At 42.2% G+C, this 71,927-nt stretch overlaps 2 protein-coding genes and 2 long non-coding RNA genes across 11 annotated transcripts; 1 reads left to right on the top strand and 3 right to left on the bottom strand.

The window, feature by feature from the left end:
• Positions 1-5,876: 5,876 nt before the first annotated feature.
• On the bottom strand, positions 5,877-18,732 carry trappc11 (trafficking protein particle complex subunit 11). Its single transcript, XM_029164724.3, has 30 exons — positions 16,857-18,732; positions 15,895-16,099; positions 15,548-15,717; positions 15,358-15,428; positions 15,126-15,240; positions 14,926-15,025; positions 14,659-14,732; positions 14,180-14,276; positions 13,880-14,013; positions 13,465-13,606; positions 13,263-13,356; positions 12,791-12,870; positions 12,620-12,698; positions 12,421-12,475; positions 11,983-12,128; positions 11,812-11,873; positions 11,595-11,727; positions 11,373-11,503; positions 10,786-10,911; positions 10,520-10,713; positions 10,289-10,437; positions 9,912-10,033; positions 9,714-9,833; positions 9,544-9,609; positions 9,307-9,463; positions 9,115-9,226; positions 8,672-8,763; positions 7,410-7,543; positions 6,689-6,856; positions 5,877-6,609 (listed from the first exon to the last, which is right to left on the bottom strand). The coding sequence occupies exons 1-30, from the start codon at positions 16,865-16,867 to the stop codon at positions 6,565-6,567; spliced, it is 3,384 nt and encodes a 1,127-aa protein (XP_029020557.1). The 5' UTR covers positions 16,868-18,732; the 3' UTR covers positions 5,877-6,564.
• Positions 18,733-18,810: 78 nt separating this feature from the next.
• Positions 18,811-45,771, top strand: rell2 (RELT like 2). Of its 8 annotated transcripts, none has more exons than XM_029164731.3 (7): positions 18,811-18,973; positions 40,914-40,977; positions 41,256-41,465; positions 41,844-41,906; positions 42,017-42,080; positions 42,233-42,409; positions 42,519-45,771. In XM_029164731.3, the coding sequence occupies exons 3-7, from the start codon at positions 41,270-41,272 to the stop codon at positions 44,011-44,013; spliced, it is 1,995 nt and encodes a 664-aa protein (XP_029020564.1). In that variant the 5' UTR covers positions 18,811-18,973; positions 40,914-40,977; positions 41,256-41,269; the 3' UTR covers positions 44,014-45,771. The 8 variants fall into 8 exon arrangements, with proteins under 8 accessions (XP_029020564.1, XP_029020558.1, XP_029020562.1 ...); XM_029164725.3 differs by having other exon boundaries at positions 18,812-18,973; positions 40,914-41,074; XM_029164729.3 differs by lacking the exon at positions 18,811-18,973 and adding an exon at positions 27,120-27,811 and having other exon boundaries at positions 40,914-41,074.
• LOC114864085 (uncharacterized) lies at positions 26,989-39,129 on the bottom strand. The gene is made up of 3 exons (XR_003787246.3): positions 39,034-39,129; positions 38,782-38,860; positions 26,989-27,124 (listed from the first exon to the last, which is right to left on the bottom strand). It is a non-coding gene; the product is annotated as an uncharacterized LOC114864085 (long non-coding RNA).
• Positions 45,772-60,031: 14,260 nt separating the features above from the next.
• LOC129604783 (uncharacterized) lies at positions 60,032-63,260 on the bottom strand. Its single transcript, XR_008695990.1, has 3 exons — positions 60,925-63,260; positions 60,293-60,334; positions 60,032-60,153 (listed from the first exon to the last, which is right to left on the bottom strand). It is a non-coding gene; the product is annotated as an uncharacterized LOC129604783 (long non-coding RNA).
• Between the last annotated feature and the right edge of the window lie 8,667 nt (positions 63,261-71,927).

Genomic DNA, 71,927 nt, shown 5'->3' on the forward strand with positions numbered 1-71,927 from the left:
TACCATTGCAGTTTATAATGGTCTTGTTCTGATGCCAAGCTGCTGTAAGACAGCCTAAAAGCACAGTTGCAGTTGCCGTGGTTTAAACTAGTTTTCTTGTGGCCTGAAAAGCTCTAAAACGAGGTTTTAGTGTTTCTGCATTCGTTTCTAACATTAGAGCTTATAACGGTCGTGTCGTAGTTCAAACTAGTGTTTTTAGGGCCATCGAAGCTCCAAAACAATGTTTTAGTGTTTCTGCATTGGTTTCTAACATTACAGGTTATAATGGTCATGTTCTGATGCCAGGCTTCTTTAAAACCGCTTATTGTATAATGGTCATGTTCTGATGCCAAGCTGCTGTAAGACAGCCTCAAAGCACAGTTGCAGTTGCCGTGGTTTAAACTAATGTTTTTATGGCCTGAAACGCTCCGAAACGATGCTTTAATGTTTCTGCATTGGTTTCTACCATTGCAGTTTATAATGGTCTTGTTCTGATGCCAAGCTGCTGTAAGACAGCCTAAAAGCACAGTTGCAGTTGCCGTGGTTTAAACTAGTTTTCTTGTGGCCTGAAAAGCTCCAAAACGAGGTTTTAGTGTTTCTGCATTCGTTTCTAACATTAGAGCTTATAACGGTCGTGTCGTAGTTCAAACTAGTGTTTTTAGGGCCATCGAAGCTCCAAAACAATGTTGTAGTGTTTCTGCATTGGTTTCTAACATTAAAGCTTATAATACTCATGTTCTGATGCCATGCCAAGCTACTGTAAGACAGCTCAATACACCCTAAAAGCAAAGTTGCACGTGCCGTGGTTTAAACTAGTTTTTTTATGGCCTGAAAAGCTACGAAACAATGTTTTAGTGTTTCTGCATTGGTTTCTAACATTACAGCTTATAATGGTCGTGCCATGGCTTAAACTAGTGTTTTTATGGCCTTAGAAGCTCCAAAACGATGTTTTAGTGTTTCTGCATTGGTTTCTAACATTACAGCTTATAATGGTCGTGCCATGGCTTAAACTAGTGTTTTTATGGCCTTAGAAGCTCCAAAACGATGTTTTAGTGTTTCTGCATTTGTTTCTAACATTACAGCTGTTAATATTCGTGCCGTGGTTTAAACTAGTGTTCTTGTGGCCTGAAAAGCTCCAAAACGAGGTTTTAGTGTTCCTGCATTGGTTTCTAACATTACAGCTTATAATATTCGTGCCGTGGTTTAAACTAGTGTTCTTGTGGCCTGAAAAGCTCCAAAACGAGGTTTTATTGTTTCTGCATTGGTTTCTAACATTACAGCTTATAATAGTAATGGTCTGATGCCAAGCTATTGTAAGACAGCTCAATACATCCTAAAAGCACAGTTGCAGTTGCCGTGGTTTAAACTAGTGTTTTTATGGCCTGATAAGCTCCGAAACGATGTTTTAGTGTTTCTTCATTGGTTTCCAACATTACGGCTTATAATGGTCGTGCCGGGGTTTAAACTAGTGTTTTTTTATGGCCTAAAACGCTTCAAAACGATGTTTTAGTGTTTATGCATATGTTTCGAACATTACAGCTTATAATGGTCATGTTCTGATGCCAAGCTACTGTGAGAGAGCTCAGTACACCCTAAAAGCACAGTTGCAAGTGCCATGGTTTAAACTAGTGTTCTTGTGGCCTGAAAAGCTCCAAAATTAGGTTTTAGTGTTTCTGCATTGGTTTCCAACATTACAGCTTATATTAGCCGTGCCGTGGTTTAAACTAGTGTTCTTATGGTATTAAAAGCTCCAAAACAATGTTTTAGTGTTTTTGCATTGATTTCTAACATTACAACCTATAATGGGCATGTTCTGATGCCAATTTGATGTAAGACAACCTAAAAGCACAGTTGTAGTTGCCGTGGTTTAAACTAGTGTTTTTATGGCCTGAAACGCTCCAAAACGATGTTTTAGTGTTTCTTCATTGGTTTCTACCATTACAGCCTATAATGGTCATGTTCTGATGCCAAGCTGCTGTAAGACAGCTCGATACACCCTAAAAGCACAGTTGCACGTGACGTCTTTTAAACTAGTTTTCTTATGGCCTGAAAAGCTCCAAAACGATATTTTAGTGTTTCTGCATTGGTTTCTAACTTTACAGCTTATAAGAGTAATGTTCTGATGCCAAGCTACTGTGAGAGAGCTCAATACACCCTAAAAGCACAGTTGCAAGTGCCATGGTTTAAACTAGTGTTTTTATTGCCTGAAAAGCTCCAAAACGAGGTTTTAGGTTTTCTGCTTTGGTTTCCAACATTACAGCTTATATTAGCCGTGCCGTGGTTTAAACTAGTGTTCTTATGGTATTAAAAGCTCCAAAACAATGTTTTAGTGTTTTTGCATTGGTTTCTAACATTACAACCTATAAAATTAACATTGAGTCGGTGTGTTTGTTTGCCAAAACAATGTCAGACTCCATCATAGTCTCTGGAACCCCCCCCCAATTATATATATATATATTATAATATTATATAATATATATATTATATATATATTATTATAATATTATATATATTAAAAAAAACTCCCTTCTCACCCCACGCGGGTGGTCTCATCCACTTTCCAAGCTCGGGTCCAGGAAGCTTGAGGGTTCTGCGCAGTATCCTTGCTGTTCCTAGGACTGCACTTTTCTGGACTGAGATGTCGGATGTTATTCCAGGGATCTGTTGTAGCCATTCCTCCAATTTGGGGGTCACTGCCCCCAGTGCTCCAATCACCACAGGCACCACTGTGGCCTTCACCTTCCAAGCCTTCTCCAGTTCTTCTCTGAGCCCTTGGTATTTCTCTAGTTTCTCATGTTCCTTTTTCCTGATGTTGCCATCGCTTGGTATTGCCACATCCACCACTACGGCTTTCCTCTGTTCTTTGTCCACCACCACAATGGCGCAGATGGTCCTGTATACTATGCCAGCCACTTGGTTATGGCGTTCCATGTATGCTTTGCCTGCCAGCATCTTACACCCTGCAGTTATGTGCTGGACCGTCTCTGGGGCCTCTTTGCACAGTCTACACCTTGGGTCTTGTCTGGTGTGGTAGATCTGGGCCTCTATGGCTCTGGTGCTCAGGGCCTGCTCCTGTGCAGCCAGGATGAGTGCCTCTGTGCTGTCCTTCAGCCCCAGCCCTTTAAGCCATTGGTAGGATTTGTTGAGATTAGCCACTTCAGTTATGTTCAGGTGGTACATCCCATGTAAGGGCTTGTCATCCCATTGATGGTCCTCTTCCAGCATCTCATCCTCTGTTCTCCACTGCCTGAGACATTCACTCAGCACGTCATCTGTCGGGGCCTTATCCTTGATGTACTATGGATCTTGGATGTTTCATCCTGGATAGTGGCTCCCACGCTCACTAGTCCTCGGCCCTCCTTCCTTGCGGGCTAGCGTACAGTCTCAGGGTGCTGGATTTGGGGTGGAACCCTCCATGCATGGTGAGGAGCTTTCGTGTCTTAACATCTGTGGTCTGTATCTCTTCCTTTGGCCACCTTATTATTCCCGCAGGGTATCTGATCACTGGCAGGGCGTAGCTGTTTATTGCCTGGGATTTGTTCTTGCCATTGAGCTGGGTTCTTAGGACTTGCCTTACTCGTTGGAGGTATTTGGCTGTTGCCGCATTCCTTGTTGCCTGTTCAAGGTTGCCGTTTGCCTGTGGTATTCCAAGGTACTTGTAACTGTCCTCAATGTCTGCTATTGTTCCTTCTGGGAGTGAGACCCCTTCTGTGTGGATTACCTTGCCTCTCTTTGTCACCATCCTCCCACATTTCTCGAGTCCGAATGACATCCCGATGTCCGAGCTGTAGATCCTGGTGGTGTGGATCAGCGAGTCGATGTCTCGCTCACTCTTGGCGTACAACTTGATGTCATCCATGTAGAGGAGGTGACTTATGGTGGCCCCGTTCCGGAGTCGGTATCCATAGCAAGTCTTGTTTATTATTTGGCTGAGGGGGTTCAGACCTATGCAGAACAGCAGTGGGGACAGTGCATCTCCTTGGTATATGCCACATTTGATGGATACTTGGGCAAGTGGCTTCCCATTGGCTTCAAGTGTGGTTTTCCACAACCTCATCGAGTTTGCAATGAAGGCCCTTAGAGTTCTGTTGATGTTGTACAGCTCCAAGCATTCAGTGATCCATGTGTGTGGCATTGAGTCATAGGCTTTCTTGTAGTCGATCCAGGCTGTGCACAGGTTGGTGTGTCGCATTCTGCAGTCTTGGGCGACTGTTCTGTCTACCAGCAGTTGGTGTTTGGCTCCTCTGGTATCCTTACCAATGCCCTTCTGTGCTTCGCTCATGTATTGACTCATGTGCCCACTTATCTTAGCTGCGATGATGCCTGACATGAGCTTCCATGTTGTGGAGAGACAGGTTATTGGCCGGTAGTTGGATGGGACTGTGCCCTTTAAGGGGTTTCCTTCATTATCAGGATTGTTCGCCCTTCGGTTAGCCATTCAGGGTGAGTCCCATCCCTTAGCAGCTGGTTCATTTGTGCTGCCAGGCGCTCATGGATTGCAGTGAGCTTCTTTAGCCAGTAGGCGTGGATCATGTCAGGGCCAGGTGCTGTCCAGTTTTTCATACCTGAGACTCTATGTTGGATGTCTGCCACTGTGATAGTCACTGGATTCTGTTCAGGGAGGTTCCTGTGGTCTTCCCTCAGATCCACCAGCCACTGTGCATCACTGTTGTGTGATGCCTCCCTTTCCCATATACCCTTCCAGTACTGTTCAGTTTCCAGCCTTGGTGGGTCTGCTCTGTTGTTATTACCCTGCCATTGAGAGTACACTTTCGCAGGTTGTGTTGCGAACAGCCGGTTTATTCGTCTGGCTTCGTTATCTCTGGTGTATCTCTTTAGGCGGCTGGCCAAGGCTTGTAGCCTTTGCTTGGCAGTTTCGAGTGCTTCAGGTATGGGCATATGGCTGTACCTCTTGGGCATCGGTCTTTTCATTGCACCTCTCTGGGCCTCTGTCATTTGGCTCACTTCCCTCCGAGCTGCCCTGATTTTTGCCTCCAACCTTCGTTTCCATGGTGGGTATTGTTTCTCATGGCTCCCATGGTTGCTCTTATAGCCAAGCACCTCTAGGATCACTGATGCTGAAGCGTATATCAGCTCATTGGTTTCTGTGATTGTTGTGGTAGGGATCGCTCTCAATGCTGCATTCACATCTTCCATGAGACTTTCTGATGGTACTTCACTTAGCCGTTGTAGTGGGGTTCGGGGTTGCCTGTTCAATCTCGCCATGATCTTATCTTTCAGGTCAGTCGCTGCCTCGCTCAGCGTATCTGTGCTTATTGGGGCTTCGTACCCAATTTCCGGTTGGGGAGATGGTGAAACCTCCCCTCTGGCCTGGCGTCCTGGCTCCCCCTTGCCGTAGCATTTGTGTTGTATCTCGTCAATCTCAAGTTGTGATAGCAGTTGCCGTTTGTGGATGTTGGAACACTGAGCTACTAGTTGCTTCGCCGTCAGCCTTGAATGTGGGTTTCTCCGTTCCCATTCACCAAACATTCTTTGCATGTAGCCCCTCTGACTAGGGTTATTTGAGTAGTAGCATTCCAACAGAGCCTTGTTCTCGCATCTCAGCCATTTCTTTCTTGTTCCAGTAGCCCACTTCTCGCCAAGGTGCTCTGGTTCCCCAACACCTGACGCAGACCTTATTAGACCGGGCGACGTCTGAGCCGGTATCTCATGTGGTACATTGTCTCTCATGATATGAGGTAGGCGGTAGCTTGAAGGGTCTTGCCCAAGGACCCACACTGGATACCTATTCGCCCTAACGGGGATTCGAACCGGGAACCCCCCACATGCAAGTCCTGTGACTTTACCGTTTGAGCTATCCAGCGATAGATAATATATAATATATAAATATATAATATATAATATATATATATATGGCACACATATATCATCATGACTAAGTTAACAAAGTTTTATTCAAGTTTTATTTAAGTTTTATTCAATGGAGAAAAAGTCAGATGAACCTGGCTTATATACTCTAAAAAAATATGGTAGCTTTAACTGCTTCTGCTGCAAACTTCAATCTAAGGAAGAGTACAAACTGGGAAGGACTTACAGTAAAAAAAAGAAAAAGACAAGTCACTTTATGTTGTATTTTAAGTCAATGTCACTTGTTTACACTTTATTTTGGGAGTATTAGTAGGTACTTTATATAAAGCAATTTATATTTTTACACTAGCAGTAGCAGAATTAACTGCAATGCAACAGGGAGCCACGTGAAATCTCGCCTAGGGTTCCAAATTGGTTAGGGCTGGGCCTGAGTACAATCCCCAATACTCATAATTGACATTGTTCTATTACCAGATCAAGAAATGATTTTCCACTGTCAAATAAATTTCAGTGAATCAATTCATTCAGTCAGCTCATGTAATGCTTACTCCATGTAATCACATTCACATAACTGCACAGAAACACTGGAAGCACATTTTTCTACATATTGGGTCAACGAGTGCTTTCCTAGTGTGGTTACAAAACAAATAATCTTAATTGTTACGTGTTTGTCTGTGAGGAACCACGCATCTACAACAACAGAAACACACCCTGCTGCTCTGTTCTGCCATTTACAGGAATTTGTGTGTGGTCTGCTCAAGCTGCAGCAATGGAGGCGTCATCCAGCCGCCGACCCTGAGGCTAGGGACAAAGTGAACACAGCACTTTAGAACACTGATCAGCAGCATCACCAGCAGACCCACAAGTCAGTATGTGTTACCTTGACAAAGATGCACTGGGGCAGGAATCGTCTCAGTGTGTGTGCACTGGTGGTGGGGCAGCGGGGCAAACTGATGTTGAGCTGTGGAAGTGTTTGGTAACCAGCCATCAGAGGATAGTAATTATACAGCATCTGCTGCTCTGAGCCAGGGAGGATGCGCAGACGCACCTGGAAGCACAGAGGAAATTGTTTAACATTCAAGTTGAAAGGTCCCTGAACTTCCTAAACTTTTATACTTTTAATACGGCATACAGACAGGTTTATTCTACGGCATGACTTTGTACGAACTGACGTATTTATCCATGTGTCTGTGACATACTGTTGCTACTTTTTGGTGATCACGAAAAAAACAGCACAAAAAAACTTGAGGCAAGACAGGACAGTTTTGTGCCTCATCCTGCGGGGAACAAAATCACCACAAATTCCTTTCAATTTTCTAAAAGTCAGTAAAAATAGGAATTGTGACAAGCAACAAAGCGATATTTATATACAGTACATAGTACATACATAGTTACAAGTTGATTTACATGAAGTTACTGACTGATTTAAACGTGCACAGCTGAAGCTGTTTATTTCTGTGATATCTTACTGTGAAAATCATCACATTTTCCCTGTGGATTACCGGTAGTTCTGCTTTTCTTTTCGGGCTTTGTGCCAACAATCTTGTTTTTCCCACACCGTAAGGGTCTTTGTCTTTATTCTAGAATGAGCACAGCTGTACCTGTTTGAGTCCAGAGAACATGAAGGCATCAGAAGGTTCTACAGTCATCTCCACATCCTGCACCAGAGTTGTTCTGTTCTCTATGTGGTATCGAACTGGGAGAGATTCTCTGACTCGACCAAAGGATGGCAAATCTGCAACAAAACACAGGTGCTAAAGTGAACTGTTTACTGAAAAGCATCATATATACCATCTGACTACACACGTGGGAGGAAGGAATTCCAACATCACTTGTTTAAAATATCCATGTAACGCGTGTCTGAGTCCGTGTTAAAACTGTCCTGTTAACGTTATTATGAATTTGCTTCCAATCTCACATTTACTACAAAACAACAAGTGTCCTTTTCTGTGGTCGCCCTTTGATTTAAAATTTGACATTTTTCATTTCACATTAGATTCCACAAGACCCCATGATTACAAGTGTCACAAACTTAAACAAAAACATTCTGAGCTTCCTGATGCAGCTCAATCAGGAGTCCTCTAATTCCTGACTTAACCATTCTTGTGCACTCACTTATACTTATGTGTCTCATGACATTGTACACCTATGCCAAAAATTGTGGCATATTGTAGTAGGCTGGCACATGTAGCAGACGTTTCTTATTTCAAAAGCCTTTGTTTTCTGTGTAAACACATTTAACAACTGTAAAACTTTAACTTGTCCAAATTTTTACACTACCGTTGAAAAGTTTGGGGACACTCAGTAATGTCCTTATTTTTGACAGAAAGGCACTTTTTTTGCAATGAAGGATTAAGAAATACACTGTTTACATCACTAATGTGGTAAATGACTATTCTAGCTGCAAATGTCTGATTTTTGCTGCAATATTTACTTTGGTGTATAGAGGCCCATTTCCAGCAACTGTCACTGCAGTGTAGTAAATGTACAATGTGTCTGCTTATTGTGTCAGAAGGCCCAGATTACCTCAACAAATTAACATCCAGAATGGAAAACACCAAATTTTCTGGGTGACCCCAAACTTTAACAGTAGTGTATATTTTATATGTTGAACCTGATCAGTAACTCAGGGATGTGTGAGCTCAGATATGTAGTTGACCACTTTAATGTTGCTTAGAAAAAAGGTACTGCTAGTGTAAATTAGGCAGTTTATGTTTCAATCTTTAAAAAATAATAATTGGCAATAAAGTTTAATCTATTCTAAAGAAAATTGATGTAACAAACTAACTGACGGAGTTTAGCTAAAGATGTCACCTGTATGTACTGTAGGTGTGATATTTTAGAAAACCCAACGTGTACTGACCAGCGTGAATGTAGAGAGGGACAGACTCCAGGATGACGTGAGGCAGAGTGACTGTGGTCTGGATGAGAGGACTGTCTGTACTGGATGACTTCCTATTCCAACAGGTCAAAGACAGTTAGAGGTTTATCTGCATATAGCAACATCCTCTCACGTGTGTGTGTGTGTGTGTGTGTGTACTTATACTTGCATCCAAGTGAGAATCAAACAAAATCACTTCTTTGAAGACCTGTTTGAGGGTTATGATGTGATTTTAGGGCTTAGGTTAGAATTAAGTTTTGTGTTAGATTAGAGCAAGGGTTAGATGTCTGCCTTTAGTTGCGCTGATGGTTAGGGGTTGGGTAAGGGGCTAGGGAAGGCATTATATCAATAGAGGTCCTCACTTTGACGCAAGTACAAGGGTGTGTGTCTGTGTGTGCCGATTGCTTCTTAAACTGGGCACAAACCTCTTCCATGATATGAGGTACTGTCCTGTAGCCACAGTGGTATTTGTGTTGGTCAGTGGTGGACAGCGGAGACAGAAACACTCACTGGCACACTCATCTGACTGAAGAACCACTGAAGACACAAAGACAACATTACAGCCCCTCCATCATTTAAAGCTATAGCATGTGGAAAACCAGCTCTACCACTGGTACCTTCTTGTAGCTGGGACTGAAGCTTTGGTGTGTTGCTGACCATAGTCGCTAGCTGCAGAGAGGAGGAGACCAGCAGAAGCGGCCAAGGAGACGAAGAGAGGATGTCTGTCATCAACAAAAAAGGGATGTCCACTGCAACCTGGTCCAGCGGTTCGAACTGTAATCACAATAATGCAAATTCTTCTTGTCTCTTTGGCAATCAACACCCACACAATCAATTAGGCATCACAGACATACCTTAGTAGATAAAAATTTGACAGACACTTCAAATGGAACCAAGGTCTCTACGGTAACAGTCTCATCCTGTTAAACAAAAGAGAAGCATATTAAGCAGTGTACGCAGGAGGCCAGATACAATTAAAGATTATTCATTAGCAGTAGACATATTTGTAAGGGAGGTTCTCCACCTTGTGACATTTGCAGATGATCTGTCGACCTTCCACTGTGGTTTCAATGCTGTAGGCCACATGGAAGAGAAAGACCCTCGGTCCTGTAGACACGCATCTTACATACACACATTTTTCTAACTGGAGAAACAAACATTGAATGGTTGGCTTTAGTGTATGAAGGGATGTTACACAAAGTGTGGGTCTGAATGGACGTACCTTTTCACCAGACTTCAGGTCTCCCAGGAGTATGTCAGGGAGCAGAGCAGGTGCTGTGTCGTCACAAACCTTTGCGTCATCAAGTATCACGTGTGTGGTCTGGCCCAAATTTGCATCCTGTCCTGGATAAACAATATAAGAACATATACAATAAACTAATAAAATACATTACATTCATATTATTGTCACTGAAAGTTAATTAAACATTACATACAGCATTTCTATAAATATTAGAATACAACACTAATGAAATGCAATAAGTACTTAACATTTAGCACATAATAAAAAAGGAGTTAATAAAGAAATGAATGGAGACGGCACCAGTCTCATGGTCTCATGGTTTAATACAGTTTTGTGCTTGACTTGACCTACTGTACCTGGTTTGAGGCCAGTTGTCAGTTTAACATCTTTGGCCACACCCTCTTCCTGTGACTGGACAGTGAGTTGGATGCAGTAGATTTCATTATTAAGCGCTGGAGGTTGGTGGTTCAGGTGAACAGAAATCTTTGGGACTCTGGAGATAATCCTAAATACACAACAGTTAACATGGATTACATATGTAACAGGTGATTGTAATGCTGGGACTCTGTGTCACAGTCAAGCCCTACATGGTGCTTTGCTGTAGGGTCAGGCTGTCCCATTCCAGCTCCTGCTGCATCTCAACATTTCGTCCGCATCGCCGTGATGACCTGCTGGCTTGCAGGGCTTCATGTGTAGATGCTGCATCTCCACCTGCCCCTCTCCAGCCAAGGTACACACAGCGACTGTGGTCACTGCCCAGCATCACCTCAACACCGGTCATCTTCATAATAAAAAAAAAAAACATTATTGAATCACTCAGCACTCTGTGCCCCACCCCCTCCACAAAACCCACCTCAATCTTTTTGCCAACGTCTTCTGTCTTTGCTACGAAGGTAAAGTTGTAGCATTTGGTTTTCCCTGGCAATAAGTTCATGGTCTCTTGACCAGATGACTCCATAACACACCACTGGTTATACTCCTAAACATAAACACACCGATGCATCTGTGTCAGGTTACAGTACTGTGTGTATGTATATATTATATCACATTATAGGTAATTGTGATTGATTCATGTATTTTATATTAGCTTCAGAAAAGGTTCAGTCAGCAAAACTAAATGTTATAATCTTGTATCTAGTTATGGGTCAGTCATATTGTAGGTTATCATTCAAATACAATGAACTTTAGGTAAACGTGGTGTTTCCATGAAGAGTGCTAAATGTGAAGCAATATTAGTAATTGTTCCTTCTGAGTGAGTGAATGAGTATGCATGCATACATGCATACATGCGTACGTACGTACATGTATGTATGTACGTGTGTGTGCGAAAGGTCAGAAAAAAAACAACTGTTTTGTTTCGTTTCATGACTTCATGATGTCTTTGAACCTGCTGAGAGAGAGAGATGCGTTCTCCGCCTGTCTTTGAAGGTGTGTACCTGCCTGGTTACTGAGGCTCACAGTCAGCTTGTTAAATGATACAGAGTGGGGGCAATTGGTTCTGAGGAACACCTGGAGCTGGATCGGTTGGTCCAGGTGGAAACTGGGAGAGCAGAACCTGGCCTTGCATTGTACTGCAGTCAGAGAACAAAAGGCAGGTTACTAACATCTAATAATGAAGTGTTTACAGAAAGCCTGCAGTGAGAGGGACAAGTGATTACTAACTGAATGGTATGTAGTCCTGCACTTCTATAGTCAACTCATTCAATCCAGCTAAAGCCATGCAATCACTCCACAGTGATCTGGCTGCATTGAGAGAAGACTGATCACACTGTGGCTCAGGATCGGGAACCTCATTCTGAGGGAGAAGGGATCAAAACACAGATGTTGGGGAAAGCACAGGAAGTGAATACATTCAGTTTGTTTGTACCCCTCCACTCACCATAATGACTTTATTGAGATTCTTCTCAATCCTTGACTTTTGCTCCTCCTTCAGTGTTGAAGCTACAACATTGATCAATTATAAAGCAAGTTTGCTTTTGCATAGTCCCCTTTTTTGACTGAGTTCATCTATTATGTCTGTTCAGTTTTTGGTTACAGACTGGGTTCTTACCTCTGCCCAGAAGTTCCATGCAGTATATGATGTAGTCCTTTACACTGGCCATCAGGTAAGCACAGCGCAGGGCTGTGGTCAGTATGGCTGTCAGAAGGCCCCACCAGCGCTCAGTGCGATAGTCACACATCACGTAGTCCAAAAGCCTAAGAACATCACACACAAACAAACAGAAGAGACTCCTGCTCATGACACAGACAGCATGTTGATAATATTTATCATGTACTCAGGTAAACAAACATAAAGAGACTCCTGCTCATGACACAGACAGCATGTTAAATATATTTACAGTATCATGTACTCAGGTAAACAAATGAAATTTGATTGATCTGATAGACATAGTTGTGAGCGAATGTTTGAAAGAGGCTGTTGATACTTAAATTTGTTGTTGTGATCAGTATCATAAAGGTTTGATAGGTGGAAGTCTCATTTACTTACTTCAGTGCTTTGGTGTAGTCTTTAGCGTGGTAGTACTCCTCGCCCATCTGCACCACTAAGACAAACAGAGAGTTAGTGGTCAGTCAAAGACAACACATTACAACAGTATAAAATCATATTTATTAACATTCCTAACTAATTGCAATAATGCCGTAATAAAACAATTCACCACAGCTTAATAGAACAGAGGGACACTCACTGAGGTGACTTTTCATTCGAGGGCACTTGTACTTCTTAAATTGGGCAACAGCATTACTGAGTAAAGCTATTATCAGCTCCTGTAAAGAGTCAACGAGAAAGGCGACATAGAAAAATAATATGCAAACTGCACTCATTTTGAACCACTGTGTATTATGTAAATGATACATACAGAGTGTGGAACTTCTCTCTCTTTAATCTGCAGGGCCAGAATGCCTGTCTTTTCCTTCTCTGTATTAGGAGGATCAATACCTGAAACAGCGCAGATACAGGGGTCATGTTACATTCACAGTACTAATACTGTATTAGAGCCATGTTCACATAATTCTCAACATAACACAGAAGTGCACTGTGACAGAATGGGGAGAAACACCAATAACATTTTGATCTGGTTACAAGTTCTCTATGTTATATTTCTGTTGTTATATATTTTATCTGATCACTACTCTACACATCATGTATTTAAGGTGTACTGTAGATACATGAAACAACTCTGACTGACACATTCTGTGTAATCACAGAGCAGATGTCCGTGTGAACATGGGAATGTCAAATATCTGCGGGCTAAATGGTATCATGTAACATGTATCACTGTAACGCTTGGTCACACAACTCTACTACTTTTTAAACACTGGGGGCCCTACTCTGGTGTCCTTGTCTCCATGGCCTCTGTCCGTAGAAGTCCAGTCCTCCAGTCTGGGGATCCAGGGGGTCAGGGGAGGGGTAAATCATGCCAGGCTATAATAATAAAGCATTAACTGGTCAGATCACATGGATAAGATCACCCGGTTTACAAGTGTACAGTAAGTAACATCTGCTGAGGTTTTCCAGTGGCAGTATGATCACCTGACAAAGCTGCTGCGCCAGATGCTTCCTGTCCTGGCTGTAACAGGCAGCTTGTTGGTAGTAGAAGCCAGGATTCTGGGTCTGGATGGCTGTCAGACCCAACTTAATTGCCTCATCAAAAAGCTCACCAAAGGATTGGAACCTGACAGGAAATGGAGCAGTATGAGAGACGAGGTCACACTAATACATGGACTTTGTCTAGGTTTCACAGACAGTGTACAGCAAAGTTAAATTAAGGCAACATGACACTAAGATGAGTCCAACCACAGGTTGTCCAATAATTGAAGTAACTTTGAGTAGAAGTTGCAACTGTAGTCACAAATGATTATCGGTTTCATTAAATACAGTTTTTACTGTTTCATATTTAAATTAAACTATTACAATCTATTACAAGCATTTGGTGTGTGTTTCTTACTGTTTAGACATCCATGCAGTGTGCTCAAAGGCCAGTTCAGCATTGCCAATCTTCTTCTTGCACAGATCAGTATGCTTCCTAAACTGGGCTATAGCATCTAGGGGGGTGTTATGCTGGAAACACAAACGGCAGATCTATGGACAAAGACAGACAGACCTTAGGTTAGAGATCCAGAATGCTGTACTATTCAACTTTCAATAACTTTACTGAGGCATAATAATATTACTGTTAAATGGACCTGCAGACATGCAACCAATTGCTGGTGAACCATTTTATCTCATTACAACTGATGAAACAAACCTTGTAGTTGATGAATCCAGCAATGGTTTTGATCTCCAGTATGTTGGTTTCATGAGCTCTAAGCTCGTGAATGAGACTGTATGCAGTTTTGTAGTACCTATGAAAAAAGAAAAAACTTATTTAACATACAACGCACCAAGCGGGTGGTTTACTACAGACTAAAGCCACTTTCACACCTACAGGCTTTAGTTAGTTGCAGCTCAGTTACACTCTGTGTGTTGGATGGATAGAGCACCTTCACAGCCAAATGATTACTAACATGCTATGTAACTGCAGCAACTCTTCTCTGCTTTGGCTGGGAACCTTCACTGTTTGTTTTCCAGTGTGTGCATGGTGCAATAATGGTAGTTTTATATGAAGAAAAAAACACTTAGTACAAACACATTTTACACTATGAACACCAAGTTGAGATGCTACTGCTTCTCTCTCCAGCACAGCAAAGCATCTGTTGTTTTCTGAATCTGTAGTGTCACACTTACTTCAGAGCGTTCTGAGAGTCTTGTTTCAGCTCACTGAAGAAACCAGTTTTAAACTGGTGTCTGACAAACAGCAGCTGTGAATTTCAGAAAATAAAAATGGGAACAGAATTTAGATTTCTTTTTATTTAAAATAGTTACATTATATTTAATAATTATATTTAATATAGGTAAATAGTTTAATTTACCTATTGTCTTGAGTGCTGAATTTTGTTGAATTTAGGTGGGTGACCTGTATCTAACTTAATCAACACAGAGATCATAACATACCTGGTGTGTGGTTTTGTTAAGAAATTCCTTGTGTGATTTCACCCGTCGAATCTCTGTGTAGTAATACGTCTGGGCATGTTCATAGAAAGCATTCTCCAATCTGCTCAATAACAAGAACGATCAGAACCACTTCAATTAGAATGTTTTTTAACAAATGAAGTGAGCCCTGCCCCACGGGTATTTACTGCATTCTTAACTACCTTATGATGTATCCCACTAGGTGGTCAGTGTGTGGCAGTACAAAGAGACTCTTCCCAGACAATTCGCAGGCATTACAAAGAGCCTGTGCTCTCTCTGATGCTACTAGGTCCTCTCCTGTACACATGACAAGTTCAGTGATGATTTAGACACTGCTACAATCTCAGCAAACATGGTCTCCATCGAACTCTGTTTCATCACAATAGGAAGACAAGAAAAATGTTGTGTCATTACCTGGAGGAAGAGGGGTTTTTTTCTGAATCAGAACCACAGCCACTTTTGTGTTCCGACCCTGAAGACTAGTCCTAAAGATACACACACATTCACAAACTGCTGATGAATGTGCACAATTCAAAGACCTAAGAGTGTAACGTCACAATCAAATCTTTAATCTTTTCTATATACAAAGTAAATGTACACTCACCTGACAATCTCCACTTTAGTGGCACATTCAGATTGTTTCTCTTTCCACTGTGGGTCGTCCCAGTCCAGTTCATAAAAGAGAACAACCAGAGCTGGAACCAGGTTTAGATGTTTATTCATCCAACCGGTTTTCAAAATGCCTTTGGGGATGTACCACTCATAAGATGTTCGCTACACAGAACATACACGTTAAATGACATATGGAATAAGATCTTCATATACTGCAGACAGATAAAAATAAATTGTTGCTTTGATTTGGTGCTTCTAAATGTAGCAGCCAACTCCTGTGCAGAAGACTGCATTTGTTTTGTCTACTGATAAAACTTCCATCCTACCACCATCGCTCACCTTTGTGCGACATTTAGGGTATTCATGGTCTCCTGGAAGCACTTTGAAAGAGATAGGAACCCTATCTGCTCGACGGTTGGCACAAAAGGCATCCCAGATAGCACGATGTACAGCATTGTACAACACATCCAGACCAGTTAGAGCTACAAAGGCCATGGGCCGGCAGCATAGCTCTGGAGGAAGCTCGGACAGGGATCCTGCCATCCTGAATGTTTAAGAGATTAAATAAGCTAAAGACAAATCACACATCAAAATGTGAAGTCCCTGAACAAAAGTACAGATTTTTAGTCAAATAAAACGTTACTGCAATTGAACAAATAACACATAAACTGAATAATTTCCAGTTTATGTTCAGGTTCATATCAAGAAGGGTCCCTTAAAAAAAACTATACCTTCAACTGTAAATAAATTAAAATTAGTAATTACTGAAGTAATAAATTGCTTTTAATGTTATTGAATCTGTCATTGAGGACAAGAGGGTAGTGAGGTTATTTTCACTTATGAATCTTTACAATTAATTGACAAGGCGAATATAGATTTTCTTTAGATTAATCACGCATGATATTACGTTACTGCTTGTAGAAGATAAATATATAAAACACAAATCTAAACTGAGTTTCCTGGCAACTGCCCTATAAAATGAACACTGAAAACACCAAGCGTGGACGGAGAGGACAAGAGCATACAGGTCACAAGGCTGTAAGATGACTGGCAGGTACAATGGACATGTGTCTCATTCACATACAAATAAACTCTGTCTGTTGAAATGCAGTTAGCATGCAATATATTTTGGAGCCATGTAAATCTATAACGTTAAATTAAACAGTTAGAGACATAGACCACAAAGACGAAGGCGGAAGTGCAATAACCCTGCTGTTGTCCGATTAGCATTCTCAATATATTCGAAAAGTAAACCATTTTCCAATTTGCTAACTCGGGGACACGTTTAACAGAAAACGTACCTCAGCTGCATCACTTCAGGTGCATCTATAACGATGCTAGGCACAGCTAGCTTGCTTGAACTGTTGCACTTGCGGGTCCCAGGAGACCAGCTGTTAGCAGTTTGGGGCGAGGCTGTGAATGTCACTAACAAAATAAACGTCAATACAGATTGAATGTTATGCTCTATGACACCCTTCTTCACCCTCCTTCAGTACCGATACTGGTGGCAATGACACAGCTAGTCACCGATCTGTCAAACTAACAGAAAGAACGTCCTAAGACGTTGTAGGATCAGATGTTAACTAATTAGCCAACTAGCTTTATTCCTACGTCCGCCTCTTCTTCCTCGTCTTCTTCTTTTCAGTGTTTATTGGCGGCTTGTCAATAACATTTTGGTGAATTACCGCCACCAACTGGACTGGAGTGGCTCAGGACTGAATGCATCCCGTAAAAATATCCTCCCTATCAAGCCACATAATTTCAGAAATAAAAACAAAAGCTGGACAAATATACGTTTCCCTATTTCTCTGTTCTGTCATTATTGTTTATTGCTGTATTTAAATCATACTTCCTTAGTCCAGAAATGTATGTTCAAACATGAGTTGTGATAAAATTTCATCTCATTGTTTCATCTGTCTTCTCCTTTGCATTCCATTCCATCAACCCTTTCTTTCCACATCTCATTGCTTCTGCTGCTGTTCCTTCATCCTCTGTTTAATTATAATCCACATAATTCTAAAATCCATTCTCATGCATTGATAATTCCACTGCTACATACTCTATGTCCTATCCACTCTAAATGGATAAGATTTCTTTTTGTCATACCTAGAAGCAACATATCCACTGACATCAGCATCTAAATGTGGTTTTAACCAGTTTCCCTGAATGCAGAGAATGTCTGTCTTCTCATTCTTATCAACAACAAACTTCTTCAACTCAAGACTGTCTACAATTAAACTTTTGATTAAATTGATTGGCTCTTAAGCGCACATCTTGAAATGTAAAATCTCTCATATCCAAATTATGCTTTGATGCATATACTTACATTTTTAGTTTACAAATCCAGAAAACATTTGCTTTTTCCTCTCCTTCAAACTCAATTATGTCAGCTTCTGATTCTCTTTTTTCATCTTCTTTTGTGATTCTCTGTTCACCTTAACAATTCTGTGTCTTGTCAATCAAATTTAAAGGGGTCTTTACTGACCTATCACCCTCCAACAACACTCATTTTCCTACTGCATGGCTTCCACTTCAACTACTGCAACCATTTTTCTTTTTCTTTTTAGTCGCATTCCTTCTTTGTGCACAAAAATAAGAGAAATTGTTGGGGGAAAAAACTGAATCCCCTCTGTAGTTGTACCTTAAATAAAACTGACACAATAAGTTGAGCCCTTTTAGGATTTTTACTGAGCAGTTTACAGCAAAGGCAACTTCCTCTCACGCAAAGAGTGAAAAAAGCATTACTTATATAACCTGCAGTGGTGCATGGTTACACAGTTCATGGAGAAATATTTCCTTCACACAGCAAGCATCAAAGACAAAGATGCTACACACAGGTACTCCCTGTTCTTGATACAGTAAGCACAGCTAACGAGGTTACAATAAATCAGCAAAATGTTTCAACGATTAAATGCAATATTCTTCCAACAGAAATGCAACTTGATTAAGTGCAGATAATCACAGCACATTTTAATAAACTAATTTGAGGGCATGACAGTGCAGTGCAGATTGCAAGAACACTCACTGGCTTACTTCAGACAATATACTCTTGCACGGTTTTAAAGCACCACAGGGAAACTATATGAAACAAGGCAGTTGTAAATTAAATGCGATTACAGTTTGAACTGAACCATACTGTGAGCCTAACGTTTCATTACCACATGTATACAGCTATGGAATGCGTGCAGCCAAAATCAACCCGAGTCAGTGAGCGTGAGCTGAATCTGGCTAAACAATGGTTAAATGCTAACTTGCGGCAGGAATCGCCTACGGGGCAAAGACAAGTTCCTCACAACTTCCTGTCGTCCGCAGCACAGCAGTGTCCTTGGTCTCCGGATCGCAGCATGGAGCAGCATCCCAGCCCCAGCGAGAGAACCCCGCACCGCGTCCCGCTGCCCGCCCGCCTGGCTAACCGACGGTGAGTAGTGACGCATCAACTCTAACCTCTGGTGTCTTTGTCCTTGCGGACCATGCAGAGTTTGTGATGAAGGTTATGATGTGGCTAAGGAGGATGGTGCAGTGTGTCCGCCCTTCAGTGGGCAAATCACCTGGAAACACGCCTCCTGCGTATCACACCGCACTTTACACTGTATCACTGTACCATGTTACTATCATGTTATATATTGTACTATTATATTATTGGCTTAAAAATACCCGAATGCGGTCTATTGTTAAAAGACGTGCATGGCATCCCGTGGCTGATTTGGGTAAATATAGCTTTTCAACGGCATCAAATTATGTTATCACATCGATAACTGGGAGGTGAGCTGTAAAGCCTCTAAACTCTGCATCACGAGTATGTGTTCAAAGTGTTCATTATTAAATTAATTAATAGGACAATATGAAATAAATACTTATATAAATGAATGAGAGACAATTATGTAAATTAATCACAAACATTTTCCAACGTAAGCTTATTATTATGAAATACGTTTCATTATTCTGTAAAATCTGCTCATCATTATGAAAATCTATTTCATAATGATTATTTTCATAATAATACAAATGATTACGTCTGCCTTTTTATTTAAATAAAAAAGTTTTTATTTCAAAATGTCGTTTTTCCAAAGTTGGCTTTTATTGTATTACATTGTATTGCATACACTAGGCGTGAATATCATTACATGTGGATGCGTAGTTTGTGGACGTTATGGTTGCAGGAAGGTATGATTTTCCGACTTGCTCAGAGAAGTAGTTAATCAGAGAGAGGGTGACGTTACGCCTCAGCCTGAAAGAGTGGTGCAGAAGTATATTCTTTCTGAAACTGTTTCTGGTCCAAGTTTACACCAACAGTTCGTTGTTTAGGAGACCAGATAGTAATGCTAATGCTAATACAGGTGTTCTGTAACAACTTACAACCATGGTAATTGGTGACCAGAATCAGAATGCGACACTGGTTGCTCCTGTTTGTAGCAGGCAGAACGCTTTAGCTGCCTTGACAATGTTTTATTATCTTGTTCGTGCATGATCGACACAAATCGAGTTTTACAAGAAGTGACGTTGTTTGAACGCCATTTGTCATGATCTGGGTTTTTGTTTCTAGTTGTTTCCTGTTTTATTTTGGTAGTCTCCGGGTTTCTGTGTCTGCTCAAGCTTCACTTCCGGTTCATGTCCTGTCACAGCTGTCCCTGCTTCACCTGGTCATTATCCACACCTGCACTCTATCAGTAATCAAGTCACTGTGTATTTAACCACCACCTGTGTCCTTAGTTCTCTGCCAGATTGTTTAGTTCCATACTTCGTCCAGCGTGTCGTGTCTAGGTCTCTCGTGTATTGATCCTGTTTGCCTTGACCGTTGTATCCTGCCTGAACCTTGTTTGTACCGTTGCCGGAGAAAGACCTTGTACTGAACAACTGACCGTGAGTTTTGCTTAACCCTTGTCTGTACCGTCACCGAGATCTTCTGTGTACCGAACCTTGCCTGCATTCTGGACTTGAGATTGCCTGCTCCATGCTGTACTTCATTACCACGCCTTGTGTATGACCTGGACCGTCTGACCCTGCTTTACCCAAATAAACCTGTGTTTGATCATCATCTTGCCTCTGTGCTGTGCATGTGGGTCCGACGCCTGCCCAAGTCTGACACCATTCTTGTTAAATAAAAAATGAGGACTGAGTAAGTTTGCTCCTGAAGTGCTGCGATCTGTTTTCATTAAAGTGCCAATGTCAAACCTCTACATTTTGTCTTTGGAGCCTGGATTTAGTTTAATAATTGTAACATAGTTATAATGTCAATGTTAAATCCCGCTAAATAGGGAAATTGTTGTCTATCTGTTGGCTATCTGTCAGTGGTGAAGAGTACCACCTCTTCAGATTAGGTATCAAACTCTTTGATTTGGATTGCTCCTAAATTTGGAATAACTAAGCTTTTAAATAAGCAAAGAAGTCAGAATGGTTAAACAGCAAAATAAAATGCATAGATTATTAAGGTTTTAAACATGGTCCCTTTAAAACGCTGTAACAAATGAGATTTTATTCAATGATGAATAGTCTTGTCCCTATGTAACACCAAGTACAGTACTAAAACATACACATAATAATTGAAAGCAAAATCCATTATAAATCGCTTAATGTAGACATTACTACGTAAGATATTATAACACTTAAAATGCAACACGATAATGAGGATACATAATTTAGCTGGTGGATATGGCAGGCTGATTAACCAAATGAAGACGGTAAGTATCTTCATTTCAGTTTTATACATTCACACAAAGGAAGGCATGCTGATAAGTCCCTTTGTTATTCTTGGGGAATTTCCTGGCAAATCTGTAGATCAGGCATTGAACACCACACAGAAACCAATCTAATATCAAATAATAGCATTTTGTTTACCGAATACAATGGCATCCGTTTAATGGCAGTTGAAAGTTCTGGTGCATCTGAACCAGGACTAGGTCCAGATTAGATCTCTTGTTTTCTTAACGAGCACATTCCACATTTTATGGCTGGTGGTCCCAGTTCCAGGAGAGACAGCTTTGCAGGGATAAATGTGACAATGGCATGATAAGCAGAGGTGGAATCATGTGAGATTTACTGTCATGGATCAGCACCTGGTCGTCACTGTTATTTTCTACCTTGCTTTCCGGTTTTATCTTGACACTCCTTTGTTTAGTTTCCTGTCGGTTCTAGGTTCTGTTTTACCACTCAAATATTTCACCAACTGTCATTTCGTCACGTGATCATCAGCTGTTTTGCGTTAATCATTAGTCACCCTATTTAGCCTCAGTATGCACCTTATTCCGTTGTCAGATCGTTGTGAGAATTCCGTCGTGCCATGTTCCATTGCCAGTTTAGTAAGTTTCTGTTTTTGCTTTGTACTTGTTGTTACTCACTCCTTGTCTGTACCATTGTCAGCCTTCGTTATTGCCGGTGTCTGACCGTGCGATTACTTTTTGTTTTGGCGTTAACCGGTCCGTTAAATAAATAAAATATTAAATAAATTACCAGACTGAGTTTGGCCCGGCTGTGCATTTGGGTCCTGCATCACAATCGCGTTCCGCCGGTCCGTGACATTTACAGGTAGATCAACAAAGTGGGCTCATGGTTCTTTGATATGGACATGTGAGATGTTGGCGCCAATTGGTGCCTGTTGTGATACAGGCCAGGCTCCTGTGGTGGAGAAAGATTCAGCAGGCCTTATATCTTATCTCTTATCTTATATGAAAAGGACATAGAGGCTCTTCAATGAGGGAGTTAAGTTCACATGTAGGCCAGGTTACCTCAGTCCAGACGTGGGTACAGTAGCTACATAGGGCAGCAACTTGCAGAAAGTGTGATGACATATCTCAACACATCAACTAGTACACCTAACACGACTACCAGGCTGAGTGAGGCACTCAATGGAAAAACAACCATTCACCAGTTGTAAAGTGGGCTTTTCAGACGTCGGCCCCTCGGAGGGAAGTGAAAGACCCACCTGTGTTCCGTAGTGACAGTTCTGATTGACTAAGTATCGATGAATGGGTGGAATCAATGAAAATGTACATCAGGAAAAGTACCATACAAAGAATGGATCAGGCAGAAGAAATACTTATCCACCTCAGAGACAGGGCAAAGAATGTTGTGAGATTTGGAATAAGGAATGGAGAAATTGATGTTCAGCACAACCCCAAGGCCATTTATGGACTCCTGCACAGACAATTTGGCACAGCTAAGTATTCATCAGTACCCTGGATGATTTTTCCTCCACCTTGGCTAAAGACCTAAAAGATCCATATGAAGGAGCAAGGCAAAACATTTAACAACCCCACCCATGTTTGTGAGGTCCAGGAAGTGCTGGACGAATGTCACTTAGAAAATGGGCTTGGGTCTACAGCTGGGGGTGGTAGCAGAGTCAACATCAATAGGGCTTGTGGTGGAAATTTTCCATAAAGAAGCAGATGAGAGAGTTGTTCTTTTGTGCGATTTATTGAAATAATAAAGAAAATAAAAATAATGGGGAAAGCAAATAAAAAGCATGGAAGTTGATCGTGCACATCAACATACCAAAAACCAGCTGGGGAGATCAGTGCACACATCACGAAGGTGTGATGCAAAGAGCCCGCGATCTTCAAGTTGCTTCTGCCCTTTAACCCCTTTCTCTGGCTCTGGTGGAATGTCTCTCTGCAGCAAAGGAATTGTTTGTGCCACCTTATCTCACTGTGAGTGAGAATGTTTGCTTTCTCACTTCTGCATCGTCATGTCTTGTTTTACAAAGAAAGGAACACCGAGCTTCCAAGACAAGATGCATTTGCTTTACCAGCCTTGGGTCTGGTGAGGAGTCAGATAGGAAGGAGCCAGAGTACGGGTGTAAAAGACAAACATATATCATAAATTATTAGTCAGTCAAATGGAACATCAGATGTTTAGACTTGATGTACGACAGCACAAGAGATTATTTGTTTGTGTAAGAATGTTCAGTTCAGTATTGCACCTAACCAGCACATGACGACTGTGTTGGATAAGAAATAGCACAAAGGCAAAATTTTTCCATTACAGGCTGAGGTTAATTCTAACCCTGCTCCTGTTAAAACAATGGAATTGAATTATACATTGGGACATGAGAGTTCTGCCATGGAAAGACTATTCGGGATGTTGGAAAAAGTATTGTTGCAGAGGCCTGGTTACCCTCAACAACAATACATTGCCAAGGGTTGAGCATTTAAATGATATACCATGCTCTGTATGCAGACATACTTCCCATTCCGCTTTCACCCACTGTAAGGAGCATAAGCTGTGTTTCCTGTGCCACTCACCTGGTCATGCTAGACGTGACTGCCCTGATGGCAGACAGCCTGGCCACCAGGGAAACTAAATGCATGCAGGGGAGGACAGCGCAGATCACATGGATGACCCTCCCCCCTTGGACTTGACACAAATAAATAGAATGGAATAGAATAGACCTTTTATTAGTCCGACAGTGGGAAAATTTCATCAGCAGCCAGCTTGACCAGCGCTAAATCCAACAGTGGAAGCAAGTTGCAGTACCAATCAATACAAAAACAAAAAAACACACGCACATACAGTGGCACACAGTACAAGTGGAAACCTTGCTGGAATTTTTCCTTGGATACATCAGTACAGATAGATAAGGTCGGAGGGCAGACGATAAGACTGTAAAGTGGTGGTGGGGTGTATCTGCATCAGTGTAGTGAAGTGTTGTTTATAGAAGTATGACCGAGGCCGACCAGGATGTTTACAAGCCAGTCCAACAGTTGTCCTTGAAGGGAGACACAATGAGGGAAAGAAGATAGAGGCACAGCTGGTGAGCTAGTTTGGACCCGGGAAGGAGGGTGAAAGGCAGAAGGGACAGAATAATACACAGACAATTCTAGTGCATTTTAACAATTCATGACTAATTTGTCTAGATCAATAGTCCAATCGGTCAGAGCTCAGGGCTTCATCGCCTCTTGTGGGACCATCTCCTCAAGCCTGTCAGACAAGGCTGTCACCATAGTAACCAAGTGTTCAGTCTGGTTTATTCAACAGTATGAATCGATCTTCTCAAGGCACAAAATGGACTGTGGTGAAGCAAAGGACTTTGTGCACAAGATCCACTTGTTAGATAACACGCCATTCAGACTTCTATGCAGACGTGTCCCTCCAGGAAAATAAGATGTTTTCTAGGCATCGTCCTTCTACTTTTTGTAGGGATGCTCTGCTAAAGCCAAACCACATTTTGCTCTCATAGCCGAACAGGCTGCTCCACGCAGAAAGGGTAAAGGCTGTAAAAAAAAAAGAGCCACGCAATACTCTCTTCATCGGACTGGATTAAAGAGTGCAGAAAAGCTTTTTTTAGCACTGAAACATAGCCTGATGCACAGTGCCACATTGGCTCACCCAGATTTCAGTGCCCCATTCGTCCTAGCAATTGATGCTTCATTTGATGAGTTAGAGGCAGTCTTGTCATATTTACCTCCTGATGGGAAAGTCGCAAGACCTGTAGCCGTTGCAAGTAAACACTCTCTCATTCCCAGCTGAACTATCCTGCACATCGCCTTGAGTTTCTTGCCTTGAAGTGGGCCGTTTCTGACAAGTTCAGCCACTGGCTAAAAGGAAGGCCCTTCACAGACTGGACTGACAACAATCCTTTGACATACGTCTTGAAAGAGCGGTTTCAAAAGAGGCAGCATACAATTTTGATCTAAATTATGTCTCAGGCCCTAAGAATGTTTGATGAGCAGAGAGCCCTTTGTGAAATCATGTATAAGCCACCGCCTTGTCATTGAACCATACATAGCATTGCTAAACCAGATGAATGGAATAGCAGACAGAACAGTGCAAGATGCTTTCAGGTACACTGCTAACTGTCAGCTAGTTGTTGATCAATCCGGGCCTGAAAGTAGCCCTTTACCATCTCCTCAGAGCTCCCTTGTGAGGTGGTGAAGCTCTTGAGACACTGGCCCAAGCTCACTGTCAGAGATAGTATATTGTACAAGGTGAAGAAGGATAAACAAACGAACATGACAGTGAATCAGTTTTTCATCCAGATTCCCTTAAAGGTGCCTGCACATGCAAAATTCACTTTTTGGATATTCTGGTACATTTTTTATGACTCCATGGTTCACGTTAAGACACTCCTGGTGTGTTAGAAGTACACCCCCTACTTATTTCACATTTTTGAGTGTTTATCCAATACGGTTCAAGAACCATAGTTTCAAATTTGGCGGACTATGTACGTCTGCATTCTACTGACCACTCACAGAACCAGCTTCAGCCCCGCCCAGACAAGCCTGGACCCCTATACTGTATGTACCTGCAACATTGCATTTCACCGACTGTGCACTCTAGCATAGTAGGTGGCGGTAATGCACCTTTCAGTTGGTTGCCACCCGCCATTTAAAAGACAAAGGAAGAAGAAGTCATATCTCTGGCACAAACTGACATGAGTTCATTAGGGTTCAGGAAATGCTCCATTGTTGGTTGTTCCAACCAGCATTGCAGCCTTTTCATTTTACCAGCGGAGCAAGAAAGGAGAACTTTGTTATTTACTTGTAAATAGACCGGTGCCGCTGCCTGAATGCTTGTTCGTGGTGTGCGGACACCATTTCAGCTCTGTCTGCTTTGAAAACAAGGGTATATTTATTACTGGGCTTGAGGTTGAAGAAGCGCTCCGTTCCTACAAGATGTGATCCACTTGCTGCTTCCCCAAACGTAAGTACATGCTTGATACTTATTTAATGTGTGTACTCCAGAGGTTTCTTTGGTTATAATCTAGCTCCTCTCCTGCGTAAGGAATGCTAATTGCTAGAACAGTTGATGTTAACAGCCACGACAGAGAGAGACAGTGTTGCAAGGTGCTGTCACACAATTTGGATGAGTCCAAGCCTCTCCAGCATTCGTCCGGTTTGAATCGTGTGATATATGGTACTGAGGTCATTCACTCCGCTCACATTTTAGCTGCTAGCGTCACTATAAAAGCTAAGTTGAAAACGTGTTTGCTCCAAACACACTATTAATTGAATTTGTGAAGGTTGTGAGATACATAGGAAATACTGGACATTTCATTAATCTACTATTCTATTCTCTTTACCTTCTAGAGTAGTGTCAAGGAAAAAACAGCTGCATCCTCTGTACCATCTGCACAGCAGCTGCACTGCTTCCGATGTCTTCCAAAACGTGATGAAGACAAGATCCTCACATCTCCCCAGCCAACAGCCCATGATTGTACCTGTTCCACTCCAGAAACTATGCTTTCAACATAACTATGAATCCTATCCATTCATTTTGTGGTCTGCACATTGAACTGTGAAGGTAACTTATCCAGCATTATAGTGCTGGTGCATTGGTTGACAATAAAGTTGGCTTTGACTGATGCTGTTTCACTGAACTATTTTTTAGGAGGGAAAACAGACAAATGTTTTATAATATTTCAACTTTTATTGAAGTATTGCCACAGAAACAATAATTTAGGTATTTCACAGGTGGTCTAATTCCAACATACTGTACACTGTAGGTGCCTTGTCCCTCAGGAAACACTGTCCTGATCCACACGACCAGGGAAGATAGAATGCCGCATTTTACTCTTCACCCTAGAAGTCCCCAGCACCAGCTAACAAGACTTCTCTAGGCTAGATACCTGCAACGACTTAAGATACACACAGACATAGTACTGTCAAATTTATGAAGAAAAAAAACAATTAAAAACAACAACTACATTTCTATTAGTTATATATTAGCACTTGATATATCATACACCTTACTAAAGCAATTAAAAATATATTAGGTCAATATGTATTTAGAACCAAAAACTATGTTTGTAAACATTTCCAGGTTGGTTATGATTAATCTGTAAATAGTAAAATGTTCTAAAATTGTTTATGAATTTCTGAGATACTGATTTATTCCATGCATGTGTAGTTGTCTGATATATTGTATATTAAATATGTTCTGTAATGAATACACGTTAAATAATACTGGCTCCAGTCTTGGATCATCAACCGTACATGACAACTGGCAACTGGTTTAGGCGTCTTCAGGTAAGATTTATCGAAATTTTAATTTCAAATACTATGTCACATTAAACAAAGTAATAAACACATGCAATATTTTGAAAGTCAAACAATGCCTCTGTAAGCATTCACTGTTCCCACATTGGCACTTAATTACAGACAAATACGGCAAAATATAAACTGCAGCTGAAGACCCCATTATGGAGAAGAAGTTAGACGTACCTTGCGGCAGTCGAAGTGTAACCACTTCAACAGCCTCACATTCGACATCAGACCAGACACCTTGCCTGATCCCTGCCTGCATCGTCTGCTGAACCTGTCTGGTAATTACCCTGCCTGTTTTATGACTACGATTCTGCCTCGTCCTGAACGGTACTTCTATCTCTGCCTACACGGTTAACGAACAATGTCTGTCCACGGAACTGAGCCTGCCTGAACCCTTGCATTGATCCTGTCTGCTTACCTGTGTATGACCCTGCCTGATCCTGACTCTGAGCTTTGGAATAAATTCCTTTTGTTTCCATACCCCAGTCTGTCTGTGCCGTGCATGTGGGTCCGCTGCCTTTGACGTTCTGACAGAACAATCTGGCCAGAATTGGACCCAGCCAGCTTCAAGTTAGTTTCCCAGTGTTTTTTTTTCCCTCCGCTCTTTTGCTTTTCCTGTTTCTGCCGTAAGCCATGGATTTTTCATGTGCCGATTTACCCAGCAATTTCCGCAATTATTTTAAGATCCTTGCGGAGGATTATCGAAGGGCGCCCGACCCGGCGGCCCAGCGAAGCGCCGTGGAGGTGGCGGTGTGGACCTTGGAGGACGAGGACAGCGTGCTAGAACGCCTCAGTGTCCGTCGCCTCTATGAGCGGATGTGCGCGCGACTCGGGGAGTTAAACAGTGCGCTCCGCACCACACCAGCCAGGCTCCAGTCCAGTCGTGTCCCGCACAGGCTCCAGTCCAGCCGTGCCTTGCACTGGCCCCAGTTCAGCCGTGCCTTGCTCAGGCCCCAGTTCAGCCGTGCCTTCCTCAGGCCCCAGTTCAGCCGTGCCTTGCTCAGGCCCCAGTTCGTTGCCTTGCCCTACTGCCCTACTTGCCGTACTGTTTGACGTGTTTGAGTCCGCGTCTGATCTGAGACCAGCGCTGTTTGAGGGTAGGGGTAGAGTCTACTTGCCCATTCATGAATATTCAGTTTACACCCGGCAAACATTTAACGTTTAAATTTAACATTTACATTTAACATTTACATTTAACATTAAGCATTTAGCATTTAACATTTACATTTAAGATTAACATTTAACATTTACATTTACATTTACATTTACATTTACATTTACATTTATCATTTACATTTAACATTTACATTTACATTTAACATTTAACATTTACTTTTAGACTTTTGCACATTTAACTAAATGTGAGAAAACATGTTGTGTCATTTAGTTAAATGTGAGAAAACTAGTTATAGGTGCTCCTTTTACATTTGGCACCCCATAGGAATTTGTTTTACAGGTTGTCGATCGTAATTTTGACAGGACGCCAGAAATCAGCAGATCTACAGCGACGCATTACAGCAACATGTTTGTTCCTACGCGTTTACTCTGTGTCTGCAGAACTGCAGTTTGACTAGTTTTGACTGTGCGTGTCATTGTAACTGAGTGGCTGAGAGCACTTATTCCGCCCGTGTACGTTTCAACATTTTCATTTCCCATCTGTCCATCCAGCCACTTTCACCGGCGTTTTCGTTTCTCTTGCGATGAGCGGCAAAAGGATTTTAATCAAAGCACCGCCTTACAAACCAATAAAACAGGCAAAAATATTTGTTTTTTACAAAAAGACACGGAATTGGAGGTAATATGTTTTATTGTTTAGAGACAAACGGAAAACACAAAAAGTCGTTCTCTCGTTACCTCTGCTTATAATTTGGTGACGATTAACGTGACGGTGTTTCGGAGTCATGTGTCCAGACAGAGAGTGACCAATACACAAATGTATGGATGTGCAAATGCAGGCTACGAGAGGAACGGGGGAGTGGCGCACTAGATGTAGCGAGAATTTGTTTTGACTGTGCGTGTCATTGTAACTGAATGAGTGGCTGATGTTACTTATTCGGCCCGTGTATGTTTCAAAACTTTGATTTCCCATCCGTCTATCTATCCTGAATAAAAGCACCGCATTACAAACCAATAAACCGAACAAAAATATATTTTTTAACACACGGACTTAAATTTAAAGCTGTTTTTATCGTTTAGAGAAAAACGAAAAACAAAAAAACTCGTCTTAGCAGAGAGCTCCAGACTGCCGCTCGAATGAAACACCAGATCGAATGATATGTGATGTGTTTCATACTCAGATGACTTGGATCTGAGTTTGACCAAGCTTTTGTTTGTCTCATGTTTGCTCACAGTCGCAAAGGCAAACTTCTCATCCCTTCCCTCCCCCGTAGAGGCGCATAGACATGCTAATGTGTTGCTACCACTAGATCAGCAGGTGAGAAATACTTCAGCTTTAGGACAAAGCTCCATGGGAGATTGGGCAGCATCGGGCGGCGTGATCAGCTGCAGGTCTAAGACTCATTAATGCAGCAAGTAGTTTGTTCTACATACGTTTACTCTGCAAAAATAAACGTATGTATTTATCGTAGCTTTCTGATCTAAGTTATTTGTACCACTTCGACATTCGTTTAAAATATGCAGTGCATTTTAAAATGAAAATACTATTATTATTATTTATTACCTTTATTGTAAACACAGTATTAATTGCACAATTTGGACTGGCGAAGATTTTGCGCTTCTTTCATAATAATCATGGATAATCAAGGAAGAAACTGCAGTTCATAGATGTTATTCAGGGACGGTTTGTAAAGATTCATTGTTTTTTTCAACTGAACTGTCAGCCAAGGTACGTGCATTATCAAATGAATGCACCTGTCAGCGGGGAAGACATCAACTCTATTCAGTCGCTGTTCAGTCGCTGCTTCCGTCTCCTCCCCAGTTCACACACCTTAACTCTAGGACTACTGGGTTTTCTAAATATACCAGTTCCTACTACAAGGTGTTCCTACGAAGTTAACCAGCTGTTTATTTCGTTTTTACTCCTTTCCCCTGTACCACATAAAGTCATTGCAGGGCTACAGCCATGTTCCTACAAAGTTAACCAGCTGTTTATTTCGTTATTTCCTCTTTCATGTCCGTCTGTTGAATGAAAGTGGGCGTGGCCATCCACGTCCCAGACAGGGACACTGGGGGAAGGGGAAACGCGCATCAACATGCAGGACAAAGATCTGCGTTTCTCTGCCTGATACAGCCTCGGCTGCGTTGGGTTGTTAGTCTCCCTTTCACCTGTACCACATGAAATGTGTTCCTACAAAGTTGACCAGCCGCTTTCAGAATCGCCTTTTCCCCTGGTTTGAACAGGGAAAACATTATTTTTGCACTGTAACGACACCAAAAATTACAAAAAATGACACCCATCTAGTTTTAACAAATGTGCAATAATAATTATAAACAGAAAATGCTTGAAAGCGTTTCCGTTTTATATTCCGTTTATTTCGTTATTACTCCTTTCACCTGTACCACATAAAGTCATTGCAAAGCTACAGCCGTGTTCTTATGAAGTTAACCAGCTGTTTATTTCGTTATTCCCTCTTTTATGTCCGTCTGGTGAATGAAAGTGGGCGGGGCCATCCACGTCCCAGAGCAGTGGGACGCTGGGGGAAGGGGAAACACGCATCAAAATGCAGGACAAAGATCTGCGTTTCTCTGCCTGCTGCAGCCTCGGCTGCGTTGGGTTGTTAGTCTCCCTTTCACCTGTACCATATGAAATGTCTTCCTACAAAGTTGATTAGCCGCTTTCAGAATCAGAATAGTTTTTATTCCCCAGGTTTGAACAGGGCAAACATTATTTTTATTTACAAAAAAAAATTAAAACGTTCACATGTGATTTGTAAATGCTGCACTGAGCTCTTTTGCTTTGACGAGTTTTGTGTCTACGTGAAAGCGGGCAGAACAACGTCCGAACCAATGAATACGTTTCCAGATTGACCGGTGATGACGGGTTGCTCTCAGTTACAGCAGCTGTTTGAAGCAGGGAAAAGCGAGTTAGCTGTCCTTGTCGATGCCTTGACAATGTTTTATCAGCTGTTAGATCTCTGAGCCCTGACTTTTATGTCTTCTTTGGATTAAAAAACAAATGTTGAATGTTCTCAAATAATATAATATTGCCGCCCTCCGCGGCTCCCAGTGTTTGTTTTTTGAAAACCGGTGGCGGACCTCTGGTCTAGATCATCCTTATTCACTTTTTTAAATTGTAGTAGTGTAACCTTAGTTAGTATTCCTTTTTATTTTTTTATTTTATGTTTGGGAAACGTGACATTTCAGCTACTGTGATTTTATTTGTCATCAACATTAGTTCCTACCTGTCCTTGTTGACGGGGGACAGGAAAATGTGACGCGCGTTGGGTGAGAGCGGCGTGAAGACAAAAGTGTACATGTGCCGTACTGTCTTGCCGTGTGGTGCATTAAAGAAGCATACCACGTAAAGAAAATTGTAGCCCGTACCAACAGCGAGACATCAGGGTTACAGTAGCTTGTCTGCCACAAATCGACCGCTGCACACGGGAGGGCGCACCGTTCAGCTTCTTATTTTCGGTTTTAAACTGCCATAATTTGCCATAATTTACTTACGTTCATAACTTCATACTATAACGCGACCAGCGGTTCATGGTCTTGGTGATCCATGCACTAAGTAATACAAGGTTGTCATCTCGTGATCACATGATGATGATGAGACGCTGTTTTTCCAATAATTAAAATTAAAAAACTGCTTCCACTCAGACTCGAACCCCGGACAAAAAAAACTTTGTAGCCATGCATGTTAAACACTAGGCCACCCAAGACCTGATCAATAGTTGTTCTACAAGAGGCTATATGACGTAAGCAACTACTATGTTTTAGGACCAAAAGTGGGAGTCAATTGCCACCTACAGGCCAGAAGGACGTAACACACTCCTCCCGCAGTGCAAACCGGGCACTGACGCGGCAGATTTGAAACCCAAACACGGTGGGGGTAGACACTTTTACCTGCTGCCTCTGTACCTTGCGGACATTCATATTGGGTTTCCTAATTCATTGGACTTGTGGTAATTTTGCTTTTCGTTGTCTGGGGGGGTTCCCTTGCCTGTCATGTTCGGGCGTGAGTTTGGGGGGGTTCTCGTTGTGCCCTCCTCCAGTCCGCCCTCCGCCCGCCCTGTTGGTGTTCCAGGCGGGTTGATTTAGGTTCTTGCCCTCCGCCAGTCCTCCCTCCGCCCACCCTGCTTGGCTGTTTTTGTTTCTGTTGGGTCGTCTGGGATCCGCCCTTGGGGGGGGGTACTCTCACAGTCTTTGGTCCTGCTCCTTGTTTTATTTTGTAGTCCTTCCTTTCGGTAATGTCTGTGTCGTTTCTCGGGTTTTATTTTGAAGGACTCACTGTCACGTCTTGGTTTCACTTCCGCTTTTATGTTGAAAGGACTTCATGCTAAACGTCATATCACAGCTGTTCCCTGCCAGTACCGGTTCTCATTACCCACACTAGCAGCTCATCTGTAATCATGTCACCTAGCATTTAAGCATCAGCTCTCACCCCAGTACCTTGCCTGATTGTTTAGTTCGTGTTCGCGTGCATTCACCGCCACCATGCGTTTTGTTCTCATCCCGACTCGTGTTCCGATCATTGTTTTGTCTACTGTTACCGAGCCTTGCTTGATCCCTGCCTGCATCGTCTGCTGAACCTGTCTGGTAATTACCCTGCCTGTTTTATGACTACGATTCTGCCTCGTCCTGAACGGTACTTCTATCTCTGCCTACACGGTTAACGAACACTGTCTGTCCACGGAACTGAGCCTGCCTGAACCTTTGCATTGATCCTGTCTGTTTACCTGTGTATGACCCTGCCTGATCCTGACTCTGAGCTTTGGAATAAATTCCTTTTGTTTCCATACCCCAGTCTGTCTGTGCCGTGCATGTGGGTCCGCTGCCTTTGACGTTCTGACAGAAACCTATGGTTGAACTCCACTACAAAGACGAGGTAGCCAGTTTCGCTGTTACAGTGGATTCAGTGACCTTGACTTTTGATCCCCGTGGCGGATCACGTCTATGCGCTTCCTCAAAGGGGTGTGGCAATCAACTTCGCTTGTAACACCGCCCTAAAACAGAGCGTCATGGACAAGAGCTTAAAACACACATTTTCAGACGGGCCGTGTGGGTGGTCTACAGAGCTTTTTGGCAAGAAAAGTTACAGACACCATACTGAGACATCAAGGTCCAATTCTTTAGCATTGTGTAGCATGAAAAAAGCATGTGCATGGACCTTTAAGACACAGGTTTTCCGAGGCCTCCGTGATTCGGCTGGTCATCAGGGACTGGCACGTACACTTTCTCTGGCCAGACAAAGGTTTTTCTGGGTTGGAATGGAAAGAGACATCATCAATCATGTGAGGAACTGCTTCCGCTGTGTAGTTGGAAAGACTCCAGAGCCCAATGATCGTGCTCCTCTCGAAAGCATCTGCACCTCTGAACCTATGGAAATGGTCTGTATAGATTTCTGGACTGCTGAACAGACAGAGAAGATGTGTCGATGTCCTGGTTGTTACAGACCATTTCTCCAAATTGGCACATGCATTTATCTGCCAAAACCAGTCAGCAAAGCAGGTTGCTCGTCGCCTATGGAATAATATATTTTCTATCTAGGGATTCCCCAAACACATCCATTTAGATCAGGGAGCCAACTTTGAAAGCCAGCTCATTAAAGAACTGCTGGACATGTGCAGAAATCCCATACCACTCCATATCACCCTATGGGAAATGGAGTTGTCGAGCGTTACAACAAGACTCTGGAGAACATGATTCGAGCACTGCCTCCCCAGTCAAAAGCCAGATGGCTCCCCTTTTCATTGTTTGGCAGAGTTCCACGTCTTCCTGTTGATGTTGTGTTTCATCATGCTTTCCCATACACGACTGTGGTAGATCATCATGAGTTTGTCACTGGGCTAAGAAATTATCTCGCTGCCCGCATCGCTCGTCAGAACAGCAGGTCTGAACAGTCACGTCAAGCGAGGTACTAGAATCGTACAGCAAGAGGCTCGCCTCTCTCTACATGCTCAATTTATCACAAATGGTTGAAAATGACGTCCTCAGTGTGAACACATTAAAGAGCAAAAACATACAGAGCATTTACAAAATATCACCTAAACAACTCAAAACAGTATCTGCTGGTAAATTATGTCTCTCTACTTAATCTGCTAAAGTAAGCAGGACTTAACTCGTGTCCACCATCTCTAACCACACAATCCTCCACAGGTGTCTAGAAAAATGAATCGAATTTAATATTGAATACTTTGGAGTTCTATACACGAGCAGACGGAAGTTTTGATAAATGTAAACATTTTAGAGTGGGATGAAATGTGTGAGCTGGAAACTATTGTATTATATATTTGTGCTCTACATCTTCCTCCCTAATTCTCAAATGTGACGTCAGTGATTAAGTGTACTGTCAAACCAGCTCTCTGTCACTGAGCCAACAGGAGGAGTGTAGATTAGACAAGTAATTACCACAACAACTGGCTGAGGAGGTAGAGATGAGGGTTTGTAAAAAAATCAATACCATAATAAAATAATTACCTTTAACCTCTTGAGCCCCACTATTTAATGCTATTCAAAAACATAACCTTTTTCAAATGGACAATCCAAATCAGTGCGATTCGTTCGATGTCGGCGTTGAGACATGGACCGGTGACAGAGAAGCAATGGTGGCATGACAGGAATTGGAATGAGAGGCTGGGGCAGAGGCATAGGCAGGCGCACAACATGAACCTGGCACTGAGGCGTGAACTGGAGCATGGCGAGACGCTGGCAGAGAATTCCTAATCGACGGTGGGTAAAGGATCTGACCAAAGGCAAAAGGCAGTTAATCTCCAGCAGGGGTCAAAACACGAGGCAGAGTCCATAAACTAGTGATGGGCTGGTTGAAGCAGAAGCTCCAGAGTATGTTTAAAAAAAACACCCGGATTCAGAAACTGATGCTTTATTTGTTTGGCAAAAATAACGTGATCAGTGTTGTCTGAAGCGCCATACCTCACATTCATAAGTCACCGCATCAATATGGGGTTCAAAATTTATAAGGAGACGCGTTAGCAGGTTTTGTGGTGTTTAGGTGGCAACATATAAGACACATGGTGCCTGCGAGAAAGAGCGAACGTTCTGTCATATGGGAACACTTTCGAATTATTTATCAATTTATTGAATTGATAAATTGATATATATATATATAAATAGTAGATATTAATATACTATATATATATATATAAATAGTAGATATTAATACTATATATTATATATATCTCTATCTCTATATCCTATATCTCTCTCTCTCTCTCTATCTCTCTATTCTCTCTCTCTCTATCTCTCCTCCCCGCCGGCGCAGGTCACCACGCAACTAGATCATCTCTATACGATCATAGCTTTCCGAAAGTTTGTTTATTTAATTAAATTAATCATATAAAAGAGTATCTTGCTCAAAGCATCACAATGACAAAAATTTAAAATGGTATTAATAAGAAGGTGTCAACTTGAATTGTACCATAATGAAGCGGTTAATTACAGTAACTTCAAGCTACAATTCAATTCAGTTTTTGGCCACCAGATGTCACTAAAGATGCTATGTTAAACAGATTCGAGTAATGAACCATTTTTTGATACAAGCTTCAGTGCTTCAGAAAAGCTTCGTTTGGCCATCACTACCAAAAAGCAGAATCGAAGGAGCTGGCAAGACAAGGTCAAAAACATGAGCAAGGTTCAAATATAAATATAAATTTAGTTATGTCTCAGTTGGTTTGTGGTCAAGTTGAAAGGTCAGTAAATACTGAACAAAGTTAGATGGTTAAGAACAAACAATGAGCGACCACAGCCAAGAAATTCTAGTGGTGGACCTCACGGTGGAAGCTGAAAGCTTCAAAACTCTTTGATGTCTCTGACTCCTTTTGTCTTTTCGTAAGGCTGTACTCAGGTTTCAACTACTGTCCTTTGATCTCTGACATTTCGTTTCAATTTTAAACTCTTTAATATGCTGGGAAGTCTTACGTTACAGGTCAGCTGAAGCATCATTTTTCCCCTTGCTGTAACAAACAGCAAAACCATTCCTTAGCGGTCCCCCACTGTTCTGTTTGTAGCAATGTCATTTTATGTTGGTATGACAACATACTTTTTCAGATTAAAAAGAGAACGCAAAAACGTCATGTGGCGATGTCCCTGCGCTGTTGAGGGTGCTGCCTGCAGAGCTGCAAGTATCGGTCCCATCCAAATGCAATATAGTACCGTTTTAAATGCCTCAGTACCGCGGTACCAAATCAATACCAGTATACCGTGCAACCCTACTGTCTAGAGACTGGATGGAGCACATATAAACAGACTGCCGACTAGTGTGTGCCTATATATGTATTTCCAGTACATATAGGCTTTTCATAGTACTGACATTAGCTGTTCATTCATCAGTGGATGGTGATTTACACTTTAAATTACCACCTAACATTTTTCTTGTGCATATTTTGTAATTGATATGTCACATACTGTACAAACCACCCAAATGTTCGAAGGGCTGATAAGCGTGTGAGTCAGGGGCCTTTCTGAATGATAAGCTGGTGTTGGCAATGCAGATAAACTGCTGGTTTGAGCTGCATGTCTGCATGTGTTTATGTGGCTGAGAAGTAGCCTCATGTTCATGGACTCATGCATTTCAAAGGATCAGCTGTATGTTCTTCAGAGTTAGAATCGTCCTTGTTATCTATGGTCACATTTCCTTTTACAATCTGAGCCTCCTTGTTTGTCCCGAGATAGACAGAGAAGGTGTGGCTACAGAATTGTACAGCAGGGTTATACTGTATATTGTTTACAGTACATTTACCATCTTACTTTACACACGTATTTCAAACATTTTTTATTTATAAAAAAAATATTTATTACTTTTTTTATTATTTTATTTGTTTGTTTTGGCATCTTCCTCTTTGACCATGCTGACGTGTCTGTAGATGTGCCACAGCTAAGAAGGCAGGAGAAGGGTAAGGATTGTTTGTTAGCTAAATGTTCAAAAGCTTCTTTTGTTCTGCACAACAAGGTTATTAAATATGCTAGTAATAATATAGAATGCCATATTTATAATGCAGTATGCAAGTATGTTGCATAAAGTAATTAGCCATTTTATTGTGGGCATCTTGTGTAACAGTGACATCTGGTCCGTGTGTGTGTGAATTTGTATCGAAATGAGAACCAAAGAAAATTTAGTTTTCTACCAAAGTGAGGACATTTTGGCTGGTCCCCACTTCTTTGAAAGCCTGTTTGAGGGTTAAGTTGTGACTTTAGGACTGAATTTATGTTTGGATTAGAGCAACGGTTAGACGTCTGCCTTTATTTGTGGGATAGAGTAAGGGGCTAGGGAAGGCATCATGTCAATGGAGGTCCTCAGGTGTGTGTGTGTGTGTGTGTGTGTGTGTGTGTGTGTGTGTGTGTGTGTGTGTGTGTGTGTGTGTGTGTGTGTGTGTGTGTGTGTGTGTGTGGCTGTTTCCAGAGGGCCACTGGTCAATATTACCTCATATTGGTATAAATGTTTTTTTTGGTGTAAATTATTATTATTATTAGCATCAGTAATCTAGAAATAGTTAAAAGTTAAGAGCAGTTTTCTAAAAAGATGTTTTAAAAGGTAATTTAAAATGCACAGTTACTGAATGTTCGCACTAAACAGTTGTAGACTCCACTGTGGGTTTTTTTTATCTGTTAAAGTACCTGATTGGTCATATGAGAATTAACTTCTCTTTATCTATATAAAATTAGGTGGATGAAGACATGCAATATCCTCTTCAAATTTAAATTATAAGTTGCGTTATGAATATTGGACATTTTTTACCCAAAATATGCAAAAACATTGCATTGGTGGTCTGTGTCAAGAGGAAACAGGGAAAAGAGCAGTAATATGCGTTGAAAATGGTCATACCATAAAACACCCAGAATGCATTGCGCTCTGACAAATCTCCCGAGCTGCAGTGAACGGACCTACCTGATCCTGACTGCGGGGTTTGTTAATCCTCTGGGTTACAGACAAATGTTCGGACATCTATTTCTATATTTTTTTACACTTTTAACGAAAATATATATTTTAACAGTGTGTTTGAATAAAGACATTGTTTCTAAGGTGTATAGCATTTTATTTTTTACTAAAGCAGACGGTTGTTAGTAAGCTACAAATTTTTAATTTAGCAAAAAACCCTCTTCTTTTCTTTACCTGCTGGTAGTGGCTGGCAAAACAAGACGGCTGTCCCTTCCAAGAGTCTCTGTGACGATACATGGCTAGTCGATATTGCCTGTAAAATGACGAAATGAATTATTGCATTAGAGTTGCTGCCACTCTAACTAATGCATAAGCTAACGCTACTCCCGACAGTCCAAAACATGGCAAGCAGCAGCTCGTATCTTTGTAAATACTCAAACCTCACAACGCAAGCTAAAATAATAAAAGATCGAATATATTACTTACTCAGTGCTCATTCGACTGTTCTGTCCTGGCTGCTTTGGAGGGGCTGTGTGGACTGATAAACAAGGAAATGAATGATGTCTGATATCTGAAGTTAATTTATTTGTCACCTGACGCCCCGGCATACATTATTTATTAATGGAATTATAATTATTTTGTGGTCTTTGATTCTTGTAGATGTGTGTAGTGTTATTGTGTACATTTATGTAATGTAAAGTAAATCAGTACTTTCGAACATTATATCATCATGATGATTTTGTAGAATAATCTGACACAATGATAAAATATAATAATAATAAAAGTAATAATAATAATTATAATAATAGTAAAATTTTGGACACAATAAAAAGCACCTGGTAAACATTTTAGGGAACTTATTGTTACTTCTTGCTTTAAAAGTCTCACAGCATCATGTAAAAGGCACTTCATTGTAAAAGGCAGTACATTTTTCTCATTCATCGTTCGAAGCGCAGGCTCTGTGGCAGGAAGCAAGTACTACAGTTCTTTGTGATTCGTTCATATGGATCCTTACATATCGTTTGTTTATTCGTTTGTCACGTGACAACCACGAAGGCTCTGTAGAGAGCAGAATGACTCCAGTTTCTTTGCGATTCGTTTATATGAATCCTTACGGATCGTTGGTTGTTCATTTTTATCATGTGAACGCTACCAAGTGACTGTCATGTGTTAAATAACAATGGCAGGGAAGATGCAGGACATAAGTCACGTTAATGTGGTGTGTATTTGCTAGATTTTCATGTGGTTTAAATTGCTTGTGGCATTTTGTAATTATAATTTGTCCGCTGAAGCAAACCATTTTGTCTTCAGTATATAGTGTTTGAGAACCGCAACCATTTACAACGCCCACAGCACCGCCTGCAGCAAATAAACAAAATGAATGAATGACTCAAACTGATTCGTTCACTTTGCAGTTCGAGAGCTAAAGATGTGAGTCAGTTAAAAGAAGCGAACTTCCCATCTCTAATATGTAGCCCAAAACTGATCTCAATAAATATGTTCCTTTGTATGTTCTCCAACTTCATCCACGCGAAACCGGCAGCGGTAGATTCATTGCAGCACTGGGTTGTTCAGTTGTGTTTCTGTACGTGTATGTTGTCAGCGGCGTTCAAGGTGGCGGACCCACATGCACAGCTCCAGACAGGTAGAATAAAACAGGTTTTAATCTTACTCAGGCAAGGTCATACACAGTGAGGCTCAGCAACAGTACAGATAAGGTCCAAAAACAAGCAAGATTGTCCCAGGTTGTCACGGCAGAGGTACAGACAAGGATCAGGCAGGTCTCAGGTCAAAAACAAGCAGGAACGTTACCAGATAATCATGCCAGAGGTACAGACAAAGATCAGGTAGGTCTCAGGAAAACGAGGGTCATGAACGGGATCGAGATCGGAGGTAAGCAGAAAAGGTAACGCTGGAAAGTGGTGAGTACACACATAACAATCTGGCAACTGGCTTGGCTGAGAACTGGAGCTTATATGCTGGTGACTGATTACTAATGACAGGCAGGTGTGCGTAATAAGAGCTGGGAGTGACAGGAAACAGCTGTGATATGAACAAAACAGGAAGTCCTTCAAAACAAAACAGGAACAGAGTCAAAGTCGTGACATATGCGAGGAAAAACAATGGTGGACAGCGGAGTAGCACTCCAGCAGGCTCGCTCCGCCCCTTCTCAGCCTGACTGTTGCTGGGGGCATCTATCGGAAAAACCAGGAATTTGTAATCTCTGGGCACATGGCAAACCGGCAGGGCGGTTGAGAATGACGTATTTTACATCATGTTCAGCTGCCCTTGCGACAGTATGCAGAGGAATAAATGAGAATAATTCATGATATTCTGACTTTCGTCTTTTGCTTGGTTTTCCACAGTTGGACTGTTGATGGTAACCAGACAGCAGAAAACGTCCTGAAGATGATCTGAATGAGCCACAAAGTCTGTGCATTTTCTAACATTGCCAATACAGCAAGCAGCAAGTTGGGAAAAATACTTGTTGCTTGTCTAGTTGTCAGACTCATCAGAGATCTTTCAAGTGTGTGCCTGTTATTTTGTCTTTTGCTTTTTAATTGTACCATAATAATATTATTATGCAAATGATGTAAGTAAAGATGACAATGTTTAATGAAGGACAAATGTCAAATGTTATCACAACTTAAATACTGTGGAAAGGCAACAAACCTTAAAACTGAAGTCACATTTTCTTACAACCTCAGGTTAAAAGCCCATTATGACTGAATTAGAGGCTCCAGCAGTGGGAGAACACCCCCCACCTTACATGATATTCTTAGTGGTCTTCCTCTTCTTCCTTACTGGATTGCTTGGATTCCTCATCTGTCATCTGCTGAAAAGAAAGGGCTACCACTGTCGAACACAGGACTTAGATGAAGAGGAGGAGGAGGAGAAAACTGAAGGAAATTCAGAGGGTGAGTTGAGAAAACCAAACTTCCTCAAATAAATCCAGCAGTGTTACCTGTTTCTTGTATTTATTTTTCTGCTGTCTGTGGTTTAATTACAGTAGGGGTAGTCTTTACTGATATTTATCTGTACTGCACTTTAATTATGTTTACCTCATTCCAAAAACATAATTTTATTTATAGTAACGTTTCACAGTAAAGATCCAACAAGTGGGTTTTTGTATTTGACTTTATAGTTTCGTAGTTTTCCACTCATCTAAGTTACAGCCATGTGATTGTTCCCTCACATGACGCTTGGAGGCTTTGTGGAAGCGAAACGTTTCCAGCTGTAGTATTTGACCAGTTGAGTGAAAGGACACAAACTCAATGTGTTCTGTTGTATCCCAGATGATGATGAAGAGAACCAGGATACAGTGGAGAAAATCCTCAAATGCATACTTGAAAATGAAGGTGACTGATTGTTTTTTTCCATTCTCTTTTCCAACCCTCTTAGAGGGTTCATTGTCTTCATTGTAACATTCATTACATTCATTTATCTGTTATTTTCTCTTCACCTGTAGCAAACATGGAAGCCTTCAATGAAATGTTGGGGAGCTACAATATCTGTGCACGTCATGACCCCAGGTGAATCTATCAGACACAGCTGATGTTGGACAGCTGTTCAATGTGTGGTGAACAAACACAGTTTTGAACTTTACAGCGTCAACGTTATTATATAATAATAATAATAATAATAATAATAAACATATTGGTCATTATATTTTGTTAATGTTTAGGTTGCGTAAAGATTCCCTCAGCTGTGTTCCCCCTCATCACCACACCGTCCATTCAGACACCAACCACAACACCTGCCACCTCTGTGCCCAGATAGGATCCAAGAAGGGCCGCAGGCAGAGCAGAACTCCACGATTAAAACAGCGGCCCGGAGAACAGACAGTCTTCTCTGTTGGCAGGTAACAGCACCTTCAAATGCTTCTTGCTCGTATAGGAGAAGCTAATGAGAATGCTGATGTAAAGCTAATCAGTGAACAAAGGCATCTTCATTTCTTATTGTGCCCTCAGATTCAGGGTCACACACACTGATAAGAAGCTTTACGGAGGTTCAAATGCACTGGTCAGTTCAGGGGACCAGCTGGACCAGTCTCAGAATAGTAATGAAAAGAAGGAGAGTGGCTACACCCTGAGGAGTATGTTCAAGGACGCGCCACCAACAGAAAGCACCAATGGGGTCGGACCCCATGTGGGAAAACGGAGGAAAAGCGTGAGCATATTTGGACTGAGACGTGGTAGCGAACCCGTGGGCATTAAAGGAGGGGAGGATACAGGCAGCGACCACAGGGAGAGGAAATCTGCTAAACGTGCAGAGAACAATAAGTTATTTCCTACATGTGACACTAACCCTGGTTCTAAGCCTGAACCTAATGGCAGTCAGAATGTGGCGTCTGTCATGCCCCAGCATGATGCCAAAACCACAGGTTCTGGTCAGAGTAAAAAACAAGCAGCAGTCTCCAGCTCTACTCCTGATGCCCACTCCAAACATGGTCCTGGTCCTGAAACAGTCAAACCTTCCATTGGGAGTATGGTGACCTCTTCCCTTCTTCTTTCTTCTCCCACTTGGTCCAAACAGACTCACAATACAGCAGAGAAGCTAGTGTGTGTGAGGGATAATGTATTAAAAATTGAAGAAGCCTTTGACCCACTACAGAGTTCTACACCCATTGACTCCATGCCAGGTCTCTTTCCTGTTATTCTCACTGACCAACATGACCTTTGTTCTAGTCTTCCAGTCACCCAGACTACTCCTGACCTGAGCTCCAGTCTGGATCTGGAACTAGGTTTTGGTGGTAGTCTGGCTTCTTTAGCTTTTCTCCCAGTCAAAGCTCCATCTTCATGTTCTTTGTCACCTCCAGCAGCTCCACAGAGTCCCAAACGAACATATACAGCATCTGTAAAAGCTGCACTTGCTCCAACCACTCTAGGCCCCAAGCTGCTATCAGGTGAAATGATGTCTAGTAAATCACCTATTTTATCAACACGCTTTGGAAAATGTTTGGGAACATTACAAGCACTACCTTCCCCACCTATATTTAGTGTCAGACCCAAACATGAAACCAAGCCAGTGTCGTCACAGAACCTCTCTCCTTCCCCAGCTGGACAACACCTTGCTTCCAGGAGCTTGCCTCTGTCTCCCTCCAGTCCTTTGTTCCCTTTCTCACCTGTAGGTGGCAAAATAGGCAGTGTGACCATATACAACACCAGTCCTGACAGCAAGAAAGTGTTTTCAGTTGTCACTATGGTGGAGGATGAAAATCCTTTAAGAAAGGAACCGGGACAAAAGGTGAATGAATCTGAAACAGCAGGAATTAGTCCAGCACTTGATCAGGGAGAAGATGTTTCTGCTGTAGGTGTTGCACAACCTAAAAGTCAGAGAAAAGAGACCTGTGAAGCAGAGGGTAGGCTACTGTCAGCACAGGATAGATGTGATATGACGAAGATGCAAGAAGAGGAGAAAAAGCTGGAGCCCAGTCCTTGGGAACAGGACTGTGTGGGGTTTTAACGTTAACTTGATCTCAGTTGCTTAGCAGCATTTTTGACTATGATAAAAATGACCGGGTGATTGATTATCCATATATAAAGCTTTGTATCCTTTTAAGCAGCATCACATACAACATTTAGCCCATTTAGCAGAATCTTTTGGGTTTCGGATCTTGAGTCACACTTAGTTTGGCTCCAAGGTGGCCAAGTGTCATCTGGTCGCATGATTGTGTATATACTAGAGCAACCCAGAGGAAGGGCCCAGATAATTAGCAATATTTTGCTGAAACCAAAGGTATGCATGTGGAAGTTTCATATACATGTATGGTTTTGAAAAGGAATGAACCCTGAAACATTCCCAGACGTTTGTAACGTCCCACAGGTTTCCAGTCATGTTCAGTTCAGAGGACTGTGATTCCTTAGAACAGTTTAATTTGTGGGCTGCACATTTAAAGAAGCCCATCTGTTAGAACTAGAAACTAATCACATTGTACTGTAGAGCATATATACATATACACTGTATATGTGTTTCATTTTCCAGTTAACACAGTTTAACATTTCACACCCATGACAAAAATGTTCCTGCTGCTTTTTGCACTGAATATATTTCCTGTCCAGCATAAAATATGGAGTATTGGATGCCTGGTGGTGACAGTTCTGATTCAGGTGGAGTGTTTGTTTTGGCTAGGGACGTATACTCCCCTTCATTGGTGTTGTGGGATTATTTCAACGACTTTCCCCATTATGTACAGCATACAGTTTGTACCATCCTCAGAGAAGGACAGAGGGAAAACGGAACAGAGATGAAGGAGAGGGGGAGACCTTTCAACATGAACTTTAATAAGAAGAGCAACCAATAAGGAAATGACCTATAATAACATGTCTATCTTGAGAAGTACTGCATACAAGTCTCAAAATAAAAACCTCATCATCGGGACCTGTTCCCTCCTACAACCCACTACTGCAGCAGAGAGAATAGAGGGAGAGAAGGAAGAAAGACATAGAGAGATATAGGGGACCTTTAACCCTTAAAAAGTATTTACAGGACACCACAGGCTACGATTTGCCAGACTATAGAACTACAAAACCAACAATGGTAAGAGGCTCAGGCTGTGTATCACACAGAACCACACACACCGACCTAAAGGCTTTGCTGTCCCGTAGAGGACCCATGTCATTGTCCTCCAATTCTCAAGTAAGAGAATAGTGACATTCACACACTAGAACCATCCCACCAGCTGGTTTGTGTGCTTAGTAGTATAATTTGTATATGTGGGTGTGTGGGATGCTACGTAGACTGCTTTAAAGCAACATGTGTCCTGAAGCACTACTGTTGTTGAATGAACTGCGTCTTCTGGGCAAAATTTTTAAGTGGACAATCATCTTCTCCGTGTTTGAAGTGAGAGACCACCTATAGTTCCTGAAGTGTGCGTGTGAGTGTGGTCTCCCCTCAGTGTCCCCCACACTTCCAGCAGACAGAGCAGACTGACACCAATGAACCAAACTGCAAGACTTGTTCCCCGCAGGAGGTTCATCACTGAGGTTCAGTTGTCAGCAGCTACACTCGGTATGCAGACAGCTTTGCCTCAACTGGGAGTCAAATCAGAGGCATTTACTGTAGCAGGTGGTACTATATGGTACGTTAAAAGTAAACCATAGATGCTCTATAATTAAATACTGATAAACAATGATTCTCTGTATGTTTATCCCTTGGAAAGAAACCACACATTCTGCCCTTGTGTAGTGCCTTTCTACCTAATAAATGCGCTGTGACACTGCTTTTCATTCACTCATGTATTTAACTGATGGATGGTTAACCACACAATTCCTCTGTTTTTTCTATGATACTGTATATTTATTAGAAGTGTCTTTCTAAGACACATTACTATTGTTCCACATGTCTCACACACCATCAACCAGCAACAACATCACGTGGTAACATGACTCTCAAAAACATCAAAACGCCTCCTAACAAAAGTACAGATTGCTAATTGAACACATGACATGAAGTATGTGGTCAAAGAACAAAGTTCAAAAGAGTATAAATGTAAGGGGTGAAGGCAGACATCTCCCTGTCAAAGAACCTCTACCATAGTTTTGTCATGAGTAGTTTTCGGTTTTATTTTGTTACTTCCTGTTGGTTCTCAGTCTGTCGTAGTGCTTTTCCTGTTTACTATGAGTCATATGATTCATCATGAGAAGGACGACAATCTGGCGGGGGACTATGGCAAGAGGAGGTGATTAAATACAGGTGAGTAGATTACTGAATGAGACAAAGGTGAGGTTAAATAGAAACGGAAGTAAAACTAGAACTGCTGGTGTTGATGCAGGAACAGGAAGTAGTGACAAAATAAAACTGGAAATGAATGGAAACAGTGACTGAATGACGTAAACTGTGACAGAACCCCCCATCTAGGCCGGATTCCTAGACGACCAAAAAACAAAACTAACACAACCAAGCAAGATGGGTGACGGGCCAGACAGAACACAAGAGGATCAAAAACATACATGATGAGTTGCGGGACCAGAACAGAGTCCATGAGAAGGAGTCCATAACAGGAGGCCAGTCTGGGACCCCAGAACCCGCTGCCAGGACTGGGGCGACCTCTTCCGGGTCGACAGTCACTGGAGCATGAGTGACCTCTTTAGGGTCAACAGGAACTGGAGCAAGAGCGACCTCTCCAGGGTCGACAGAAACTGGAGCATGAGCGACCTCTTCAGGGTCGACAGGAACTGGAGCATGAGCGACCTCTTCAGGGTCGACAGGAACTGGAGCAAGAGCGACCTCTTCAGGGTCGACAGGAACTGGAGCAAGAGCGACCTCTTCAGGGTCGACAGGAACTGGAGCAGGAACGTCCGCTTCAGGGGGGCCGGCAAGATCAGGAACGGCCTCTTCATGGGGGCCGACAATAGCAGGAACAACCTCTTCAGGGAGGCCGACAATAGCAGGAACAACCTCTTCAGGGAGGCCGACAAGAGCAGGAACGTCGACAGGGACTGAAGCCTGGCTTGGCTGGCGTGAGGTGCATGCTGGCTGGCACAAAGCTGGAGCTTGAGCGTAACGTGACTGGGCTGGAGCTGGAGCGTGACGTGGCTTTACTGAGGCCAAGACAGGGCGGCTGTGGTGGAAATTTTCCATAAAGTAGATGAGAGAGTTGTCCTTTTGTGCGATTTATTGAAATAATAAAGAAAATAAAAATAATGGGGAAAGCAAATAAAAAGCATGGATGTTGATCGTGCACATCAACAAACCAAAAACCAGCTGGGGAGATCAGTGCACACACCACGAAGGTGTGATGCAAAGAGCCCACGATCCTCAAGTTGCTTCTGCCTTTTAGCTTCTCTGTCCGACTAGGGTGGAATTTCTTTCTAACCCAATCAAATTACATGCACCATCTCCTCCCTGTCGCAGTGTGTGTGAAGATTTTTACTTTCTCACACCTGCATTGCTGACGTCCAACTATCTGTGAGAAAGGAGCACCAAGTCTCAACAGACAGAGACACAACTCCCCGACCTTGGGCTTGGGAGCTAGAGTTGAGAGTCCATCAGGCAGAGACAACCACTGAACAATCTAGGTGAAATGTCAAATGCATACACCAAGACAAAACATAACATATTAATTGCAGAATTGCAGAACATAAGTCATAAATCATAGAATAACTGCATAGAAATAAGGAAGACACAATTTTTCCCATAACATTCCTCCCTTTTGATTACACATTAATCAAACAGTAAAAGAATAAAAATTGTCAACATCACATTCTGTAATAATAAAAGACCCTTGCAAATGAAACAATAAGGGTATTAACTCATCAAGATTCAAAATACACCTTCACATAAAATGCAGGTAACTTAGGGACAAAAGGTTGGGAGCTGTTTTTGGTGGGTAGTTATACAAGAATAACCTCTGTATGAGCATGCAAAGAAAATAAGCCTATAATCATATTTGTATCAGATTATATTTTGTGATCCGATAGCCTAAGACCATCGTCAAAGTCATTAAGTGAATTAGAGTTGGGGTTTTTGAACATAGTGCATTGTGTCATTTGATACGAGACTGTTGCTGAGGTAGCACGCATGATGAGACCTCTAACCAGTGGGATAACGCAAAAACCACAGAATCACAGCCATCTCAATGATAAAGGAAACAGCTGCGGACATGAGAACAGATTTCCATTTTCCAGACATTTCGTCTAGCCAATTCCAAGGGAAAGAACCTATACCAGAGTTAGCTGAAATTCTGAAGGCTGTGGAGCGCCTTCGCCACAATACCTTTAGAATCAGTGTTATTCAGGATGTAAGTACAACATGCCTCTCCGAACATAACACAAACGCCCTTCTCTGCTAACAACGTGTCTACGGCCATTCAATTGTAATGTAATAAATACAATTAATGTATGATAGCCATAGGTTTCCGGTGGGGTTCTGTATCATATAATCTTAAGATAGATTTCATACTTTTGGATCTTTAATTGTACATTTGCGTCTAGAGCGAATAGGAGATTCAGGGATTTAACCAGAATGATATTTCCGCTTGTGTTGTCACAGCATGGTTACAATTGATGTCTCGTAACAATCTGCTTCTTCCTATTGAACAGTAGCGTTAGATTGTTTCCAACCTGTGTGTTGATGTATTCCCAGTTTGTTGGAGTTCTTCAGGTTGTGATCAGCTGATCACAGAGACACTTGGGATTTGTTATCACCGCCAGGTCTCCTCCCAATGTCGTCTTAGTCACTGTCACTCCCGTGATGTGAAGAGTCAACACATCGTCCAGCGTCGGCAACTCAAGGCTGCTCCTGTGTGTGTTTTCTCAGGAGTGTGTGTGTAGATCTATGGTCTGATAGTGTGATTCACCGGCGCAGCTTCAGGCGGCGCTTGGCTCACACCTTTAGCTGAACGGTCAACGCAGCCTCGCCTCAGTGCGTGTGTGAACACAGCGAGGGTCGTCTTTCTCAATTATTTTTGTCAGTGGTGGTTTTCTCCGTGAGGTGTAGATGGAGATGGAGGGTCGTCTCTCGGATCCGGGACCTTCCTGGATGGAGTGGATCCAAGTCACTCTCTCTGCGATCTTCACAGCCGTGTTGGTCGTCAGAAGGACCTGGAAGGGGCCTCGCCACCGTTTGGAGTTCCAATGCTTCCTCCTGAACTCCTTAACGATCGCCCAGTGCCCTGGTTGGATGGTGTAATGGTCCTGTCGCCTGCTTTCACCTGTTGGGAAATCTGAATTATGGGCAAAAGGTATTTGGGCGGCACGGCTTGTCATCAGGCCCAAACCAGACTCCATGGCTACAGGTGGAACCATTCGTCAGCCAAAGTGTGCGTTCCTGTGAGGCAGAAAATGTTTAAAGCACAGGGAGATGAGGAAGGAAGGGTAGAGAGAGTTAGAGAGGAAACAAGGATCAGGAGAGGAAACGAGGATCAGGAGAGGGAGGGGATTGTTGGGCTGCGACCTTCGCAGCAGCGTCTGCAGCTGCATGTCGGCAGAAACAAAGTTGTCTATGATGTTGTGAGTCGGACAGTTACAAACAGCATTAGCTGTAGGCAGCAGGACAGCGTCTAGCAAAGCAGCAACCTAATCATAATGTGAGATAGGTTTGCAGTCATACTTCAAAAGCTTCCTATGCTTCCACAGAGCATCAAAGTGTCACAAGCATCTGTGGAGTCTGTATAGATGGTAACAGACTCTCCTTCTGCTAGTTTACTAACTTCAGTCAATGTGATCAACTCTGCAGCCTGAGCAGAGCAGAGTCTTAGCAAAGCACCAGACTTCAAGACGGCATCTTGATAGTAATGTTCAGCATGTTGAGCAAGGTGGTGTTGTATCTAAACCATCAGGCTTTGGATGAAGATGTGATCTATTCCAAAAGAATCAAAGTATGAGGACAAAAGAACAGAAGTCGTACAACCTGATTTCTCATCCACTGTTTGATTGAAAGGTCGCGTAGGGTCAGATCAGGGAGACCCAAAATAGGAGCCGAATGAAGAGCAAGCATGAGGTCAATGAACGTTGTTCAGCCTCAGACGTCCACGTGAGACAAGAAGTGGACGATGAAGACGTCTGCATCAGAACCCTGAGTGGGGCCTCAAAGACAGTAAAGTTAAGAATGAAGTTCCTACAATAAGAACAAAAACCTAGAAAAAACATAAGCTGTTTATACGTGCACCGTTTAGACAGGTTTCAAATTGCTTTAACTCTGTTGGGTGAGATGGATTTGCCATCAGCTGTAATTACAATGACCCAGAAAATAACCTTTGTCTGAACAAACTGTAATTTAGACAGGCTCTCTTTGTGGCCTGTAGCATCCAATGTTTCAGTAGATTAGTGGTGTCTTCAGTAACGCCATCTATGGCTTCCTTTAAGAGCGTGTTGTTGTTTACATGGTCTGTGGTCAGATTTAGGTGTGATGACCACTGGTTCACATCCTCTGATCAAACCTACATCATGTCTTTGTGTGAGCCACAGGGAAGCAGGGTTTCCTGTAAGGCTGAGTGTTGGGTCAGAGCGTCCTCTGAAAAATGAAAATAAAAACATGTAGTGTGTCATTAGAATGTGGAGGTACCAAGTTCACTGTTTGCTGCACATAACGGGCAGAATAAAAAAAAGTTTTTTAAAAGTATGCAAAGTAGGTAACTACGTCACATGGGGTTGGAAGTCGTTCACCAGTCTCCACCCCGTTGACATCTGTTCACGAAAGGCCCCACGTCTTGCATCTGTCTCCATCATGTTTTCACAGAGGGACGTGTGGAACTGTAAAATATCAAAAATCTTTTTGTTCGTTAGTAAGAGAAATCGCAAGCGCAGACCTGTGTTCATCCCAAAAGAGGGAAGTTGAGGTCAGTTTGTGTGTGTGTGTGAAATCATAACTCTTCAAACCTTTCATCAGGACCAGAAGACACATGTGCTGTACAGGACAGGTCAGATGCGTCTCTGGAGGTCGTATCACATGTGAAAACAAGCTGTGATGCAGCCTGTGTGAGGGCCTCAGTTACAGCCCCCCTCAGCAGCCAATGATAAGAGTGCAGCTGAGCTGAAGTTAACACCAACAAAAGAGGGATTATTTAGAATGTCTGTAGATGTGACCTGCACTCCGTCTGGAGTGGAAATCAATCAAATATCTAAACTACACATGAGATCTCTTCCTAAAAATGTAACTGGGCACAAGTTTAAAAGCAAAAATGAATGTTAAGGTGTCTTGCTCTCAGATGTTGCACAAGACAGTGAAACAGTAAGTTTTTCTTTAATAGTCTGGTACGTACAGTAATTATTATTACTTCTCTCTAATAGTCGTCTTCCCTTTAATAGTCATTAATAGTCTGTTTTGTTTTTCTACAGTCTGTTTTGTTTTCCTATAGTCTGGTTTTGTTTTGTTTTCTTCTAGTCTGGCCAGACGAACCTATAGTGTGCACATCTTTTTAGAAACATGAAGGATTTTATTACTGAATTTGTTGCAAATTGAAATAGTTTAAACCCATCAGACTTTAAAGTCATGCAGCAGTTGTCATTTAGCTGTTTGTCATCATTTTCAAATCACTCTGTGGGATTTTTAGAGCAAAAAGCGATTCTTCATTGCGAGCAGATAAGCATGAACATGAATTTGAGCGTGTATCAGCTGTAAGCGTGTTTCTTCATTGCGTGTATGAATGTGTGTGTGTATGTTTGCGGTACCGTCTTGTACGTCACGTGAAAAGGAACCGTCACCTTCCTCCTTCTCCAACCATCAGTCTGATGTGAGCGCCAGTGGGTGAAGCCTTTCGATGGGACAGTTGTTCCTCGATGACAGACCTTTCCTGGATCCTCGGTTGCAGCTCTTTTGGGCCGATCACGTCTGAAGTCTCTCCTGTTGTTTCAACCAGTGTCTGTGTCAGAGCACGTCTTCTCTGCTGTTGCCCTGTCCTTGTTTTCCTTTGCTGATTGTCATAAGCAGATGTCTGTGTCAGACACACATGCTTGTAGTAGCTGGTTCATCTGATGAGCCCAGAACGTGATGGCTGCAGACGTTGTGGGAGTCTGTGAGGCCTCCATGCTGTGGTCTGTGTCCTCCAGCTGCTGTGGTATCAGAGCTTCCACCCTATTCTGGTTGTTGGACAGGCGTTTCTCCTTCGGTTCTTCTGCTGATGGTGGGAAAGGAGTCCAGATCCGGATTTACCCTCATCGCGCTCAGTTCTGCATTAGAATAGAGAGCAGAAACAATGGGAGCATTTGCTCTTGGCATGATATGTGTGTGTGTGGCAGAGTGCAAACAATTCTTCCCCAGAGTTGTTATCTCCTTTTTTTTTCTGTTACTCTCATCACTCTTTTGTTTCTTTTAGGGCTTTAGTTTTGCTTTTTCAAATCTCATCTTTTGTATCTAACTTTTCTTTTAAAGGTGCATATGTCCTTTTACACAAAGCGATTCTCCTTTTGAACCCATAACCAGTTTCCCACTCATGGAAACATGAAACGCACTAATAACCATATTTACTTTTTACTTTAATTACCTTTAGTTTTGTACGGTTGCTGTCTGGTGGTGAAGACTCAGATTACCCCGAACCCGTCTTTCAGAGTCCAGCGGTTTCCTGCCTTAGATTTTTTGTGTGTTCCGGCCGGAACCTTCCCAAAATGCCTTTTTATCGGACGTCTCCGTAAAAAGGGAACCAACCTGATCTGGCGACAGAGCCTTTCACGAAGTATTTCCTCAACATTAGGCCCCTCTAGGCCCGGGTCCCTCGTATCTTGAAAATACTTCACTCTGCGAACGCGCTCCATCTTTCAGAAGCCGTCTTTTATACTCAGTCCCCCACGTGTGGACCACGCACAGATCAAAAAAACATGTCTGTATCCTCATTACAGATGGAAGCTCGGTTCCACGAGCCAACCCTTAGCAACAGACGTCTCACCACCCAGAGCAGACTTTCACCCAATTAAGAACATGTATTATTGGGATTTTTTTTTTCTCGATCTAATTAATTTTTCCTTTTTCATATTTAGTGTTTCAACCAAATAGAAGATTTCTTTTCTTTTTTTTCAACCAATTGAAATGTTTCAGCTAAATTAAAAATAAAAGTTCCAATCAAAGGAATCTCTCTCACCGAGCCAAGCCAGATTAAGATTTGAGTTTGAATCTGAGTTTGTGGATCTCGTCAGAGGCGATCCAGACGGGTGAGCAGTCCTCTCAGCTCTGAATGTCTGTAGAAGTTTGGGGGCTGAGCGACCCTAGTCCTCAGGACTATTGTCCCTGGTCACACCGTCCAGACGACCTGCAGCGGGATCCTGCCGACAACGCCAATTTCTGTGGTGGAAATTTTCCATAAAGACGTAGATGAGAGAGTTGTCCTTTGGTGCGATTTATTTAAATAATAAAGAAAATAAAAATAATGGGGAAAGCAAATAAAAAGCATGGATGTTGATCGTGCACATCAACAAACCAAAAACCAGCTGGGGAGATCAGTGCACACACCACGAAGGTGTGATGCAAAGAGCCCACGATCCTCAAGTTGCTTCTGCCTTTTAGCTTCTCTGTCCGACTAGGGTGGAATGTCTTTCTAACCCAATCAAATTTCCTCCCTGTCGCAGTGTGTGTGAAGATTTTTACTTTCTCACACCTGCATTGCTGACGTCCAACTATCTGTGAGAAAGGAGCACCAAGTCTCAACAGACAGAGACACAACTCCCCGACCTTGGGCTTGGGAGCTAGAGTTGAGAGTCCATCAGGCAGAGACAACCACTGAACAATCTAGGTGAAATGTCAAATGCATACACCAAGACAAAACATAACATATTAATTGCAGAATTGCAGAACATAAGTCATAAATCATAGTATAACTGCATAGAAATAAGGAAGACACAATTTTTCCCATAACAGCGGCAGTTCAGTTGTCTCACGGTAAAGGTCATCCTTGGTGTCTGGGTCTGCCTCAGGGGAGTTCAAGTAATGGGCGAACAGGAATAGAACTGGAGGTGCAAATTTAGCATGCATTGGGCCTCTGGAGCCTGGTCTTTGGAGCCCGGGTTTCGTCAAAGTCGTCCGGAACGCTGACGATTAGGTGAGGGCTCCATCTCCTCAACCTCCGTGGCTAAAGCAGACGATGGGGCCAAGGCACGGAATGGATCCTGACAGGAGACGGGAATTGATGGAGACACCGGGTTCTGGAGAGCGGACCCGGGCTTAGACTCAGGGACTGGGTCAGACTGAGGAACTATGGCGGCAGCGTGGACTCGGGCTTGGGCTGATGAGGTGGTGTCTGGAATGTGAACTGGATTTGACTGAGCAGCGATAGGAACGTGAGCTGGATCTGACTGAGCGGCGACAGGAACGTGAGCTTGCGTGTACCAGGTCTCTTCGCACTGACCTGGGCCCCTGGAAGAGAGCCTGTACTCCAGGGTGATCACACCACCAAAACTCCTCCTCCAGGATAGCGATTGCTGTCTTCACAGTGCGGAGCCGAACCCTTGGACTGGATGCCTCCGCGTACTGCTTGGCGAGCTCAGTCTAATGAGCACCGAGAAAGTAAGCTGTGAAAGTTGTGCTGTGAGGTTTGAGTACACTCACAAGCTGCTGCTTCTTGTGTTTTGGACTGTCGCGGATAGCATTTGCTTACATTGCTACATTATCCTGTGCATTAGCTTGGCTGGCAGCAACTCTAACACTAATAAAATATTTCACTTCATCCTTTGGTAGGTAATATTGGCCGGTCACGGATCGTCACAGAGACTCTTGGAAGGGACAACCGTCTTGTTTTGCCAGCCACTAACAGCAGATTAAGAAAGTAAAGGGGTTTGGCTAAATGAAGAATCTGTGGCTTTCTAACAACTGCCTGCTTTGATTCAAAATAAAAAGCTGCGGAACAACTTAGAAACCATGTTTTTATTCAAACACAATTAAAATATAACCTTTTGTTAAAAATGTAAGGCAATGTCTAACGTTTGTCTGTTAGATTCAGTTGTGCTTCATTCAGAGACATGATGCATCTGGCTTATGTCTGTCTGTTGCAGGGAAGCTTTGTACTCCTCCATACACTGTCTTCTAAATAATTTAAAAAAATATTAGTGCTTTACCCATATGCAAAGAAAGACAATTTTGCCAACTCTGTGTATGACCATTGCCTGCCTGACTACGTTCTTATTAAAGACTCGTTTTTCATCCAAGCCACGCTGTGCATTTGGGTCCTTCCACCATTGTGCAATTGTGACAGGTACATAGGAAACCAGGAATCACTAGTTGTAGTCTGTGAGCCCAAAGCAAAAAGGCCTCTAGATTGTTTCAGAGGCTTTCTGTGTGGAGTTTGCATGTTCTTCCTGTGTTCGTGTGGGTTCTCTCTGTGTTCTCCGGCTTCCTCCCACGGTCCGAAAAACATGCATTAGGTTGATTGGTCACGCTAAATTGCCCATAAGTGTGAGTGTGTGTGTGTGTGTGTGTGTGAATGGTTGTCTGTCTACAGTATGTGTTGCCCTGCGATGGACTAGCGACCTGTCCAGGGTGTATTGCACCTCTCGCCCATAGCCAGCTGGGATAGGCTGCAGCCCCCCCTGCGACCCCACGTACGGAATTAAGCGGTTGTGGCAGAAATTTCCCATAAAGAGGCAGATCAGAGAATTGTCTTTTGTGTGATTTATTATAAAAAATAAAGGAAAATAAAAATAACGGGGAAAGCAAATCAGAAACATTGATGTTGATCGTGCACATCAACAAACCAAAAACTATCTGGGGAGATCAGAGTATACACCACAAAGGTGTGATGCAAAGAGCCCACAATCCTCAAGTTGCTTCTGCCTTTTAACCCCTCTGTCCAACTACGGTGGAATGAAACCTTCCCCCAACTTTTGTGAATTTCATTGCCTTGGTTTTATCTATGGAGAACCTAAAGCCTCACTTGCTGCCCCATTCTTGAACTTTGTTAACTCCATCCTGCACCTTCTTAACAATATATTCTATATTTTATTGCACCATTGTCAGCAAAAAGGGACCTCCCCAAACCCTTATCCAACCCACTAAATGGGACTGATCACACTACCTTGAGGTGTATCGTTCTCTATTACACACTTCCTTGATAACTTCCCCTGCACCTTTACTTGAATTTTTCTTTTTTTTTCTTCATCTTTCATTCACCATACACTCCATTACCTTACACACACTTGAAGTCAATGCCTTTGGCCAATAGGTTCCTGGATCACTTGCATCCTTTCTGCATCCCCTTCCTTCTAATCAGAATGACAACTGCCTCTTTCTTTTTTCTTCAGACTCTCAACAGTCATAGATACTCCAGAACAGCTGCCAAATAGACGGGAGCTCCGGCACCGACGTGCTCCACATAGTTTCCTTCACGCAGCAGCCTGTGACCCACAGGGAGCTGGAGTCCAGCTCTGGAGGTGTGGGTCTTAGCCTTCGCACTGGCTTTGCCTCCAGTTTTTCTTTTTAAATACAACTTTATTGAAACAATGAAATTAATACACAAAATTCACCACTATATTTAAACTTCATTATGTTGTTACATATTTCCTTACTGGTGCTTTGAGGTGCATATATTCATGGATGTATGACCGCTCTGCTACCCATCCCACCGCCCCCCACAACCCCCAGCCAGGAAGAGACAGCCGAGACCCGGGGACTGCAGTACAAACCCTAAATAAACAACTCTAACAACCTCTCAAACCCTACTTCACTTAGGTTCCTAAGCATACTATAACATTCCCGCTTTCGCTACAGCTCTCTTAAAGTCCTTCATAGTAGACACATCATTCACGTCTTCAGGAGTATCTTCTTTCCCTATGAATAAACTAGCACACTCACTTTCCATTATCTGTCTTTGATTTCTCCCCTGACAGATTTCCACTACTATGAATGAGCACAAATGTATTCACTATCACTTCTGCTTTGTCCAAACTTGAGGTCACAATTCTATCACCATCTTTAAACTAGTAGTATTAGTAGTAGTTTTTAAACCCACAGCAAACCATTTGCCAAGGCGTCTTACCGGAGGAATAAATGATAACTTCTCTGCATAGAAATTATGGGGCAATCTGTCACGGAACGGCAGAGAAAGGACCCACATGCACAGCACGGAAACCTCAGACAGGAAGTAGTGTTCGAAGGTTTTAATTCAGCTCTTGGTATAACAGACGGTCCGGACCGTCTGTCATGCACAGGAGATCACAGATTATGGTACAGATGGAGCAGGCTGATACAGGTCCAGGGACAGGCAGAGTCTCGGTAACAGAAAGACAAGGTTTTACAGTACCGTTTAGGAGCAGGCTATCTCAGAGTCGGGCGGTCAGGTTCGGTATTACTAGAGGTTTCCAGGCGACAGTACCGTTCGGGAGCAGGCGAGAATCAGGAGTCAAGAAACAAAACAGGATCACGGAACATGCAGGCGGGATAACTAAGTGCTGGAAAGTGATGACTAGCATACATAACGATCTGGCGGATAACAAAGGTGACAGGTGGTGCTTAAATGTCCTGGTGAGTAATCATGAATAGGATACAGGTGCGTGAATGAAAACCGGAAGTAAAGCTGGAACCGAAAATCGAAACCGGGAGACTACCAAAATAAAGACAGGAAGTGGAAACTGGCTGAACAACAAAGTACCTTCAAAATAAAACTGAAAACCGAGCCAGAACCTGACACAATCTGAGTGTTGCTTCATTCTTAAATATTACCCGAGGGTAGCAGAGCCATTCGGGAACCTGGTTCTGCGGACCCTGGTGTTCTGCTTCCCAACTACATTTCTCCACATTCATCCACTTAGGTCTGCAAAGGGCATCCTGCTGATGGAGGGACCGGGGCTACCGGGAAGTGGACTGGGGGTGGGACCCACTCTGGGCGTGGGGGAATCTCCTAGCAGGCTCCCAACGGACCGTGGGTCCTCGGGCTCTACTCTTTCAGGCCGACCCTCCCACCGGGGGGAGTGTTTGCCCCTGGTTCTCATGGGGCGGACAGCATTGACCCACTGTGGCCCACTCTGACCTCGGGTGCTGTCTCTGTGGCTGCTGCAGCTCTGCCTGGGGGGCTCTGCGTGGGCGGCTTGGGTCGTAACACCTGCCCTCCTGGAACTGAAGGTGCGTGGGCTCCTTAGCTGCTAGGATTCTTTCCTCTGCTTGTTGGATGGGCGTAGTGGCCGAGCCCCTCAAATCACCCTGGCTTCAACAAGTGGCATTGTTCATGCACCAAAGTCTGCCTCACCCTTTGGGTGAATAATATTAAGCTACAGCCTTACTAACCTTGTAGTGGGACACTTTCCAAATCCAACTGTAAGTATTACTGATACTTATCACTACCAATATCAATAATGTGTGAATATGAAAATTGTGGTGTTGTATGTCATGACTTTTATTAAGTAGTATGGGATATGTATAACAATGCATATGTGTATGTATATGATATGTATATGTTTGTTTGAGTATGTGCACATACCTTAACACTTTTATTGGTATTAGTAATAATCTCCAAGGTAAACCACAGTACAACAGTTGTTTAGTTATGAATGTGTTAGCCTAAGGTACATCCCTGCTTCTCATTTATTTTGCTCTGATTGTTTACTTAACAGATTTGCTTGGTTTCAGCAGCTGGTTGCACCCCTTAACCGACCCCAACCCCCCCCCCCCCCCCCCCCCCCCCCCCCCCCCCCACACACACACACACACACACACACACACACACTCCCGCATACACACCATAAAGCAGAACCGACTTAACCTGTCCACCAACACAGCAATATCACACATATTTTGGATTATTAAATAAACCATACATCAAGAAGAGTATATATATATATTATATATACTCCTCTTGTTAAAGCAAAGCTGTCCATCACAATATGGCACTCAGGGTAAGATATGCTGATTGTTAAACTGCTGGACAGAGCAAAAAGAAAATATTAGGGTCGAGGTCGTTTTGGTCAACCTTCATAAAAAACAGGGAAGTTTTCCTTTAACATAGTATATATAAAATGTGTCACTGCTGGTGGCTGCAGTGACGCAACATATGGAAACAATTGACAAAAACAGGACTCATGTCCAGATCTTTACTAAAATGCTAGGTTCTTTGTCTATGGTCTCCAGAGGATGAACCGTATTCAGCCTGGGAATTCCTTTTCTGTCTATGCATAATTATGTTTGCATAGTAAGATTATAGTTTCAAGCATCTCCATGAGTTTAAAATACATATCGTTGGTTAATTATGAGATACTGTAAATGAGTGACAGCACCATCAGTGAATTGTTGTTAAAGATAATAACCAACATATTTTATACATCAAAATTCATAATTTGTCGCTTTGGCTAAATGTTTTATAGTATTTATTGTAATAACGAAAAACAACATTTTGACATAGATTGATGTCATTATTAGTTTTATTTGTGTATAAGTCGTTCACAAAACATGACATCAAAAAACTCTTCTCAATTATAAATTATTAATAAATAAAATAAATAGCAAGTACAAATAATGTGTATGCATTCATGCATCAACACCTTCATGACAAGATTTTACCTTTACATTTTGGTGATACGGCAATAATCCATGATTGACCTAATAGATCCTTGATATTTTTTTTAAATCAATTGAGAAATCCTGTTTTAGACTCTTTGCTTGTCATTGGGATTTAAGTGAGTTTGAAGAGACTTGGCAGAAAGTGCCAACTTAAGGTTGCATGTAAAGAACTGGTGCTCCAGTTAAACAAACCCATTACACAGTTGTTACGTGCCAGGTCTTGTCCACTTTAAATACTAAAAAGCCTTTAAAGCAAAGAGGTGATACTTATACTCATGAATGCATCGCTGTCACTAACACAGTGTTTGACTCTTGAGTTAATGCTTGCTGTTTTGATAGGTGTTCAACTGCTCCGTCATAATTCTCAGGGCCTCAATAAAGCTTTTTGGTGACATGAGGCGCGTGTTGTTCTCACCCGGTGAACAATAGTTAAAAGTCACCTGAGGAGAGAAACACATGAACATGTTAGATGAACACAAACAAGAGTCAATGCATCCTAAAGACACTGACTGAAGCATCTCATCAGTTAAAGCAGACGAATGTTTTACACACACACTAATCATAGAAGTCACTTACGTTAATATGTCGAGCTGTGACGTTGATCATTTTGATCAGCAACTTGATGTCAAACAGACTGGTAGTACTGTTGTGCATGGAGCTCAGGCCTTTGATGAAGTACTCAGGAAATTCACATTCCTGTTCAGGGGTCAGACAAGAGGAATGTTAGTACACAGTTCTGCACATGAAGAAACTCCAGTCAAGTCTAAATGTGGTTCATTGTGCTAATTTACAATCAATATAGAATAGCTGTATCCCAGAGATAACACTCACTCACCTGTGGTGAGACACTGAAATTAAAGCATGAGCATCTTCCAGTCTGCAGAGATAAAGTGAATAGAAAATGTAAAACTGTTCAAAATACCTGGTAAGATAAAATGGTGACGCAGAAAAGCATGAGTGGTCAAAGCTGTGTGCGAATAAATGAAATTGATTTGTGTGAGATAACAAAGAAAGCTAAGAGGAAGTGGTAATGACACGGTGCTTGATCTGTGAGCACTCAGCAAAAACACAGTGTAGGCATGTGCAAAAGTGAAAGCAGGCTTGTTAACGTCAGGTCACAACGTGTCTGTACGTCAGACTGTGTTATGAGAAAAAATGAACATTAGACTGATTAAACAACTTTATGTTACTTTGCCTTTTTCCTTCTTGTTGTGCATGTTTTTCTTTTCATACCCTTTAACATTCTCATAACATTTACCTCTCTGAAATAAGCAACAATAATTTAAAGGCCACTTTTTTGAATGAGGTCTAAGAAAATAGTTAGTAGCAGACTGCTTGTTTCTTTTCAAGCAATACTCCCATGAGCTCAGCGATAAACAAACGCTAAGTTGCAGACTGTGGCAGGCTGTCTAGGTGAAGCCAGAGCTAGAGCGACAGAAGGGGTCAAATTGAAAATGACAGACTTACCTCTCTGTGGGCGGTATGGCAGCTCTCTGGACAGTTCTGTCAAACCAGATCACAAAACAAAAATTCAGCAGTGTCAGTGTCAAACAACGTGGCAGCAATAAGGTGCAGCCTCCATATGGCAGACTCTTTCCTACACAGGCATGAGTACTAATTACTAGTGATTACCTTAGATTCAGATGTGACATTTAATATACATGTTTCACCAGGCACACAGGTGATTTTTTGACAAACCTAAGTAAATTAACTATAATAACGCATCATTGTTAGTCAGCAGATTAGCTGCCTTACCTTCACCTCACCTTCAACCATCGAAACGGTCCTCTGAAACTCATGCATCATTTCTTTGGTTTGGTTTCTTTGGTTCATTGGAGAGGAGAACAGCAGTTGAAAAGAAATGAAATGCAGCAGCAGCAGAGGCAGGATCCACGTGGAACCAGAGGCAAGTGGTGCAACCATGGCTGATGTACAGGTCAGATTTACTCAACAGCTTATAGATCACAACGTGAATTCTTAAGTTTCTAGTTCAAGTTTGATTGAGTCCAGCCAGTGATGCTCACTTTCTAAACCTCCAGGAACTGTCACCTGTTATATACAGCTGAAGTTTCTCCAGGCTTTATCATTGGATGAGTAACAGATTTGCTGCTATTAATACCCCAGAGCATGACAAAGTATTGGGGAATCCCTCTTTTTCCCTTTTTGTGACGGCAAGAGTGATACGGCATGTGTGATGCTAGCCACAGATCAGCCAGATATGATTATTGCTATGACTGTCGTGGCATTTCCTCACCTCTGTGAAGACCTGATCGTCTTCTGCAAACACCAGGTGTTTTCATCCAGCTAGTAAATCCATGATCAGATGTTAATGTCATTTTCAAATGTGAGTATTTAAAGTGTGCATATTAAAGTAACGTGTTACCAATGTAATTTTAAAGCCACTACACTCATTTAAATCAGCTTTTCCCTTTGTTTGTCTACGTTTAATCAGGCTGACTGCATGTAGTACGTCACGGAAAGAAAAAAGTATGTCTGATGAATGTGACAGTCAATGTGTTTCAAAAGCCATATTCAGTTTTATTAATTTTTTTTGTTCAGTAATTAATTTGTAATTTGATTATGAAGTGATAAGGGCAGTTTCAGAACTAATTATCTAATGTACTGTACAAGGTTTTAACACTTCATTCCAGTTCAGTTCAGTTTTAACAGTAAAAACTTGTCTCAAGGCTAAATGAAGTTAGGTATAAGTCTTAACCGCTACCTATAAGAAAACCTAACAAATCCTACATTTTCATTAAAAACATTTTAAACATATTTTGACAGAAACTGTGGAGAGGAATCACCACATTAGCACATTAGCACCATAGAGGTCTTTAGGGTAAGCAGAACTAATTGTTTTACTAAATCCATTTATTCCCCTAACCCATCTTCTTCCAGTCTCACTGAGATGCTGGAGCCAATCCACGCCAAATGTCCATCTTAGGGCCATGCAGGGGCTACCTGGGTTGTGGTCTTCATTGAGCCCTGGGCCAGGGTTGGGCCTCCCCGCACAGCCACACAGTATGTGAGCATAAGCATGCGTGAGTGAGAGAATGTTAAAGTGTCACAGAGGAGGGAAGGGGGTTCTGGATGTGCTGGTTGTGGTGCCCAGGTAGTAGTACCTTGGCCCCTGGGTCTAGCTCGTTTGTTCACAACTGGGGGGTGGCAGGGCATAGTGGGATGGGTAGCAAAGCTTGACGGGAACCTGACTCTGCGAACCCTAGTACCTTGCTTCCCAACTATGTTACTCCACACTCATCCACTTACTGTAGATTTGTGAGGAGCATCCTACTGATCGAGGGACTGGGCAGCTACTGGGAAGTGGTCTCACCCACCGGCCCTCCCAGAGATGTCCTCAGTTTTGATGGAATTAGTCATATACACTCATCTAGGGCTTTGGAGGATGCCTCCCTGGGGGACCAGTGGATAGGGCCTTTGTTTTGATGGCTCTGTATGCTGGGCTCCTTAGGAAACTGGCAGTCTTTTTGTGCGTGCAAATTATGGGGGGGGCGTATAGGGGTCTATTCTCCGCTCAGGGTGCGTGGGTCTGCTGCCTGGGTGGTCTCTTCTTCTGCCAACTCCACTGCCAGCTTTATATTGTGGGACTGATGTGGCTCTTTGGGTGGCAAACTGGAGGGTGGGCCCCTCTCTTGCATGGGGGCTTCTCCTGGTGGACCACCTACGGATCGTGGGTCCTCGGGTTTCATCTCTCGGGCTGAGTGTTTGCCTCTGGTTCTCCGGGGGTGAACAACGTTGACCCAACAGTGGTGCTTTCTGATCTAGTGTGTCGCCTCTCTGGCTGCTGTGGCTCTGCCTGGGGGGTATTGTGTGAGCGGCTCGGGTCACAACGCTTGCTCTCCTGGAACTGAAGGTATGTAGGCTCCACTTGTTTGGCTGGGTGTGGCGGCCCAGGCTCCTCTCATCACCCTTTCACAAGTGGAACTGTTCATACATCAACGTCTGTCTCACCCTTCAGGTGAACAATGTTATGTTACAGCTTTACTAACCTTGTAGTGGGATACACGACACCAAAACTGATAAACAGGCTTCCTAATCTTAACTGTAAGTCATTTATTGTTTTCACTATTAATAATATCTGATTATAATAGTTGCTATAGTGAGTGTAAATATTATGTTATTATGTATATTTATATATAAATAGGTGTATTTTACATTTTACATGAAATTGTATTTGTTTTCAGCTGCTGGTTATACCAGCATTTCACAATATGACATTCGCAATACAGGCTGCTTGTTAAACTGCTGAACAGAAAAAGAAAACAGACAGGCGCCTTTAAACGTCCTGTCGACTTTTCACTTAGTGACCCAGCCTAGTTTCTATTGAAGATGCGCCTTTGCAAAGTCACCATTCAAACCCAACACATGGACTAGTATATAATTCTATTTTAGAATATTTCAAATATATTCTAAGTTCTATAGTTTCCATGTTTCCATTTTTAATTGTATACTGTTTGCCAGTTACCTTCAGGACTTTAGTAATTGTTCAGTATTTGCTAGTTTCCAGCTTCACTTGCCAGCTCTGTTGATACAGTACCTTCCTGTTATTGCCATTACATTCTCCAGCTATTAGGAAAAAAGTCTTGTGTGTAGGTTCAAACATCAAACAGAATTCCACTGATAAATTAAAGAACATGCTACTTTCCACTGAAACCTTTGTTCATTATCACAAAGAGCAACATCAAAGTATTTCCCTTTAGGTTATACCAATTGATTTTTGACACAAATGAGATATAAATCTTGAAAGGTCACTTCATTTGTCATGCAGATAATATTATTGACCAAAACAGCAAATCTTACTAATTTCCACATCAAACAGTAAAAGCAGAGCTTTTCCGTCGTAGTGTTAGTGTAACAACCGATTACCACAGTCAGTGGCAGAAAACAACTGCTGTGCAACAGATGAATAGCCACAGTGGTTTTCTTAGAAAGTAAAACCACTCCACCACATCTGAGACCTACTGTACTATCCCTGCACACAGCAGGGGAGGTGGAAGACTCACTTCAGCTGTTGAGAACATACAGCAAGGAGCAGGAATTAAACCCAGGGGTGTTACACCAGTAAAAGGAGATACTGTGTTAATAATTTAAAGATCACAAGTTTCGTCACTACTGTAGCTTCACAAGTTATCAATGAAAATTATGTTAATAGTTTTCTTTTATTAATTGAAATTATTATGGGGAACCCCCTGTTTCCAGGGACCAATAACTGAATTAAAAACAACAGTCTCAGAACAATATTGTAAAATATTATAAAAATCTAATTAGTACCAACGTAAACAATGAGTTTATTGCTACATGTAGCCATGTAAAATCAGTACATGTTGCACAATTGTTCACAAATAATCACAGGCTGTTTAAGATATTATTTGAATCCTGGAGAATAAGCTAAAATGACACCACAAAGACTGTGGCCTTGTGTGCTTCAGCTTTGGAGCAGTTAATGTCAGTTTGTAGAACATTGGCCTGGGAAGCAGAAGGTCCCAGTTAGGTCCCCACCTCTGATGTATCCATGAGCAAGACACTTCCTTGCGCTGTAATGTGGCAGCTTACATGAGCTGATACCGAGGACGAAACACTGGAATACATGTGAATTCACATTACGATCTGGCAGGGAACTGAGGTACGAACTGGTAACTAAATACAGTGAGATAATTACTGAACTAAAAACAGCTGACAAGACACGTGACTAATAAAAGGTAAAGCGAGAATGAAAAACCAGATGAATCAAAACAGGAAATGGCAAAATAAACACAGTAAATGTCTAACAAAAGTCCAGACTGTGACAGTACTTATATCTGTTTAGCGTCGCACTCTCTTTGTCACATGGAATTTGTGTTGAATCTAAGAAAAAAGAGAAAAGAAGTGAAGTATTTAACCATTTTGTGGGGCCCAGCCAAAGAACCCCACAAGTGGCCATAGGGCCCTACTTCGGTAGAGAAAAATGAATAAGTGAAAAGTGAGGACCTCCATTACCTTAACCCTTACCCCCCCACCTAATCAATTTTTTCCCACCTTATCTCCCCAACCTTCCCCCCAACCCAGTGCCTAAATCTTAACCATCTCCCCCTCTCATTCTCCCTCCTTTTACCTTCATTCTACCCCTCCTCCCTCACCTCACTTTTCCTCACTGCATGCCCTAATCCTAACCACTCTCCCTCACCCCATTGCCTAATTCTAACCACTCTCCCTCATCTTGCTTCCTAACCCTAACTACTTTTTTTCATTATTAATATTCATCTATTTATGAGAGATGGACAGTATTCTATGCAGTATGGTGTTCTCCACCCATGACAGAGCCTGGTTAATGAGGAGACTGCTTGACTCAAACATACCTATAGTATTGAATTAAAAGCATGACTCTCCATAATACAGCACTTGCACCTTTTTTTCCTCTTCATTATTGCATGGTTTGTTTTATTGTGAAATTTTGGGAATCTTTATTGGGATATTGAGTTAGTTAGTTAGTTAGTTAGTTAGTTATTTATTTATTTATTTATTTATTTATTTATTTATTTATTTATTTATTTATTTATTTATTTATTTATTTATTTATTTATTTATTTATTTATGATGTGTCTTTGAATATTTGTGGTACAATAGGTATAGATCTTACCCTGTGTCCTCATGCAATGACCTCTACTAACCAAATGCACTTTTTTTCCTTTATTGATGGCACTTTTATTATGATCCACTTACTTTTATTACTGCACAATCACTGAATTGCTCAGAGGACAATATTTCCCCATCATACAGCAAAGCAAAGACACAAACAACCCTTGCCTTGACAGCACCCCGCTGACATGTCATTCAATGAAAGGGGACGTGGTCTACAGGAGTCCTCTTAATGATTCAATGTTTATTCTTGAGCTTCCTTTTCCCGTTCTCCTCGCCCAGCACTTTTCACACCAACAATTTCCCCTCAGCCTTTTGTCATAGATTCAGCGTTATTGTCATGTGTGCTTAGTTTCCAGTCTTATTTTGGTATTTCTTTTCTTGTTTCCTGTCTGCCTTGGTTTTTGTTTACTTACCTAGTCATGTGTCCCCACTTCCTGTTTTATTTTGGTATCACTTCCAGTTTTGTTCTGTTCTGCTTAACCAGTCATGTGATTTCACCACCTGCATTCTATTAGTCATTAGTTATTTGTACCCCTGCACTTACGCCTTTGCCTTGCCAGATTGCTTGGTCATTCACCTGTGACAACTCTCCAGCGTTTCCCAGTAAGTTTGATCGTGTACCATTTTCTGCCTGTTGTCTTAACCGTGCCTTTGCCTTGTCACCGTTTATACCTTCGCTGGAGTTTCTGGATTTGCTGTGTACCAACCTTTGCCTGTCTGACCATGTCTTTAATAAAGCTACTCAAGCCTAATCTTGTCTGGGCTGTGCGTTTTGGTCCTCCACTGGGTCATTCCTGACACCTTTCCCTGGGTTTTGCTTCATTGATGATGGATGAACTCTAACTTTTATTCTGTCTGATTGGTCATTAGAAACACATTCATATAGTTGTATTGTTTAGAAAATAACACCAGGTGAATTTGTGTTGTACAATTTTGCAGTGTTTACAGTTAGGGGGAGGGTGAGCTTTGCAAAGTACCTGAACAGTTTGGCCAAAACTGAAATTAGGCCTGAAAATTAGATTCAGGGGGTTTAGTGTCACTAAAACAACACTAAAGTGCCCAAGGACACACCGGGTGCCAGAAGCAGGGCTCGAACCAGAGACCTTCTGCTTCCCAGGCCAATGCTCTTGACTTACCAGACCACAACAGTTTACAGTTAGCAAAAAGGGCAAACCTCAACCACAGCCTTCATTAGTAAATCGTCAAGTTGCTTAGTCAACTCTGTCAAACTAAAAGTAAAGTATCTTCACTTATCCGAACTAACAGTCTCTGTCTTTCTTTCTTGAGTTGAGACTTGACCCAAGGGCAGTTTGTGTGTTTAAAACTCAGCTGAAAATAAAACAGTCAATGTGAAAATAGAAAAAGGTCATTTTTCTCAGCTCTGAGCGGCTGACTAATATAAAGTTGTAAAGAGATTTATGTTTGCTGTGACTTCATGATGGCCCAGATAGAGAGTCGTGGCTGGCTTATCTTGCTGCTGTGACATATAGAGGTCTGAACACGGCACCACATCGTTTTCCACCTTACTGACTGACTGTGAAGGGAAAAGTTGATGATGTTCCTGTGAAGTCCACAGTTCAGTCAAGGCTTCTTGTGAATTGGAGTGATGTGTTTATGGTTAGGGGGTTTCTCCTTTTATGCTGTTATGTGAATAATTGGATCTGAATAAATAGTCAAACATTCTTTCAGATAAAATAATAGAAATTGATGGATTTAGATTTTTCCTTACGATATCTGATGGTAGTGAAGTTTAAGTGAGCATGAAGGGATGCTGCTTATCTCATGACTGGTGCAATGGGTCAACCACAGTGAGCTGTGCACTGGCTTTTGCAGTAAATCACGTAGATATGTGGAACCTGAAGATTCCCCTTTTCTAACTTGAAGTAATCCAGGTGGGGAAGTTCCAGAGAGGCTACAGAAGAGAAATACCGGAAAAATACGGCAACTTTTTATTTTTGCAGAAAACATTATTTCAGTTCAAATAATTCTGTGTTTTCTTCAACTTGAGGTTCTGACAAGGGGAACTGCATGACATGTGACTCAGAAATAGGAGGTTAAAGGAGGCTTTGAATTCAGAAACTGAGATTTATAGAATAACATTTTATTAATGAAACATTTTTAACTGTATGACTGTACAGTGAATTGTTTTTGTAACGACAGTCATTAAAACCTTCTTCACATTAATACTTGAAGGGTCAGATCTCCACGTCCAGGGTTTTCCATTAGGGTTTGAATCATGTGGATGTGTGTTTTGTAGCAGTTTGGACTGTCTGGACTGTTAACCCCACCAGCTGTTAAATGATGCATCCAGTTCTCAAGGTCCACAGAACAGCAGAGGAAGGTATATTTCCAAGCTCTTTTTTCCTCTTAACCTTTGCATACCCAAGACTTTTATCTGGGGTTTTCTGAAAAATGGCATAGGCACATTACAATTAATGTCGTAATAGGAGACACTTGTAAGATTTTAGTGTGACCTCACAGGCTGCACTTCACCAACATCATAGTTACTTACTGTACTTTCTGATTCTGACAGCCAGCACCATCACATTCTTATCTGCGATTAGTGAGCAGCACTGCTGAACTTCCCTGATGGTTGTGTGCCTTGCTCATGTAATGGGTTGTAACAAGAAAAGTGCAAATTGGTATCTGCACGTGATACCACATGCTGAAGTGACTTGTGCAGGTGGACATACCTGAATGAATAACCATCATGACCTGCCTCCTGATTCTTCAAATGCTTAAATATGTTTGCACTTTTTAATATTTGTACAGGTGGGAAGGCACATGGGCGGCACGGTGGTGCGGTGGGTAGCACTGTTGCCTCACAAGAAGGTTCTGGGTTCGATTCCCGGAGGCGGACCTGGTGCCTTTCTGTGTGGAGTTTGCACGTTCTCCCCGTGTTTGCGTGGGTTCTCTCCGGGTTCTCCGGCTTCCTCCCACAGTCCAAAGACGTGCATTAGGTTGATTGGCTTCTCTCCATTGCCCGTAGGTGTGAGTGTGTGAGTGAATGGTTGTCTGTCTATGTGTTGCCCTGCGATGGACTGGCGACCCGTCCAGGGTGTACCCTGCCTCTCGCCCGTAGCCAGCTGGGATAGGCTCCAGCACCCCCGTGACCCCGCACTAGGGAGTAAGCGGTTAAGAAAATGGATGGATGGATGGATGGATGGGAAGGCACATTACCAGTAAAACAAGCTTGACCTTCAGCTCATGGTCAACCAGGCATGAATCACCAGGTAAGAATCCAACCATCAGACCTTGTAGTTTTTAAAAACACTCAAAATTTTCTTCAGTTGCCTGAGCTGAACTTCTGAAAAAGCCACTGACAGTTACAGTATTACTCAGTATTTAGTGATTTATATTACTATATCTGATCTAATATACAAATGCATCGCCCACCTTTGCTTGTCATTAGTAATGTGACTCAGCCTGTGATAGCAGCAGCTGTGGTGAAAATTTTCCATAAAGAAGCAGATGAGAGTTATCCTTTTGTGTGATTTATTGAAATAATGAATAAAATAAAAATAATGGGGAAAGCAAATAAAAAGCATGGATGTTGATCGTGCACATCAACAAACCAAAAACCAGCTGGGGAGATCAGTGCACACACCACAAAGGTGTGATGCAAAGAGCCCCCTATCCTTGCATTGCTTCTGCCTTTTAACCTCTTTCTCTGGCTCTGGTGGAATGTCTCTGCAGCAATAGAATTGTTTGCGCCACCTTATCTCGCTGTGAGTGAGAATGTTTGCTTTCTCACTTCTGCATCGTCATGTCTTGTTATCCAAAGGAAGGAACACCGAGCTTCCAAGACAAGATCCATTCGCTTTAACAGCCTTGGGTCTGGTGGGGAGTCAGATAGAATGGAGCCAGAGTCCGGGTGTAAAAGACAAACATATATATAATAAATTATTAGTCAGTCAAATGGAACATCAGATGTTTAAACTTGATGTATGACAGGGCACAAGAGATTAGTTGTTTGTGTAAGAATGTTCAGTATTGCACCTAACCAGCACGTGACGACTGTGTTGGATAAGAAATAGCACAAGGCAAAATTTTTCCATTACATTCCCCCCTTTTGATTACACATTAATCAAACACTAAAATAATAAAAATTGTCCAACATTGCATTTTGTAATAATAACAGCTCTTACAAATGAAACAGTGAGTGAATTAAGTCATCAGGATTCACCAATACATCTTCACATAAAATGCAAGTAACTTAGGGATAAAAGGTTGGGAGCTGTTTTGGTGGGTAGTCATACAAGAATAACCTCTGTATAGGCATGTGAAGAAAATAAGCCAATAATCATATTTGTATCAGATTATATTTTGTGGTGAGATAGCCTAAGACCATCGTCAAAGTCATTAAGTGAATTAGAGTTGGGATTTCTGAAAATTGTGTCATTTGATAAGAGAGTGTTGCTGAGGTCGCACGCATAATGCCAGTGGGATAACTTTCAGATCTTTAATTGTAGATTTGGGTCTAGAATGAATAGGAGAATCAGGGATTTAACCAGAATGATGATGCATTTGCTGCTTGTGTTGTCTTATAACCTCTATCATCTGTTGATGAAGGATAAAAACTAATTGTAGCAGTGAAGCAAGTGATTGTGAGCAAATCAAAGACCAAAACACCTTTAGGACATTTGAACTCAGTGTTGTTGTGAAATTTTCTCATTCAAAAAATAGTGTGTAAAGTTACATGGAAACATCATATGATAAAGGCAATAATCCAAGTAACATGAAATGAAGTTTAACAAAACAAGGTTAAAATTGATGTCTTGTAACAATCTGCTTCTTCCTGTTGAACAGTAGCGTTAGATTGTTTCCAACCTGTGTGTTGACGCATTGATTGTCCGTTGGAGCTCTTCAGGTTGTGATCAGCTGATCAGAGACACTTGGGATTTGTTATCACCGCCAGGTTTCCTCCCAATGTCGTCTGTGTCACTGTCACTCCCCCTGATGGGAAGAGTCTACACGTCGTCCAGCGTCAGCAACTCAAGGCTGCTCGTGTGTGTGTTTTCTCAGGAGCGTGTGTGTAGATGTATGGTCTGACAGTGTGATTCATCGGTGCAGCTTCAGGCGGCGCTTGGCTCGCACCTTTAGCTGAACGGTCAACGCAGCCTCGCCTCAGTGCTTGTGTGAGTACAGCGAGGGTCGTCCTTCTCAGTTCTTTTCTTTAGGGGTGGTTTTCTCCATGGGATGTAGATGGAGGGTTGTCTGTTGGGCTCGGAACCTTCCTGCAGTGGATGGAGTGGATCCAAGTCGCTCTCTCTGCGACCTTTACAGCCGTGTGGGTCGTCAGAAGGACCTGGAAGGGGCCTCGCCACCGTTTGGAGTTCCAATGCTTCCTCCTTAACGATCACCAGTGCCCTGGTTGGATGGTGTGCAGTGGTCCTGTCGCCTGTTTTCACCTGTTGGGAAATCTGAATTGTGGGGAAAAAAGTGTTTGGGGGGCACGGCTTGTCATCAGGCCCAAACCAGACTCCATGGCTACAGGTGGAACCATTTGTCTGCCAGAGTCTGCGTTCCTGTGAGGTAGAAACTGTTTAAAGCACAGGGAGATGAGGAAGGACAGGATAGAGAGAGTTGGAGAGAAAACAAGGATCAGGAGAGGGAACAAGGATCAGGAGAGGGAGGGGTTGTCGGGCAGCGACCTTTGCAGCAGTGTCTGCAGCTGCATGTCGGCAGAAACAAAGTCGTTACTGAGGGTGTGAGTTGCACAGTTACAAACAGCATTAGCTGTAGGCAGCAGGACAGCGTCCAGCAAAGCAGCAACCTTATCATGATGTAAGATAGGTTTGCAATCAGACTTCAAAAGCTTGCTATGCTTCCAC

Source organism: Betta splendens, chromosome 10 (assembly GCF_900634795.4).
Source record: "Betta splendens chromosome 10, fBetSpl5.4, whole genome shotgun sequence".
NCBI classification, from domain to species: Eukaryota; Metazoa; Chordata; class Actinopteri; order Anabantiformes; family Osphronemidae; genus Betta; species Betta splendens.

Coding starts and splice junctions, on each gene's coding strand:
- trappc11 (XM_029164724.3), bottom strand. Junction 11,504..11,594: donor GCAGGACTACATACCATTCA/GTTAGTAATCAC, acceptor CTCTGACTGCAG/TACAATGCAAGGCCAGGTTC. Junction 8,764..9,114: donor TACCTCATATCATGGAAGAG/GTTTGTGCCCAG, acceptor CTGTTGGAATAG/GAAGTCATCCAGTACAGACA.
- rell2 (XM_029164731.3), top strand. CDS start 41,270: ATGACTGAATTAGAGGCTCCAGCAGTGGGAGAACACCCCCCACCTTAC. Junction 41,907..42,016: donor ATGCATACTTGAAAATGAAG/GTGACTGATTGT, acceptor CTTCACCTGTAG/CAAACATGGAAGCCTTCAAT. Junction 42,410..42,518: donor ACAGTCTTCTCTGTTGGCAG/GTAACAGCACCT, acceptor TTGTGCCCTCAG/ATTCAGGGTCACACACACTG.